This window comes from Gorilla gorilla, chromosome 20 (assembly GCF_029281585.2).
Source record: "Gorilla gorilla gorilla isolate KB3781 chromosome 20, NHGRI_mGorGor1-v2.1_pri, whole genome shotgun sequence".
NCBI classification, from domain to species: Eukaryota; Metazoa; Chordata; class Mammalia; order Primates; family Hominidae; genus Gorilla; species Gorilla gorilla.
The window spans coordinates 62,056,282-62,127,500 of NC_073244.2; the positions used below are offsets into that span (position 1 = coordinate 62,056,282).

The window sequence follows — 71,219 nt, forward strand, 5'->3', positions numbered from 1 at the left end:
TTTTTTTTTTTTGAGACTGAGTTTCGCTCTTGTTTCCCAGGCTGGAGCGCAATGGTGCCATCTCGGCTCACCACAACCTCCACACCTCCACCTCTTGAGTTCAAGCGGTTCTCCTGCCTCAGCCTCCCGAGTAGCTGGGATTACAGGCATGCACCAGCATGCCCGGCTAATTTTGTATTTTTAGTAGAGCTGGGGTTTCTCTATGTTGGCCAGGCCGGTCTCGAACTCCCGACCTCAGGTGATCCGCCCGCCTTGACCTCCCAAAGTGCTGTGATTACAGGCTTGAGCCACTGCTCCCGGTCCATTGAATGTGTGTATATATAGTTGAATAAAGAAGACACTGGAGTTTGTTCTGTATCTTCTCCTTTCAAATTCTGCGCCATTTGAATTTTTTCCTATTCCTTTTATATATTTTTAATTGACAAATTGTACATATTTATCATGTACATATTGTTTTGAAATATGTATATACCGTAGAATGGCTAAATCAAGATCATTAGCATATGTATTACTTTACCTATTTTTCTTTTTTCGTTGTGTCTCTGCCAGGTTTCGGTATCAGAATGACTCTGACCTCATAGAATGAGTTCCAGAGCAGTTGCTCCTCCTGAATTTTGTGGAATAATTTCAGTAGGATTGGTGCCGGCTTTTCTTTACACATCTGGTAGAATTCGACTGTGGATCCGTCTAGTCTAAGGCTTTTGTTTTGGTTGGTACGTTTTGTGTGACTAACTCAATTTTGGAACTCACCGTTGGTTTGTTCAGGGTTGCCATTTCTTCCTGGTTCAATCTTGAGAGGTTTGATGTTTCCAGGAATTTATCTATTTCTTCTAGTTTTCTAGTTTGTGTGCATAGAGGCATGTGGAATAGTCTCAGGGTTTCTTGTATGTCTGTGGGTCGGTGGTAATGTCACCTCTGTCATTTCTGATTGTGTTTATTTGGATCTTGTCTTTTTGCCTTTATTAATCTAGCTAGTGGTCTTTCAATGTTATTTACGCCTTCGAAAATATCAACTTTTTATGAATTAACAGCATTTGCAGTGACCTGGAGGAGACTGGAGACTATTATTCTAAGTGAAGTAACTCCGGAATGGAAAACCAAACATCGTATGTTCTCACTGATATGTGGGAGCTAAGCTATGAGGACGCAAAGGCGTAAGAATGATACAATGGACTTTGGGGACTTAGGGGGACGAGTTGGCGGGGGCGAGGGATAAAAGACAACAAATAGGGTGTAGTGTATACTGCTCAGGTGACGGGTGCACCAAAATCACAAATCACCGCTAAAGAGCTTAGGTAACCAAACACCACCTGTACCCCAATAATTTATGGAATAAATAATAAATAAATAATTTTTTTAAAAAATCAACTTTGGGTTTCATTGATCTTTTGTATGGTTTTTTACATCTCAATATCATTCAACCGGGAGGCGGAGGTTGCAACGAGCAGAGATCGTGTCACTGCACTCCAGCCTGGGTGATAGAGTGAGACTCCGTCTCAAAAAAAAAAAAAAAAAAAAAAAGAATTCAAGGGCAGGCCGGTGGTTTTAGACGGCAACTTTTACTGAAGCCTCAGTGCACAGCCACAGCAGAGGGACACACACCTGTATCTTTTCTAAGACTGGGAGAATTTTACAATTGCTTGAATAATTGAACAGTGCCTCGAGGATGTTACACTAGGTTATAAATAAATTCCTGCCGCGTTTAGCTGAGGCACCAACACAATGCCCACTGACAATTCCACTTTCCTCGAGGGCCATTCTTTATGAAAGGCTGTAGGAGTTCCACGACATTGTTGATTCCTGGATTCTCCAAGTCTCTAGAACTTGAGAACTACTTTTGTGTATTTTTTTCACCTTGAAGTTCAGAGTTTCTAATGTCCGTTTTATACTACTATAAAATGGTACTATGTATACTTTATTTATGGTACTATTTACACTTTATTTTATACAGACTCTGGCTCCACAAAAATGTTAAAAATTAGCCAGGTGCAGTGGTGCACATCTGCGGCCCCAGCTACTCGGGAGGCTGAGGCAGAAGGATTGCTTGAGCTCGGATGGTCAGGGCTGCAATGAGCTATGATCACACATCACATCAATGCACTCCAGCCTGGGCAACAGAGTGAGACCCTGTCTCTAAAAGAATAGAAGAGGCTGGGCGCGGTGGCTCACGCCTGTCATCCTACCACTTTGGGAGACCAAGGCGAGTGGATCATTTGAGGCCAGGTGTTCAAGACCAGCCTGGTCAACATGGCGAAACCCCATCTCTTGGCAGGCGACTGTAATCCCAGCTACTCAGGAGGCTGAGATAGGAGACTCCCTTGAACCGACGAGGCGGAGGTTGCAGTGAGCCAAGATCACACCACTGCACTCCAGCCTGGGCAACAGAGCAAGCCTCGGTCTCCCAAAAAAAAAAAAAAAAAAAAAAAAAAAAAGATACATTGAAGTAATTTAAAAACGCTTAGGAAGATGTCATTTCTCCCTATCAAGGCGTCCTCCCTTTATGTTTTGTTGTTATATAGGGAACGATAAAAAGAATTCTTTTCTGCAACCAATGTGGACCAGGCTGGCCTCGAACTCGTGCCCTGGAACCCCCGCCTCCGTGAGGGCCCGAGGGCAGGCACAACCGGCCGGAGCCACAATGGCTCCGGGTGTCGGGGCTGACCTTTAGTCCCTTTGAGCTTACGCAGGGTGAGGGAGGCAGTCACAAGAGGCTCACCCCTGACGTCACCCAGTCCCCAGGGCCAGTGAGGGCCCTGCGTTCCGTGGCGCCCCCTGGAGGGAGGAAGGGGAACTGTATCTGAGAGTTCAGTATCTGACAATAAGGAAAAGGCATAGTAGATCAGATGGTGCCTAGTGTTCTGGAGAGAAGAAACAACGGGGTTGGGGAATGGGGACTTGCAGTTGATAATACAGGCCTCATGTATAAGGCAGACCTCATGGGGAAGGTAACATCTGTGCAGAGAAATGGAGATGAGGGCTAGGAGCCATGCGAATACTGGAACATGCTTGCCAGCAGACGTCGAGAAACATGGCCGGCGCAGTGGCCCGCATCTGTAATCCCAGCACTTTGGGAGGCCGAGGCAGGTAGATCACGAGGTCAGCAGTTCGAGACCAGCCTGGCCAACATGGTGAAACCCTGTCTCTACTAAAAATACAAAAATTAGCTGGGTGTGGTGGCACACGCCTGTAATCCCAGCCACTTGGGAGGGTGAGGTAGGAGAATCGCTTGAACCTGGGAGGTAGAGGTTGCAGTGATGCAGTGAGCCGAGACCATGCCATTGTACTCCAGCCTGGGCGACAGAGCGAGACTCCATCTCAAGAAAAAAAAAAAAAAAAAAAAAAGCAAAAACAAACAGGTGACATTCATTTTGATAAAATAGCTTATTTAACCTAATATACCTAAAACATCATAATTTTATCATAATCAATAGAAACATTTTTGCAAGATTTTATGTTTTTTTTTTTAACCATACGACGTATTGGAAATCTTGGTTTGGGCCAGCCATGTTCAACTGCTCAGTAGCCATGTGTGGCCAGAGGCGGCCGTATTGGACAGCGCAGATGGTGCATGAGGGGGTTCGGGCAGTGGGAACAGCCAGTACAGAGGCCCTGTGCGGGCACATGCCTGCTGCTACGGGAACAGTGAGGAGCCCCGTGTGACTGCAGTGGAGTGAGAGGGAGAAGGTGGGAGATGTCACCAACGGTCTCATCATTCATTCATTAAATCCTTTTTTTTTTTTTTTTTTTTTTTGAGACTGAGTTTCGCTCTTGTTTCCCAGGCTGGAGCGCAATGGTGCCATCTCGGCTCACCACAACCTCCACACCTCCACCTCTTGAGTTCAAGCGGTTCTCCTGCCTCAGCCTCCCGAGTAGCTGGGATTACAGGCATGCACCAGCATGCCCGGCTAATTTTGTATTTTTAGTAGAGCTGGGGTTTCTCTATGTTGGCCAGGCCGGTCTCGAACTCCCGACCTCAGGTGATCCGCCCGCCTTGACCTCCCAAAGTGCTGTGATTACAGGCTTGAGCCACTGCTCCCGGTCCATTGAATGTGTGTATATATAGTTGAATAAAGAAGACACTGGAGTTTGTTCTGTATCTTCTCCTTTCAAATTCTGCGCCATTTGAATTTTTTCCTATTCCTTTTATATATTTTTAATTGACAAATTGTACATATTTATCATGTACATATTGTTTTGAAATATGTATATACCGTAGAATGGCTAAATCAAGATCATTAGCATATGTATTACTTTACCTATTTTTCTTTTTTCGTTGTGTCTCTGCCAGGTTTCGGTATCAGAATGACTCTGACCTCATAGAATGAGTTCGAGAGCAGTTGCTCCTCCTGAATTTTGTGGAATAATTTCAGTAGGATTGGTGCCGGCTTTTCTTTCCACATCTGGTAGAATTCGACTGTGGATCCGTCTAGTCTAAGGCTTTTGTTTTGGTTGGTACGTTTTGTATGACTAACTCAATTTTGGAACTCACCGTTGGTTTGTTCAGGGTTGCCATTTCTTCCTGGTTCAATCTTGAGAGGTTTGATGTTTCCAGGAATTTATCTATTTCTTCTAGTTTTCTAGTTTGTGTGCATAGAGGCATGTGGAATAGTCTCAGGGTTTCTTGTATGTCTGTGGGTCGGTGGTAATGTCACCTCTGTCATTTCTGATTGTGTTTATTTGGATCTTGTCTTTTTGCCTTTATTAATCTAGCTAGTGGTCTTTCAATGTTATTTACGCCTTCGAAAATATCAACTTTTTATGAATTAACAGCATTTGCAGTGACCTGGAGGAGACTGGAGACTATTATTCTAAGTGAAGTAACTCCGGAATGGAAAACCAAACATCGTATGTTCTCACTGATATGTGGGAGCTAAGCTATGAGGACGCAAAGGCGTAAGAATGATACAATGGACTTTGGGGACTTAGGGGGACGAGTTGGCGGGGGCGAGGGATAAAAGACAACAAATAGGGTGTAGTGTATACTGCTCAGGTGACGGGTGCACCAAAATCACAAATCACCGCTAAAGAGCTTAGGTAACCAAACACCACCTGTACCCCAATAATTTATGGAATAAATAATAAATAAATAATTTTTTTAAAAAATCAACTTTGGGTTTCATTGATCTTTTGTATGGTTTTTTACATCTCAATATCATTCAACCGGGAGGCGGAGGTTGCAACGAGCAGAGATCGTGTCACTGCACTCCAGCCTGGGTGATAGAGTGAGACTCCATCTCAAAAAAAAAAAAAAAAAAAAAAAGAATTCAAGGGCAGGCCGGTGGTTTTAGACGGCAACTTTTACTGAAGCCTCAGTGCACAGCCACAGCAGAGGGACACACACCTGTATCTTTTCTAAGACTGGGAGAATTTTACAATTGCTTGAATAATTGAACAGTGCCTCGAGGATGTTACACTAGGTTATAAATAAATTCCTGCCGCGTTTAGCTGAGGCACCAACACAATGCCCACTGACAATTCCACTTTCCTCGAGGGCCATTCTTTATGAAAGGCTGTAGGAGTTCCACGACATTGTTGATTCCTGGATTCTCCAAGTCTCTAGAACTTGAGAACTACTTTTGTGTATTTTTTTCACCTTGAAGTTCAGAGTTTCTAATGTCCGTTTTATACTACTATAAAATGGTACTATGTATACTTTATTTATGGTACTATTTACACTTTATTTTATACAGACTCTGGCTCCACAAAAATGTTAAAAATTAGCCAGGTGCAGTGGTGCACATCTGCGGCCCCAGCTACTCGGGAGGCTGAGGCAGAAGGATTGCTTGAGCTCGGATGGTCAGGGCTGCAATGAGCTATGATCACACATCACATCAATGCACTCCAGCCTGGGCAACAGAGTGAGACCCTGTCTCTAAAAGAATAGAAGAGGCTGGGCGCGGTGGCTCACGCCTGTCATCCTACCACTTTGGGAGACCAAGGCGAGTGGATCATTTGAGGCCAGGTGTTCAAGACCAGCCTGGTCAACATGGCGAAACCCCATCTCTTGGCAGGCGACTGTAATCCCAGCTACTCAGGAGGCTGAGATAGGAGACTCCCTTGAACCGACGAGGCGGAGGTTGCAGTGAGCCAAGATCACACCACTGCACTCCAGCCTGGGCAACAGAGCAAGCCTCGGTCTCCCAAAAAAAAAAAAAAAAAAAAAAAAAAAGATACATTGAAGTAATTTAAAAACGCTTAGGAAGATGTCATTTCTCCCTATCAAGGCGTCCTCCCTTTATGTTTTGTTGTTATATAAGGAACGATAAAAAGAATTCTTTTCTGCAACCAATGTGGACCAGGCTGGCCTCGAACTCGTGCCCTGGAACCCCCGCCTCCGTGAGGGCCCGAGGGCAGGCACAACCGGCCGGAGCCACAATGGCTCCGGGTGTCGGGGCTGACCTTTAGTCCCTTTGAGCTTACGCAGGGTGAGGGAGGCAGTCACAAGAGGCTCACCCCTGACGTCACCCAGTCCCCAGGGCCAGTGAGGGCCCTGCGTTCCGTGGCGCCCCCTGGAGGGAGGAAGGGGAACTGTATCTGAGAGTTCAGTATCTGACAATAAGGAAAAGGCATAGTAGATCAGATGGTGCCTAGTGTTCTGGAGAGAAGAAACAACGGGGTTGGGGAATGGGGACTTGCAGTTGATAATACAGGCCTCATGTATAAGGCAGACCTCATGGGGAAGGTAACATCTGTGCAGAGAAATGGAGATGAGGGCTAGGAGCCATGCGAATACTGGAACATGCTTGCCAGCAGACGTCGAGAAACATGGCCGGCGCAGTGGCCCGCATCTGTAATCCCAGCACTTTGGGAGGCCGAGGCAGGTAGATCACGAGGTCAGCAGTTCGAGACCAGCCTGGCCAACATGGTGAAACCCTGTCTCTACTAAAAATACAAAAATTAGCTGGGTGTGGTGGCACACGCCTGTAATCCCAGCCACTTGGGAGGGTGAGGTAGGAGAATCGCTTGAACCTGGGAGGTAGAGGTTGCAGTGATGCAGTGAGCCGAGACCATGCCATTGTACTCCAGCCTGGGCGACAGAGCGAGACTCCATCTCAAGAAAAAAAAAAAAAAAAAAAAAAAGCAAAAACAAACAGGTGACATTCATTTTGATAAAATAGCTTATTTAACCTAATATACCTAAAACATCATAATTTTATCATAATCAATAGAAACATTTTTGCAAGATTTTATGTTTTTTTTTTTAACCATACGACGTATTGGAAATCTTGGTTTGGGCCAGCCATGTTCAACTGCTCAGTAGCCATGTGTGGCCAGAGGCGGCCGTATTGGACAGCGCAGATGGTGCATGAGGGGGTTCGGGCAGTGGGAACAGCCAGTACAGAGGCCCTGTGCGGGCACATGCCTGCTGCTACGGGAACAGTGAGGAGCCCCGTGTGACTGCAGTGGAGTGAGAGGGAGAAGGTGGGAGATGTCACCAACGGTCTCATCATTCATTCATTAAATCCTTTTTTTTTTTTTTTTTTTTTTTGAGACTGAGTTTCGCTCTTGTTTCCCAGGCTGGAGCGCAATGGTGCCATCTCGGCTCACCACAACCTCCACACCTCCACCTCTTGAGTTCAAGCGGTTCTCCTGCCTCAGCCTCCCGAGTAGCTGGGATTACAGGCATGCACCAGCATGCCCGGCTAATTTTGTATTTTTAGTAGAGCTGGGGTTTCTCTATGTTGGCCAGGCCGGTCTCGAACTCCCGACCTCAGGTGATCCGCCCGCCTTGACCTCCCAAAGTGCTGTGATTACAGGCTTGAGCCACTGCTCCCGGTCCATTGAATGTGTGTATATATAGTTGAATAAAGAAGACACTGGAGTTTGTTCTGTATCTTCTCCTTTCAAATTCTGCGCCATTTGAATTTTTTCCTATTCCTTTTATATATTTTTAATTGACAAATTGTACATATTTATCATGTACATATTGTTTTGAAATATGTATATACCGTAGAATGGCTAAATCAAGATCATTAGCATATGTATTACTTTACCTATTTTTCTTTTTTCGTTGTGTCTCTGCCAGGTTTCGGTATCAGAATGACTCTGACCTCATAGAATGAGTTCGAGAGCAGTTGCTCCTCCTGAATTTTGTGGAATAATTTCAGTAGGATTGGTGCCGGCTTTTCTTTCCACATCTGGTAGAATTCGACTGTGGATCCGTCTAGTCTAAGGCTTTTGTTTTGGTTGGTACGTTTTGTATGACTAACTCAATTTTGGAACTCACCGTTGGTTTGTTCAGGGTTGCCATTTCTTCCTGGTTCAATCTTGAGAGGTTTGATGTTTCCAGGAATTTATCTATTTCTTCTAGTTTTCTAGTTTGTGTGCATAGAGGCATGTGGAATAGTCTCAGGGTTTCTTGTATGTCTGTGGGTCGGTGGTAATGTCACCTCTGTCATTTCTGATTGTGTTTATTTGGATCTTGTCTTTTTGCCTTTATTAATCTAGCTAGTGGTCTTTCAATGTTATTTACGCCTTCGAAAATATCAACTTTTTATGAATTAACAGCATTTGCAGTGACCTGGAGGAGACTGGAGACTATTATTCTAAGTGAAGTAACTCCGGAATGGAAAACCAAACATCGTATGTTCTCACTGATATGTGGGAGCTAAGCTATGAGGACGCAAAGGCGTAAGAATGATACAATGGACTTTGGGGACTTAGGGGGACGAGTTGGCGGGGGCGAGGGATAAAAGACAACAAATAGGGTGTAGTGTATACTGCTCAGGTGACGGGTGCACCAAAATCACAAATCACCGCTAAAGAGCTTAGGTAACCAAACACCACCTGTACCCCAATAATTTATGGAATAAATAATAAATAAATAATTTTTTTAAAAAATCAACTTTGGGTTTCATTGATCTTTTGTATGGTTTTTTACATCTCAATATCATTCAACCGGGAGGCGGAGGTTGCAACGAGCAGAGATCGTGTCACTGCACTCCAGCCTGGGTGATAGAGTGAGACTCCGTCTCAAAAAAAAAAAAAAAAAAAAAAAGAATTCAAGGGCAGGCCGGTGGTTTTAGACGGCAACTTTTACTGAAGCCTCAGTGCACAGCCACAGCAGAGGGACACACACCTGTATCTTTTCTAAGACTGGGAGAATTTTACAATTGCTTGAATAATTGAACAGTGCCTCGAGGATGTTACACTAGGTTATAAATAAATTCCTGCCGCGTTTAGCTGAGGCACCAACACAATGCCCACTGACAATTCCACTTTCCTCGAGGGCCATTCTTTATGAAAGGCTGTAGGAGTTCCACGACATTGTTGATTCCTGGATTCTCCAAGTCTCTAGAACTTGAGAACTACTTTTGTGTATTTTTTTCACCTTGAAGTTCAGAGTTTCTAATGTCCGTTTTATACTACTATAAAATGGTACTATGTATACTTTATTTATGGTACTATTTACACTTTATTTTATACAGACTCTGGCTCCACAAAAATGTTAAAAATTAGCCAGGTGCAGTGGTGCACATCTGCGGCCCCAGCTACTCGGGAGGCTGAGGCAGAAGGATTGCTTGAGCTCGGATGGTCAGGGCTGCAATGAGCTATGATCACACATCACATCAATGCACTCCAGCCTCGGCAACAGAGTGAGACCCTGTCTCTAAAAGAATAGAAGAGGCTGGGCGCGGTGGCTCACGCCTGTCATCCTACCACTTTGGGAGACCAAGGCGAGTGGATCATTTGAGGCCAGGTGTTCAAGACCAGCCTGGTCAACATGGCGAAACCCCATCTCTTGGCAGGCGACTGTAATCCCAGCTACTCAGGAGGCTGAGATAGGAGACTCCCTTGAACCGACGAGGCGGAGGTTGCAGTGAGCCAAGATCACACCACTGCACTCCAGCCTGGGCAACAGAGCAAGCCTCGGTCTCCCAAAAAAAAAAAAAAAAAAAAAAAAAGATACATTGAAGTAATTTAAAAACGCTTAGGAAGATGTCATTTCTCCCTATCAAGGCGTCCTCCCTTTATGTTTTGTTGTTATATAGGGAACGATAAAAAGAATTCTTTTCTGCAACCAATGTGGACCAGGCTGGCCTCGAACTCGTGCCCTGGAACCCCCGCCTCCGTGAGGGCCCGAGGGCAGGCACAACCGGCCGGAGCCACAATGGCTCCGGGTGTCGGGGCTGACCTTTAGTCCCTTTGAGCTTACGCAGGGTGAGGGAGGCAGTCACAAGAGGCTCACCCCTGACGTCACCCAGTCCCCAGGGCCAGTGAGGGCCCTGCGTTCCGTGGCGCCCCCTGGAGGGAGGAAGGGGAACTGTATCTGAGAGTTCAGTATCTGACAATAAGGAAAAGGCATAGTAGATCAGATGGTGCCTAGTGTTCTGGAGAGAAGAAACAACGGGGTTGGGGAATGGGGACTTGCAGTTGATAATACAGGCCTCATGTATAAGGCAGACCTCATGGGGAAGGTAACATCTGTGCAGAGAAATGGAGATGAGGGCTAGGAGCCATGCGAATACTGGAACGTGCTTGCCAGCAGACGTCGAGAAACATGGCCGGCGCAGTGGCCCGCACCTGTAATCCCAGCACTTTGGGAGGCCGAGGCAGGTAGATCACGAGGTCAGCAGTTCGAGACCAGCCTGGCCAACATGGTGAAACCCTGTCTCTACTAAAAATACAAAAATTAGCTGGGTGTGGTGGCACACGCCTGTAATCCCAGCCACTTGGGAGGGTGAGGTAGGAGAATCGCTTGAACCTGGGAGGTAGAGGTTGCAGTGATGCAGTGAGCCGAGACCATGCCATTGTACTCTAGCCTGGGCGACAGAGCGAGACTCCATCTCAAAAAAAAAAAAAAAAAAAAAAGCAAAAACAAACAGGTGACATTCATTTTGATAAAATAGCTGATTTAACCTAATATACCTAAAACATCATAATTTTAACATAATCAATAGAAACATTTTTGCAAGATTTTATGTTTTTTTTTTAACCATACGACGTATTGGAAATCTTGGTTTGGGCCAGCCATGTTCAACTGCTCAGTAGCCATGTGTGGCCAGAGGCGGCCGTATTGGACAGCGCAGATGGTGCATGAGGGGGTTCGGGCAGTGGGAACAGCCAGTACAGAGGCCCTGTGCGGGCACATGCCTGCTGCTACGGGAACAGTGAGGAGCCCCGTGTGACTGCAGTGGAGTGAGAGGGAGAAGGTGGGAGATGTCACCAACGGTCTCATCATTCATTCATTAAATCCTTTTTTTTTTTTTTTTTTTTTTGAGACTGAGTTTCGCTCTTGTTTCCCAGGCTGGAGCGCAATGGTGCCATCTCGGCTCACCACAACCTCCACACCTCCACCTCTTGAGTTCAAGCGGTTCTCCTGCCTCAGCCTCCCGAGTAGCTGGGATTACAGGCATGCACCAGCATGCCCGGCTAATTTTGTATTTTTAGTAGAGCTGGGGTTTCTCTATGTTGGCCAGGCCGGTCTCGAACTCCCGACCTCAGGTGATCCGCCCGCCTTGACCTCCCAAAGTGCTGTGATTACAGGCTTGAGCCACTGCTCCCGGTCCATTGAATGTGTGTATATATAGTTGAATAAAGAAGACACTGGAGTTTGTTCTGTATCTTCTCCTTTCAAATTCTGCGCCATTTGAATTTTTTCCTATTCCTTTTATATATTTTTAATTGACAAATTGTACATATTTATCATGTACATATTGTTTTGAAATATGTATATACCGTAGAATGGCTAAATCAAGATCATTAGCATATGTATTACTTTACCTATTTTTCTTTTTTCGTTGTGTCTCTGCCAGGTTTCGGTATCAGAATGACTCTGACCTCATAGAATGAGTTCCAGAGCAGTTGCTCCTCCTGAATTTTGTGGAATAATTTCAGTAGGATTGGTGCCGGCTTTTCTTTCCACATCTGGTAGAATTCGACTGTGGATCCGTCTAGTCTAAGGCTTTTGTTTTGGTTGGTACGTTTTGTATGACTAACTCAATTTTGGAACTCACCGTTGGTTTGTTCAGGGTTGCCATTTCTTCCTGGTTCAATCTTGAGAGGTTTGATGTTTCCAGGAATTTATCTATTTCTTCTAGTTTTCTAGTTTGTGTGCATAGAGGCATGTGGAATAGTCTCAGGGTTTCTTGTATGTCTGTGGGTCGGTGGTAATGTCACCTCTGTCATTTCTGATTGTGTTTATTTGGATCTTGTCTTTTTGCCTTTATTAATCTAGCTAGTGGTCTTTCAATGTTATTTACGCCTTCGAAAATATCAACTTTTTATGAATTAACAGCATTTGCAGTGACCTGGAGGAGACTGGAGACTATTATTCTAAGTGAAGTAACTCCGGAATGGAAAACCAAACATCGTATGTTCTCACTGATATGTGGGAGCTAAGCTATGAGGACGCAAAGGCGTAAGAATGATACAATGGACTTTGGGGACTTAGGGGGACGAGTTGGCGGGGGCGAGGGATAAAAGACAACAAATAGGGTGTAGTGTATACTGCTCAGGTGACGGGTGCACCAAAATCACAAATCACCGCTAAAGAGCTTAGGTAACCAAACACCACCTGTACCCCAATAATTTATGGAATAAATAATAAATAAATAATTTTTTTAAAAAATCAACTTTGGGTTTCATTGATCTTTTGTATGGTTTTTTACATCTCAATATCATTCAACCGGGAGGCGGAGGTTGCAACGAGCAGAGATCGTGTCACTGCACTCCAGCCTGGGTGATAGAGTGAGACTCCGTCTCAAAAAAAAAAAAAAAAAAAAAAAGAATTCAAGGGCAGGCCGGTGGTTTTAGACGGCAACTTTTACTGAAGCCTCAGTGCACAGCCACAGCAGAGGGACACACACCTGTATCTTTTCTAAGACTGGGAGAATTTTACAATTGCTTGAATAATTGAACAGTGCCTCGAGGATGTTACACTAGGTTATAAATAAATTCCTGCCGCGTTTAGCTGAGGCACCAACACAATGCCCACTGACAATTCCACTTTCCTCGAGGGCCATTCTTTATGAAAGGCTGTAGGAGTTCCACGACATTGTTGATTCCTGGATTCTCCAAGTCTCTAGAACTTGAGAACTACTTTTGTGTATTTTTTTCACCTTGAAGTTCAGAGTTTCTAATGTCCGTTTTATACTACTATAAAATGGTACTATGTATACTTTATTTATGGTACTATTTACACTTTATTTTATACAGACTCTGGCTCCACAAAAATGTTAAAAATTAGCCAGGTGCAGTGGTGCACATCTGCGGCCCCAGCTACTCGGGAGGCTGAGGCAGAAGGATTGCTTGAGCTCGGATGGTCAGGGCTGCAATGAGCTATGATCACACATCACATCAATGCACTCCAGCCTGGGCAACAGAGTGAGACCCTGTCTCTAAAAGAATAGAAGAGGCTGGGCGCGGTGGCTCACGCCTGTCATCCTACCACTTTGGGAGACCAAGGCGAGTGGATCATTTGAGGCCAGGTGTTCAAGACCAGCCTGGTCAACATGGCGAAACCCCATCTCTTGGCAGGCGACTGTAATCCCAGCTACTCAGGAGGCTGAGATAGGAGACTCCCTTGAACCGACGAGGCGGAGGTTGCAGTGAGCCAAGATCACACCACTGCACTCCAGCCTGGGCAACAGAGCAAGCCTCGGTCTCCCAAAAAAAAAAAAAAAAAAAAAAAAAGATACATTGAAGTAATTTAAAAACGCTTAGGAAGATGTCATTTCTCCCTATCAAGGCGTCCTCCCTTTATGTTTTGTTGTTATATAGGGAACGATAAAAAGAATTCTTTTCTGCAACCAATGTGGACCAGGCTGGCCTCGAACTCGTGCCCTGGAACCCCCGCCTCCGTGAGGGCCCGAGGGCAGGCACAACCGGCCGGAGCCACAATGGCTCCGGGTGTCGGGGCTGACCTTTAGTCCCTTTGAGCTTACGCAGGGTGAGGGAGGCAGTCACAAGAGGCTCACCCCTGACGTCACCCAGTCCCCAGGGCCAGTGAGGGCCCTGCGTTCCGTGGCGCCCCCTGGAGGGAGGAAGGGGAACTGTATCTGAGAGTTCAGTATCTGACAATAAGGAAAAGGCATAGTAGATCAGATGGTGCCTAGTGTTCTGGAGAGAAGAAACAACGGGGTTGGGGAATGGGGACTTGCAGTTGATAATACAGGCCTCATGTATAAGGCAGACCTCATGGGGAAGGTAACATCTGTGCAGAGAAATGGAGATGAGGGCTAGGAGCCATGCGAATACTGGAACGTGCTTGCCAGCAGACGTCGAGAAACATGGCCGGCGCAGTGGCCCGCACCTGTAATCCCAGCACTTTGGGAGGCCGAGGCAGGTAGATCACGAGGTCAGCAGTTCGAGACCAGCCTGGCCAACATGGTGAAACCCTGTCTCTACTAAAAATACAAAAATTAGCTGGGTGTGGTGGCACACGCCTGTAATCCCAGCCACTTGGGAGGGTGAGGTAGGAGAATCGCTTGAACCTGGGAGGTAGAGGTTGCAGTGATGCAGTGAGCCGAGACCATGCCATTGTACTCTAGCCTGGGCGACAGAGCGAGACTCCATCTCAAAAAAAAAAAAAAAAAAAAAAGCAAAAACAAACAGGTGACATTCATTTTGATAAAATAGCTGATTTAACCTAATATACCTAAAACATCATAATTTTAACATAATCAATAGAAACATTTTTGCAAGATTTTATGTTTTTTTTTTAACCATACGACGTATTGGAAATCTTGGTTTGGGCCAGCCATGTTCAACTGCTCAGTAGCCATGTGTGGCCAGAGGCGGCCGTATTGGACAGCGCAGATGGTGCATGAGGGGGTTCGGGCAGTGGGAACAGCCAGTACAGAGGCCCTGTGCGGGCACATGCCTGCTGCTACGGGAACAGTGAGGAGCCCCGTGTGACTGCAGTGGAGTGAGAGGGAGAAGGTGGGAGATGTCACCAACGGTCTCATCATTCATTCATTAAATCCTTTTTTTTTTTTTTTTTTTTTTGAGACTGAGTTTCGCTCTTGTTTCCCAGGCTGGAGCGCAATGGTGCCATCTCGGCTCACCACAACCTCCACACCTCCACCTCTTGAGTTCAAGCGGTTCTCCTGCCTCAGCCTCCCGAGTAGCTGGGATTACAGGCATGCACCAGCATGCCCGGCTAATTTTGTATTTTTAGTAGAGCTGGGGTTTCTCTATGTTGGCCAGGCCGGTCTCGAACTCCCGACCTCAGGTGATCCGCCCGCCTTGACCTCCCAAAGTGCTGTGATTACAGGCTTGAGCCACTGCTCCCGGTCCATTGAATGTGTGTATATATAGTTGAATAAAGAAGACACTGGAGTTTGTTCTGTATCTTCTCCTTTCAAATTCTGCGCCATTTGAATTTTTTCCTATTCCTTTTATATATTTTTAATTGACAAATTGTACATATTTATCATGTACATATTGTTTTGAAATATGTATATACCGTAGAATGGCTAAATCAAGATCATTAGCATATGTATTACTTTACCTATTTTTCTTTTTTCGTTGTGTCTCTGCCAGGTTTCGGTATCAGAATGACTCTGACCTCATAGAATGAGTTCCAGAGCAGTTGCTCCTCCTGAATTTTGTGGAATAATTTCAGTAGGATTGGTGCCGGCTTTTCTTTCCACATCTGGTAGAATTCGACTGTGGATCCGTCTAGTCTAAGGCTTTTGTTTTGGTTGGTACGTTTTGTATGACTAACTCAATTTTGGAACTCACCGTTGGTTTGTTCAGGGTTGCCATTTCTTCCTGGTTCAATCTTGAGAGGTTTGATGTTTCCAGGAATTTATCTATTTCTTCTAGTTTTCTAGTTTGTGTGCATAGAGGCATGTGGAATAGTCTCAGGGTTTCTTGTATGTCTGTGGGTCGGTGGTAATGTCACCTCTGTCATTTCTGATTGTGTTTATTTGGATCTTGTCTTTTTGCCTTTATTAATCTAGCTAGTGGTCTTTCAATGTTATTTACGCCTTCGAAAATATCAACTTTTTATGAATTAACAGCATTTGCAGTGACCTGGAGGAGACTGGAGACTATTATTCTAAGTGAAGTAACTCCGGAATGGAAAACCAAACATCGTATGTTCTCACTGATATGTGGGAGCTAAGCTATGAGGACGCAAAGGCGTAAGAATGATACAATGGACTTTGGGGACTTAGGGGGACGAGTTGGCGGGGGCGAGGGATAAAAGACAACAAATAGGGTGTAGTGTATACTGCTCAGGTGACGGGTGCACCAAAATCACAAATCACCGCTAAAGAGCTTAGGTAACCAAACACCACCTGTACCCCAATAATTTATGGAATAAATAATAAATAAATAATTTTTTTAAAAAATCAACTTTGGGTTTCATTGATCTTTTGTATGGTTTTTTACATCTCAATATCATTCAACCGGGAGGCGGAGGTTGCAACGAGCAGAGATCGTGTCACTGCACTCCAGCCTGGGTGATAGAGTGAGACTCCGTCTCAAAAAAAAAAAAAAAAAAAAAAAGAATTCAAGGGCAGGCCGGTGGTTTTAGACGGCAACTTTTACTGAAGCCTCAGTGCACAGCCACAGCAGAGGGACACACACCTGTATCTTTTCTAAGACTGGGAGAATTTTACAATTGCTTGAATAATTGAACAGTGCCTCGAGGATGTTACACTAGGTTATAAATAAATTCCTGCCGCGTTTAGCTGAGGCACCAACACAATGCCCACTGACAATTCCACTTTCCTCGAGGGCCATTCTTTATGAAAGGCTGTAGGAGTTCCACGACATTGTTGATTCCTGGATTCTCCAAGTCTCTAGAACTTGAGAACTACTTTTGTGTATTTTTTTCACCTTGAAGTTCAGAGTTTCTAATGTCCGTTTTATACTACTATAAAATGGTACTATGTATACTTTATTTATGGTACTATTTACACTTTATTTTATACAGACTCTGGCTCCACAAAAATGTTAAAAATTAGCCAGGTGCAGTGGTGCACATCTGCGGCCCCAGCTACTCGGGAGGCTGAGGCAGAAGGATTGCTTGAGCTCGGATGGTCAGGGCTGCAATGAGCTATGATCACACATCACATCAATGCACTCCAGCCTGGGCAACAGAGTGAGACCCTGTCTCTAAAAGAATAGAAGAGGCTGGGCGCGGTGGCTCACGCCTGTCATCCTACCACTTTGGGAGACCAAGGCGAGTGGATCATTTGAGGCCAGGTGTTCAAGACCAGCCTGGTCAACATGGCGAAACCCCATCTCTTGGCAGGCGACTGTAATCCCAGCTACTCAGGAGGCTGAGATAGGAGACTCCCTTGAACCGACGAGGCGGAGGTTGCAGTGAGCCAAGATCACACCACTGCACTCCAGCCTGGGCAACAGAGCAAGCCTCGGTCTCCCAAAAAAAAAAAAAAAAAAAAAAAAAAGATACATTGAAGTAATTTAAAAACGCTTAGGAAGATGTCATTTCTCCCTATCAAGGCGTCCTCCCTTTATGTTTTGTTGTTATATAGGGAACGATAAAAAGAATTCTTTTCTGCAACCAATGTGGACCAGGCTGGCCTCGAACTCGTGCCCTGGAACCCCCGCCTCCGTGAGGGCCCGAGGGCAGGCACAACCGGCCGGAGCCACAATGGCTCCGGGTGTCGGGGCTGACCTTTAGTCCCTTTGAGCTTACGCAGGGTGAGGGAGGCAGTCACAAGAGGCTCACCCCTGACGTCACCCAGTCCCCAGGGCCAGTGAGGGCCCTGCGTTCCGTGGCGCCCCCTGGAGGGAGGAAGGGGAACTGTATCTGAGAGTTCAGTATCTGACAATAAGGAAAAGGCATAGTAGATCAGATGGTGCCTAGTGTTCTGGAGAGAAGAAACAACGGGGTTGGGGAATGGGGACTTGCAGTTGATAATACAGGCCTCATGTATAAGGCAGACCTCATGGGGAAGGTAACATCTGTGCAGAGAAATGGAGATGAGGGCTAGGAGCCATGCGAATACTGGAACGTGCTTGCCAGCAGACGTCGAGAAACATGGCCGGCGCAGTGGCCCGCACCTGTAATCCCAGCACTTTGGGAGGCCGAGGCAGGTAGATCACGAGGTCAGCAGTTCGAGACCAGCCTGGCCAACATGGTGAAACCCTGTCTCTACTAAAAATACAAAAATTAGCTGGGTGTGGTGGCACACGCCTGTAATCCCAGCCACTTGGGAGGGTGAGGTAGGAGAATCGCTTGAACCTGGGAGGTAGAGGTTGCAGTGATGCAGTGAGCCGAGACCATGCCATTGTACTCTAGCCTGGGCGACAGAGCGAGACTCCATCTCAAAAAAAAAAAAAAAAAAAAAAGCAAAAACAAACAGGTGACATTCATTTTGATAAAATAGCTGATTTAACCTAATATACCTAAAACATCATAATTTTAACATAATCAATAGAAACATTTTTGCAAGATTTTATGTTTTTTTTTTAACCATACGACGTATTGGAAATCTTGGTTTGGGCCAGCCATGTTCAACTGCTCAGTAGCCATGTGTGGCCAGAGGCGGCCGTATTGGACAGCGCAGATGGTGCATGAGGGGGTTCGGGCAGTGGGAACAGCCAGTACAGAGGCCCTGTGCGGGCACATGCCTGCTGCTACGGGAACAGTGAGGAGCCCCGTGTGACTGCAGTGGAGTGAGAGGGAGAAGGTGGGAGATGTCACCAACGGTCTCATCATTCATTCATTAAATCCTTTTTTTTTTTTTTTTTTTTTTGAGACTGAGTTTCGCTCTTGTTTCCCAGGCTGGAGCGCAATGGTGCCATCTCGGCTCACCACAACCTCCACACCTCCACCTCTTGAGTTCAAGCGGTTCTCCTGCCTCAGCCTCCCGAGTAGCTGGGATTACAGGCATGCACCAGCATGCCCGGCTAATTTTGTATTTTTAGTAGAGCTGGGGTTTCTCTATGTTGGCCAGGCCGGTCTCGAACTCCCGACCTCAGGTGATCCGCCCGCCTTGACCTCCCAAAGTGCTGTGATTACAGGCTTGAGCCACTGCTCCCGGTCCATTGAATGTGTGTATATATAGTTGAATAAAGAAGACACTGGAGTTTGTTCTGTATCTTCTCCTTTCAAATTCTGCGCCATTTGAATTTTTTCCTATTCCTTTTATATATTTTTAATTGACAAATTGTACATATTTATCATGTACATATTGTTTTGAAATATGTATATACCGTAGAATGGCTAAATCAAGATCATTAGCATATGTATTACTTTACCTATTTTTCTTTTTTCGTTGTGTCTCTGCCAGGTTTCGGTATCAGAATGACTCTGACCTCATAGAATGAGTTCCAGAGCAGTTGCTCCTCCTGAATTTTGTGGAATAATTTCAGTAGGATTGGTGCCGGCTTTTCTTTCCACATCTGGTAGAATTCGACTGTGGATCCGTCTAGTCTAAGGCTTTTGTTTTGGTTGGTACGTTTTGTATGACTAACTCAATTTTGGAACTCACCGTTGGTTTGTTCAGGGTTGCCATTTCTTCCTGGTTCAATCTTGAGAGGTTTGATGTTTCCAGGAATTTATCTATTTCTTCTAGTTTTCTAGTTTGTGTGCATAGAGGCATGTGGAATAGTCTCAGGGTTTCTTGTATGTCTGTGGGTCGGTGGTAATGTCACCTCTGTCATTTCTGATTGTGTTTATTTGGATCTTGTCTTTTTGCCTTTATTAATCTAGCTAGTGGTCTTTCAATGTTATTTACGCCTTCGAAAATATCAACTTTTTATGAATTAACAGCATTTGCAGTGACCTGGAGGAGACTGGAGACTATTATTCTAAGTGAAGTAACTCCGGAATGGAAAACCAAACATCGTATGTTCTCACTGATATGTGGGAGCTAAGCTATGAGGACGCAAAGGCGTAAGAATGATACAATGGACTTTGGGGACTTAGGGGGACGAGTTGGCGGGGGCGAGGGATAAAAGACAACAAATAGGGTGTAGTGTATACTGCTCAGGTGACGGGTGCACCAAAATCACAAATCACCGCTAAAGAGCTTAGGTAACCAAACACCACCTGTACCCCAATAATTTATGGAATAAATAATAAATAAATAATTTTTTTAAAAAATCAACTTTGGGTTTCATTGATCTTTTGTATGGTTTTTTACATCTCAATATCATTCAACCGGGAGGCGGAGGTTGCAACGAGCAGAGATCGTGTCACTGCACTCCAGCCTGGGTGATAGAGTGAGACTCCGTCTCAAAAAAAAAAAAAAAAAAAAAAAGAATTCAAGGGCAGGCCGGTGGTTTTAGACGGCAACTTTTACTGAAGCCTCAGTGCACAGCCACAGCAGAGGGACACACACCTGTATCTTTTCTAAGACTGGGAGAATTTTACAATTGCTTGAATAATTGAACAGTGCCTCGAGGATGTTACACTAGGTTATAAATAAATTCCTGCCGCGTTTAGCTGAGGCACCAACACAATGCCCACTGACAATTCCACTTTCCTCGAGGGCCATTCTTTATGAAAGGCTGTAGGAGTTCCACGACATTGTTGATTCCTGGATTCTCCAAGTCTCTAGAACTTGAGAACTACTTTTGTGTATTTTTTTCACCTTGAAGTTCAGAGTTTCTAATGTCCGTTTTATACTACTATAAAATGGTACTATGTATACTTTATTTATGGTACTATTTACACTTTATTTTATACAGACTCTGGCTCCACAAAAATGTTAAAAATTAGCCAGGTGCAGTGGTGCACATCTGCGGCCCCAGCTACTCGGGAGGCTGAGGCAGAAGGATTGCTTGAGCTCGGATGGTCAGGGCTGCAATGAGCTATGATCACACATCACATCAATGCACTCCAGCCTGGGCAACAGAGTGAGACCCTGTCTCTAAAAGAATAGAAGAGGCTGGGCGCGGTGGCTCACGCCTGTCATCCTACCACTTTGGGAGACCAAGGCGAGTGGATCATTTGAGGCCAGGTGTTCAAGACCAGCCTGGTCAACATGGCGAAACCCCATCTCTTGGCAGGCGACTGTAATCCCAGCTACTCAGGAGGCTGAGATAGGAGACTCCCTTGAACCGACGAGGCGGAGGTTGCAGTGAGCCAAGATCACACCACTGCACTCCAGCCTGGGCAACAGAGCAAGCCTCGGTCTCCCAAAAAAAAAAAAAAAAAAAAAAAGATACATTGAAGTAATTTAAAAACGCTTAGGAAGATGTCATTTCTCCCTATCAAGGCGTCCTCCCTTTATGTTTTGTTGTTATATAGGGAACGATAAAAAGAATTCTTTTCTGCAACCAATGTGGACCAGGCTGGCCTCGAACTCGTGCCCTGGAACCCCCGCCTCCGTGAGGGCCCGAGGGCAGGCACAACCGGCCGGAGCCACAATGGCTCCGGGTGTCGGGGCTGACCTTTAGTCCCTTTGAGCTTACGCAGGGTGAGGGAGGCAGTCACAAGAGGCTCACCCCTGACGTCACCCAGTCCCCAGGGCCAGTGAGGGCCCTGCGTTCCGTGGCGCCCCCTGGAGGGAGGAAGGGGAACTGTATCTGAGAGTTCAGTATCTGACAATAAGGAAAAGGCATAGTAGATCAGATGGTGCCTAGTGTTCTGGAGAGAAGAAACAACGGGGTTGGGGAATGGGGACTTGCAGTTGATAATACAGGCCTCATGTATAAGGCAGACCTCATGGGGAAGGTAACATCTGTGCAGAGAAATGGAGATGAGGGCTAGGAGCCATGCGAATACTGGAACGTGCTTGCCAGCAGACGTCGAGAAACATGGCCGGCGCAGTGGCCCGCACCTGTAATCCCAGCACTTTGGGAGGCCGAGGCAGGTAGATCACGAGGTCAGCAGTTCGAGACCAGCCTGGCCAACATGGTGAAACCCTGTCTCTACTAAAAATACAAAAATTAGCTGGGTGTGGTGGCACACGCCTGTAATCCCAGCCACTTGGGAGGGTGAGGTAGGAGAATCGCTTGAACCTGGGAGGTAGAGGTTGCAGTGATGCAGTGAGCCGAGACCATGCCATTGTACTCTAGCCTGGGCGACAGAGCGAGACTCCATCTCAAAAAAAAAAAAAAAAAAAAAAGCAAAAACAAACAGGTGACATTCATTTTGATAAAATAGCTGATTTAACCTAATATACCTAAAACATCATAATTTTAACATAATCAATAGAAACATTTTTGCAAGATTTTATGTTTTTTTTTTAACCATACGACGTATTGGAAATCTTGGTTTGGGCCAGCCATGTTCAACTGCTCAGTAGCCATGTGTGGCCAGAGGCGGCCGTATTGGACAGCGCAGATGGTGCATGAGGGGGTTCGGGCAGTGGGAACAGCCAGTACAGAGGCCCTGTGCGGGCACATGCCTGCTGCTACGGGAACAGTGAGGAGCCCCGTGTGACTGCAGTGGAGTGAGAGGGAGAAGGTGGGAGATGTCACCAACGGTCTCATCATTCATTCATTAAATCCTTTTTTTTTTTTTTTTTTTTTTGAGACTGAGTTTCGCTCTTGTTTCCCAGGCTGGAGCGCAATGGTGCCATCTCGGCTCACCACAACCTCCACACCTCCACCTCTTGAGTTCAAGCGGTTCTCCTGCCTCAGCCTCCCGAGTAGCTGGGATTACAGGCATGCACCAGCATGCCCGGCTAATTTTGTATTTTTAGTAGAGCTGGGGTTTCTCTATGTTGGCCAGGCCGGTCTCGAACTCCCGACCTCAGGTGATCCGCCCGCCTTGACCTCCCAAAGTGCTGTGATTACAGGCTTGAGCCACTGCTCCCGGTCCATTGAATGTGTGTATATATAGTTGAATAAAGAAGACACTGGAGTTTGTTCTGTATCTTCTCCTTTCAAATTCTGCGCCATTTGAATTTTTTCCTATTCCTTTTATATATTTTTAATTGACAAATTGTACATATTTATCATGTACATATTGTTTTGAAATATGTATATACCGTAGAATGGCTAAATCAAGATCATTAGCATATGTATTACTTTACCTATTTTTCTTTTTTCGTTGTGTCTCTGCCAGGTTTCGGTATCAGAATGACTCTGACCTCATAGAATGAGTTCGAGAGCAGTTGCTCCTCCTGAATTTTGTGGAATAATTTCAGTAGGATTGGTGCCGGCTTTTCTTTACACATCTGGTAGAATTCGACTGTGGATCCGTCTAGTCTAAGGCTTTTGTTTTGGTTGGTACGTTTTGTATGACTAACTCAATTTTGGAACTCACCGTTGGTTTGTTCAGGGTTGCCATTTCTTCCTGGTTCAATCTTGAGAGGTTTGATGTTTCCAGGAATTTATCTATTTCTTCTAGTTTTCTAGTTTGTGTGCATAGAGGCATGTGGAATAGTCTCAGGGTTTCTTGTATGTCTGTGGGTCGGTGGTAATGTCACCTCTGTCATTTCTGATTGTGTTTATTTGGATCTTGTCTTTTTGCCTTTATTAATCTAGCTAGTGGTCTTTCAATGTTATTTACGCCTTCGAAAATATCAACTTTTTATGAATTAACAGCATTTGCAGTGACCTGGAGGAGACTGGAGACTATTATTCTAAGTGAAGTAACTCCGGAATGGAAAACCAAACATCGTATGTTCTCACTGATATGTGGGAGCTAAGCTATGAGGACGCAAAGGCGTAAGAATGATACAATGGACTTTGGGGACTTAGGGGGACGAGTTGGCGGGGGCGAGGGATAAAAGACAACAAATAGGGTGTAGTGTATACTGCTCAGGTGACGGGTGCACCAAAATCACAAATCACCGCTAAAGAGCTTAGGTAACCAAACACCACCTGTACCCCAATAATTTATGGAATAAATAATAAATAAATAATTTTTTTAAAAAATCAACTTTGGGTTTCATTGATCTTTTGTATGGTTTTTTACATCTCAATATCATTCAACCGGGAGGCGGAGGTTGCAACGAGCAGAGATCGTGTCACTGCACTCCAGCCTGGGTGATAGAGTGAGACTCCATCTCAAAAAAAAAAAAAAAAAAAAAGAATTCAAGGGCAGGCCGGTGGTTTTAGACGGCAACTTTTACTGAAGCCTCAGTGCACAGCCACAGCAGAGGGACACACACCTGTATCTTTTCTAAGACTGGGAGAATTTTACAATTGCTTGAATAATTGAACAGTGCCTCGAGGATGTTACACTAGGTTATAAATAAATTCCTGCCGCGTTTAGCTGAGGCACCAACACAATGCCCACTGACAATTCCACTTTCCTCGAGGGCCATTCTTTATGAAAGGCTGTAGGAGTTCCACGACATTGTTGATTCCTGGATTCTCCAAGTCTCTAGAACTTGAGAACTACTTTTGTGTATTTTTTTCACCTTGAAGTTCAGAGTTTCTAATGTCCGTTTTATACTACTATAAAATGGTACTATGTATACTTTATTTATGGTACTATTTACACTTTATTTTATACAGACTCTGGCTCCACAAAAATGTTAAAAATTAGCCAGGTGCAGTGGTGCACATCTGCGGCCCCAGCTACTCGGGAGGCTGAGGCAGAAGGATTGCTTGAGCTCGGATGGTCAGGGCTGCAATGAGCTATGATCACACATCACATCAATGCACTCCAGCCTGGGCAACAGAGTGAGACCCTGTCTCTAAAAGAATAGAAGAGGCTGGGCGCGGTGGCTCACGCCTGTCATCCTACCACTTTGGGAGACCAAGGCGAGTGGATCATTTGAGGCCAGGTGTTCAAGACCAGCCTGGTCAACATGGCGAAACCCCATCTCTTGGCAGGCGACTGTAATCCCAGCTACTCAGGAGGCTGAGATAGGAGACTCCCTTGAACCGACGAGGCGGAGGTTGCAGTGAGCCAAGATCACACCACTGCACTCCAGCCTGGGCAACAGAGCAAGCCTCGGTCTCCCAAAAAAAAAAAAAAAAAAAAAAAAAAAGATACATTGAAGTAATTTAAAAACGCTTAGGAAGATGTCATTTCTCCCTATCAAGGCGTCCTCCCTTTATGTTTTGTTGTTATATAGGGAACGATAAAAAGAATTCTTTTCTGCAACCAATGTGGACCAGGCTGGCCTCGAACTCGTGCCCTGGAACCCCCGCCTCCGTGAGGGCCCGAGGGCAGGCACAACCGGCCGGAGCCACAATGGCTCCGGGTGTCGGGGCTGACCTTTAGTCCCTTTGAGCTTACGCAGGGTGAGGGAGGCAGTCACAAGAGGCTCACCCCTGACGTCACCCAGTCCCCAGGGCCAGTGAGGGCCCTGCGTTCCGTGGCGCCCCCTGGAGGGAGGAAGGGGAACTGTATCTGAGAGTTCAGTATCTGACAATAAGGAAAAGGCATAGTAGATCAGATGGTGCCTAGTGTTCTGGAGAGAAGAAACAACGGGGTTGGGGAATGGGGACTTGCAGTTGATAATACAGGCCTCATGTATAAGGCAGACCTCATGGGGAAGGTAACATCTGTGCAGAGAAATGGAGATGAGGGCTAGGAGCCATGCGAATACTGGAACGTGCTTGCCAGCAGACGTCGAGAAACATGGCCGGCGCAGTGGCCCGCACCTGTAATCCCAGCACTTTGGGAGGCCGAGGCAGGTAGATCACGAGGTCAGCAGTTCGAGACCAGCCTGGCCAACATGGTGAAACCCTGTCTCTACTAAAAATACAAAAATTAGCTGGGTGTGGTGGCACACGCCTGTAATCCCAGCCACTTGGGAGGGTGAGGTAGGAGAATCGCTTGAACCTGGGAGGTAGAGGTTGCAGTGATGCAGTGAGCCGAGACCATGCCATTGTACTCTAGCCTGGGCGACAGAGCGAGACTCCATCTCAAAAAAAAAAAAAAAAAAAAAGCAAAAACAAACAGGTGACATTCATTTTGATAAAATAGCTGATTTAACCTAATATACCTAAAACATCATAATTTTAACATAATCAATAGAAACATTTTTGCAAGATTTTATGTTTTTTTTTTAACCATACGACGTATTGGAAATCTTGGTTTGGGCCAGCCATGTTCAACTGCTCAGTAGCCATGTGTGGCCAGAGGCGGCCGTATTGGACAGCGCAGATGGTGCATGAGGGGGTTCGGGCAGTGGGAACAGCCAGTACAGAGGCCCTGTGCGGGCACATGCCTGCTGCTACGGGAACAGTGAGGAGCCCCGTGTGACTGCAGTGGAGTGAGAGGGAGAAGGTGGGAGATGTCACCAACGGTCTCATCATTCATTCATTAAATCCTTTTTTTTTTTTTTTTTTTTTTGAGACTGAGTTTCGCTCTTGTTTCCCAGGCTGGAGCGCAATGGTGCCATCTCGGCTCACCACAACCTCCACACCTCCACCTCTTGAGTTCAAGCGGTTCTCCTGCCTCAGCCTCCCGAGTAGCTGGGATTACAGGCATGCACCAGCATGCCCGGCTAATTTTGTATTTTTAGTAGAGCTGGGGTTTCTCTATGTTGGCCAGGCCGGTCTCGAACTCCCGACCTCAGGTGATCCGCCCGCCTTGACCTCCCAAAGTGCTGTGATTACAGGCTTGAGCCACTGCTCCCGGTCCATTGAATGTGTGTATATATAGTTGAATAAAGAAGACACTGGAGTTTGTTCTGTATCTTCTCCTTTCAAATTCTGCGCCATTTGAATTTTTTCCTATTCCTTTTATATATTTTTAATTGACAAATTGTACATATTTATCATGTACATATTGTTTTGAAATATGTATATACCGTAGAATGGCTAAATCAAGATCATTAGCATATGTATTACTTTACCTATTTTTCTTTTTTCGTTGTGTCTCTGCCAGGTTTCGGTATCAGAATGACTCTGACCTCATAGAATGAGTTCGAGAGCAGTTGCTCCTCCTGAATTTTGTGGAATAATTTCAGTAGGATTGGTGCCGGCTTTTCTTTACACATCTGGTAGAATTCGACTGTGGATCCGTCTAGTCTAAGGCTTTTGTTTTGGTTGGTACGTTTTGTATGACTAACTCAATTTTGGAACTCACCGTTGGTTTGTTCAGGGTTGCCATTTCTTCCTGGTTCAATCTTGAGAGGTTTGATGTTTCCAGGAATTTATCTATTTCTTCTAGTTTTCTAGTTTGTGTGCATAGAGGCATGTGGAATAGTCTCAGGGTTTCTTGTATGTCTGTGGGTCGGTGGTAATGTCACCTCTGTCATTTCTGATTGTGTTTATTTGGATCTTGTCTTTTTGCCTTTATTAATCTAGCTAGTGGTCTTTCAATGTTATTTATGCCTTCGAAAATATCAACTTTTTATGAATTAACAGCATTTGCAGTGACCTGGAGGAGACTGGAGACTATTATTCTAAGTGAAGTAACTCCGGAATGGAAAACCAAACATCGTATGTTCTCACTGATATGTGGGAGCTAAGCTATGAGGACGCAAAGGCGTAAGAATGATACAATGGACTTTGGGGACTTAGGGGGACGAGTTGGCGGGGGCGAGGGATAAAAGACAACAAATAGGGTGTAGTGTATACTGCTCAGGTGACGGGTGCACCAAAATCACAAATCACCGCTAAAGAGCTTAGGTAACCAAACACCACCTGTACCCCAATAATTTATGGAATAAATAATAAATAAATAATTTTTTTAAAAAATCAACTTTGGGTTTCATTGATCTTTTGTATGGTTTTTTACATCTCAATATCATTCAACCGGGAGGCGGAGGTTGCAACGAGCAGAGATCGTGTCACTGCACTCCAGCCTGGGTGATAGAGTGAGACTCCATCTCAAAAAAAAAAAAAAAAAAAAAGAATTCAAGGGCAGGCCGGTGGTTTTAGACGGCAACTTTTACTGAAGCCTCAGTGCACAGCCACAGCAGAGGGACACACACCTGTATCTTTTCTAAGACTGGGAGAATTTTACAATTGCTTGAATAATTGAACAGTGCCTCGAGGATGTTACACTAGGTTATAAATAAATTCCTGCCGCGTTTAGCTGAGGCACCAACACAATGCCCACTGACAATTCCACTTTCCTCGAGGGCCATTCTTTATGAAAGGCTGTAGGAGTTCCACGACATTGTTGATTCCTGGATTCTCCAAGTCTCTAGAACTTGAGAACTACTTTTGTGTATTTTTTTCACCTTGAAGTTCAGAGTTTCTAATGTCCGTTTTATACTACTATAAAATGGTACTATGTATACTTTATTTATGGTACTATTTACACTTTATTTTATACAGACTCTGGCTCCACAAAAATGTTAAAAATTAGCCAGGTGCAGTGGTGCACATCTGCGGCCCCAGCTACTCGGGAGGCTGAGGCAGAAGGATTGCTTGAGCTCGGATGGTCAGGGCTGCAATGAGCTATGATCACACATCACATCAATGCACTCCAGCCTGGGCAACAGAGTGAGACCCTGTCTCTAAAAGAATAGAAGAGGCTGGGCGCGGTGGCTCACGCCTGTCATCCTACCACTTTGGGAGACCAAGGCGAGTGGATCATTTGAGGCCAGGTGTTCAAGACCAGCCTGGTCAACATGGCGAAACCCCATCTCTTGGCAGGCGACTGTAATCCCAGCTACTCAGGAGGCTGAGATAGGAGACTCCCTTGAACCGACGAGGCGGAGGTTGCAGTGAGCCAAGATCACACCACTGCACTCCAGCCTGGGCAACAGAGCAAGCCTCGGTCTCCCAAAAAAAAAAAAAAAAAAAAAAAAAGATACATTGAAGTAATTTAAAAACGCTTAGGAAGATGTCATTTCTCCCTATCAAGGCGTCCTCCCTTTATGTTTTGTTGTTATATAGGGAACGATAAAAAGAATTCTTTTCTGCAACCAATGTGGACCAGGCTGGCCTCGAACTCGTGCCCTGGAACCCCCGCCTCCGTGAGGGCCCGAGGGCAGGCACAACCGGCCGGAGCCACAATGGCTCCGGGTGTCGGGGCTGACCTTTAGTCCCTTTGAGCTTACGCAGGGTGAGGGAGGCAGTCACAAGAGGCTCACCCCTGACGTCACCCAGTCCCCAGGGCCAGTGAGGGCCCTGCGTTCCGTGGCGCCCCCTGGAGGGAGGAAGGGGAACTGTATCTGAGAGTTCAGTATCTGACAATAAGGAAAAGGCATAGTAGATCAGATGGTGCCTAGTGTTCTGGAGAGAAGAAACAACGGGGTTGGGGAATGGGGACTTGCAGTTGATAATACAGGCCTCATGTATAAGGCAGACCTCATGGGGAAGGTAACATCTGTGCAGAGAAATGGAGATGAGGGCTAGGAGCCATGCGAATACTGGAACGTGCTTGCCAGCAGACGTCGAGAAACATGGCCGGCGCAGTGGCCCGCACCTGTAATCCCAGCACTTTGGGAGGCCGAGGCAGGTAGATCACGAGGTCAGCAGTTCGAGACCAGCCTGGCCAACATGGTGAAACCCTGTCTCTACTAAAAATACAAAAATTAGCTGGGTGTGGTGGCACACGCCTGTAATCCCAGCCACTTGGGAGGGTGAGGTAGGAGAATCGCTTGAACCTGGGAGGTAGAGGTTGCAGTGATGCAGTGAGCCGAGACCATGCCATTGTACTCTAGCCTGGGCGACAGAGCGAGACTCCATCTCAAAAAAAAAAAAAAAAAAAAAAGCAAAAACAAACAGGTGACATTCATTTTGATAAAATAGCTGATTTAACCTAATATACCTAAAACATCATAATTTTAACATAATCAATAGAAACATTTTTGCAAGATTTTATGTTTTTTTTTTTAACCATACGACGTATTGGAAATCTTGGTTTGGGCCAGCCATGTTCAACTGCTCAGTAGCCATGTGTGGCCAGAGGCGGCCGTATTGGACAGCGCAGATGGTGCATGAGGGGGTTCGGGCAGTGGGAACAGCCAGTACAGAGGCCCTGTGCGGGCACATGCCTGCTGCTACGGGAACAGTGAGGAGCCCCGTGTGACTGCAGTGGAGTGAGAGGGAGAAGGTGGGAGATGTCACCAACGGTCTCATCATTCATTCATTAAATCCTTTTTTTTTTTTTTTTTTTTTTTGAGACTGAGTTTCGCTCTTGTTTCCCAGGCTGGAGCGCAATGGTGCCATCTCGGCTCACCACAACCTCCACACCTCCACCTCTTGAGTTCAAGCGGTTCTCCTGCCTCAGCCTCCCGAGTAGCTGGGATTACAGGCATGCACCAGCATGCCCGGCTAATTTTGTATTTTTAGTAGAGCTGGGGTTTCTCTATGTTGGCCAGGCCGGTCTCGAACTCCCGACCTCAGGTGATCCGCCCGCCTTGACCTCCCAAAGTGCTGTGATTACAGGCTTGAGCCACTGCTCCCGGTCCATTGAATGTGTGTATATATAGTTGAATAAAGAAGACACTGGAGTTTGTTCTGTATCTTCTCCTTTCAAATTCTGCGCCATTTGAATTTTTTCCTATTCCTTTTATATATTTTTAATTGACAAATTGTACATATTTATCATGTACATATTGTTTTGAAATATGTATATACCGTAGAATGGCTAAATCAAGATCATTAGCATATGTATTACTTTACCTATTTTTCTTTTTTCGTTGTGTCTCTGCCAGGTTTCGGTATCAGAATGACTCTGACCTCATAGAATGAGTTCCAGAGCAGTTGCTCCTCCTCAATTTTGTGGAATAATTTCAGTAGGATTGGTGCCGGCTTTTCTTTACACATCTGGTAGAATTCGACTGTGGATTCGTCTAGTCTAAGGCTTTTGTTTTGGTTGGTACGTTTTGTATGACTAACTGAATTTTGGAACTCATCGCTGGTTTGTTCAGGGTTGCCATTTCTTCCTGGTTCAATCTTGAGAGGTTTGATGTTTCCAGGAATTTATCTATTTCTTCTAGTTTTCTAGTTTGTGTGCATAGAGGCATGTGGAATAGTCTCAGGGTTTCTTGTATGTCTGTGGGTCAGTGGTAATGTCACCTCTGTCATTTCTGATTGTGTTTATTTGGATCTTGTCTTTTTGCCTTTATTAATCTAGCTAGTGGTCTTTCAATGTTATTTATGCCTTCGAAAATATCAACTTTTTATGAATTAACAGCATTTGCAGTGACCTGGAGGAGACTGGAGACTATTATTCTAAGTGAAGTAACTCAGGAATGGAAAATCAAACATCGTATGTTCTCACTGATATGTGGGAGCTAAGCTATGAGGACGCAAAGGCGTAAGAATGATACAATGGACTTTGGGGACTTAGGGGGACGAGTTGGCGGGGGCGAGGGATAAAAGACAACAAATAGGGTGTAGTGTATACTGCTCAGGTGACGGGTGCACCAAAATCACAAATCGCCGCTAAAGAGCTTATGTAACCAAACACCACCTGTACCCCAATAATTTATGGAATAAATAATAAATAAATAATTTTTTTAAAAAATCAACTTTGGGTTTCATTGATCTTTTGTATGGTTTTTTACATCTCAATATCATTCAACCGGGAGGCGGAGGTTGCAACGAGCAGAGATCGTGTCACTGCACTCCAGCCTGGGTGATAGAGTGAGACTCCGTCTCAAAAAAAAAAAAAAAAAAAAAAAAGAATTCAAGGGCAGGCCGGTGGTTTTAGACGGCAACTTTTACTGAAGCCTCAGTGCACAGCCACAGCAGAGGGACACACACCTGTATCTTTTCTAAGACTGGGAGAATTTTACAATTGCTTGAATAATTGAACAGTGCCTCGAGGATGTTACACTAGGTTATAAATAAATTCCTGCCGTGTTTAGCTGAGGCACCAACACAATGCCCACTGACAATTCCACTTTCCTCGAGGGCCATTCTTTATGAAAGGCTGTAGGAGTTCCACGACATTGTTGATTCCTGGATTCTCCAAGTCTCTAGAACTTGAGAACTACTTTTGTGTATTTTTTTCACCTTGAAGTTCAGAGTTTCTAACGTCCGTTTTATACTACTATAAAATGGTACTATGTATACTTTATTTATGGTACTATTTACACTTTATTTTATACAGACTCTGGCTCCACAAAAATGTTAAAAATTAGCCAGGTGCAGTGGTGCACATCTGCGGCCCCAGCTACTCCGGAGGCTGAGGCAGAAGGATTGTTTGAGCTCGGATGGTCAGGGCTGCAATGAGCTATGATCACACATCACATCAATGCACTCCAGCCTGGGCAACAGAGTGAGACCCTGTCTCTAAAAGAATAGAAGAGGCTGGGCGCGGTGGCTCACGCCTGTCATCCTACCACTTTGGGAGACCAAGGCGAGTGGATCATTTGAGGCCAGGTGTTCAAGACCAGCCTGGTCAACATGGCGAAACCCCATCTCTTGGCAGGCGACTGTAATCCCAGCTACTCAGGAGGCTGAGATAGGAGACTCCCTTGAACCGACGAGGCGGAGGTTGCAGTGAGCCAAGATCACACCACTGCACTCCAGCCTGGGCAACAGAGCAAGCCTCGGTCTCCCAAAAAAAAAAAAAAAAAAAGATACATTGAAGTAATTTAAAAACGCTTAGGAAGATGTCATTTCTCCCTATCAAGGCGTCCTCCCTTTATGTTTTGTTGTTATATAGGGAACGATAAAAACAATTTTTGTTTGCAACCAATGTGGACCAGGCTGGCCTCGAACTCGTACCCTCGAACCCTCGCCCCCCTGAGGGCCCGAGGGCAGGCGCAACCGGCCGGAGCCACAATGGCTCCGGGTGTCGGGGCTGTCCTTTCTTCCCTTTCTCCCTCTCATCTCCCGTCTCCCGTCTTCCTCTCCCCACAGTCTCCCTCTCCCTCTCCCTCTCCCATCTCCCGTCTCCCGTCTCCCTCTCCCCATGGTCTCCCTCTCCCTCTCTTTCCACGGTCTCCGTCTGATGCCAAGCCGAAGCTGGACTGTAGTGACTGCTGCCATCTCACTGCAACCTCCCTGCCTGATTCTCCTGCCTCAGCCTGCCGAGTGCCTGCGATTGCAGGCACGCGCCGCCACACCTGACTGGTTTTCGTATTTTTTTGGTGGAGACGGGGTTTCGCTGTGTTGGCCGGGCCGGTCTCCAGCTCCTAACCGCGAGTGATCCGCCAGCCTCGGCCTCCCGAGGTGCGGGGATTGCAGACGGAGTCTGGTTCACTCAGTGCTCAATGGTTCCCAGGCTGGAGTGCAGTGGCGTGATCTCGGCTCACTACAACCTCCACCTCCCCGCCGCCTGCCTTGGCCTCCCAAAGTGCCGAGATTGCAGCCTCTGCCCGGCCGCCACCCCGTCTGGGAAGTGAGGAGCGTCTCTGCCTGGCCGCCCATCGTCTGGGATGTGAGGAGCCCCTCTGCCTGGCTGCCCAGTCTGGAAAGTGAGGAGCGTCTCTGCCCGGCCGCCATCCCATCTAGGAAGTGAGGAGTGCCTCTTCCCGGCCGCCATCACATCTAGGAAGTGAGGAGCCTCTCTGCCCGGCTGCCCATCGTCTGAGATGTGGGGAGCGCCTCTGCCCTGCCGCCCCGTCTCGGATGTGAGGAGCGCCTCTGCCTGGCCGCGACCCCGTCTGGGAGGTGAGGAGCGTCTCTGCCCGGCCGCCCCGTCTGAGAAGTGAGGAGACCCTCCGCCCGGCAGCCGCCCCGTCTGAGAAGTGAGGAGCGTCTCCGCCCGGCAGCCACCCCATCTGGGAAGGGAGGAGCGTCTCCGCCCGGCAGCCACCCCGTCCGGGAGGGAGGTGGGGGTGGGTCAGCCCCCCGGCAGGCCAGCCGCCCCGTCCGGGAGGGAGGTGGGGTGGTCAGCCCACCGCCCGGCCAGCCGCCCCGTCCGGGAGGGAGTTGGGGGGGTCAGCCCCCCGCCCGGCCAGCCGCCCTGTCCGGGAGGGAGGTGGGGGGGTCAGCCCCCCCGCCCGGCCAGCCACCCCGTCCAGGAGGTGAGGGGTGCCTCTGCCCGGCCGCCCCTACTGGGAAGTGAGGAGCCCCTCTGCCCGGCCACCACCCCGTCTGGGAGGTGTACCCAACAACTCATTGAGAATGGGCCATGATGACAATGGCGGTTTTGTGGAATAGAAAGGGGGGAAAGGTGGGGAAAAGATTGAGAAATCGCATGGTTGCCGTGTCTGTGTAGAAAGAAGTAGACATGGGAGACTTTTCATTTTGTTCTGTACTAAGAAAAATTCTTCTGCCTTGGGATCCTGTTGATCCATGACCTTACCCCCAGCCCTGTGCTCTCTCAGACATGTGCTGTGTCCACTCAGGGTTAAATGGATTAAGGGCGGTGCAAGATGTGCTTTGTTAAACAGATGCTTGAAGGCAGCATGCTCGTTAAGAGTCATCACCACTCCCTAATCTCAAGTACCCAGGGACACAAACACTGCGGAAGGCCGCAGGGTCCTCTGCCTAGGAAAACCAGAGACCTTTGTTCACTTGTTTATCTGCTGACCTTCCCTCCACTATTGTCCTATGACCCTGCCAAATCCCCATCTGCGAGAAACACCCAAGAATGATCAAAAAAAAAAAAAAATAGAAAGTGTTAATGACAGATTTGCCTCCATTAAAAGCCAAGAAAGTCAAATTATTCAAATTCTGTCTAGGGTATATATGAAAGATTTAAATGTAAAATAATGTTGTGAATTTCAACACATTTACTTCATTTTTCAGTATTTTTCAACTAGTTTAGCATTCCAGGAAAAATAAATTTAGAAAAAATATATAAAAACTTGCGCAGGGCACAGTGGCTCATGCCTGTAATCCCAGCACAGGCCTTGGGAGGCCAAGGTGGGTGGATCGCTTGAGCCTGGGAGTTTAAGACTAGCCTGAGCAACATGGGGAGAGCCTGTCTCTACAGAAATAATTTAGGAATTAGCTAGGCATGGTAGTGTGTGCTTGTAGTCCCAGCTACTCAGGAGGCTGAGGCAGGAGGATCCCTTGAGCCCAGGAGTTTGTTACTGCAGTGAGCTATGATCTCACCACCACACTCCAGCCTGGGCAATGGAGCAAGAACCCCTCTCCTTAAAAAAAAAAAAAAGCAAGTATATGGGGGCACATACATTTCCTTTGAAATAGCAGTCTGATGTGGCATGAGACTGGCCTTTTAAAAAAATTTGATATTTTGTTCATCATTGATTTTTTTGCATTGATTTTGATTTTTAAAAAATGTTGCATTATTATTATTATTGTTATTATTGAGACAGAGTCTCACTCTGTCACCCAGGCTGGAGTGCAGTGTTGCAGTCTCCCTGAGTTCAAGTGATTCTCCTGCTTCAGCCTCCCAAGTAGCTGGAACTACAGGCGTGTGCCACCTCACCCTGCTAATTTTTTTTTTTTTTTTGTAGAGACAGGGTTTTGCCATGTTGGCCAGGCTGGTCTCAAACTTCTGACCTCAAGTGATCCGCCCACCTTGGGCTCCCAAAGTGCTGGGATTACAGGCGTGAACCACCGCACCTGGCCAATATTGCATTAAATATTATTTTATCTTGATTGCTGCATTTGGGGCACACATTTACATTTGGTACTGGGTGAATACAGCTCCCTCTGGCCAGGCTCCAGCCAGCCCCACTCCTCCAGGGTGAAGTCCACCGCCACATCCTTGAAGGTCACTGATTCCTGCAAGGGCCAGTTTCATTCTGTGGAGTGGCACTTCCTTCTGGAACTTGGGGGCAGAAGTGTCAGGGGTCAAAAGCCCACAACAGCCCCCTGGGCTGGAACATTCTGATTGTGCAGAATTGGGATGCCTGAATCCAACTGGCCTATGGGAACCTATCTAAGGCAGAAACTCGCCCATAGGCACCTTGGTAGAAAGTAGAACAAGGAGCCCTTTCACATGACTCTTTACTGCCATCTGTTGGGAAGTCATTGTAATATACCAATTAATTTAGTATATGACAGTCTATCAAACTGCCTGCAAACTGCCACCAATGTATGAGGTATAAGGTGGGAGTCCTGCCTGGGATGAGGCACCCTTGTGCAGTGCATAACCTGCACAGCTCTAAGTGACAGCCCTAAGAAATGCTTTTTTTTTGAGATGGAGTCTCGCTCTGTCCCCCAGGCTGGAGTGCAGTGGCGCGATCTCGGCTCACTGCAAGCTCCACCTCCCGGGTTCACGCCATTCTCCTGCCTCAGCCTCCCGAGTAGCTGGGACCACAGGCGCCCGCCACCACGCCCGGATAATTTTTTGTATTTTTAGTAGAGACGGGGTTTCACCGTATTAGCCAGGATGGTCTCGATCTGACCTCGTGATCCGCCTGCCTCAGCCTCCCAAAGTGCTGGGATTACAGGCATGAGCCACCGTGCTCAGCCTAAGAAATACTTAAAGAAAAATCCATCAAGCCGTTTTGTGCAGGAGATATTCGCAAGTCCCATTCTATCCCAGACCCCATCCCTGATCCTGACCCCCATTCCTGACTCCAGGGATGAGGCTCAGGGATGAAGCAAAACCATCCATTGCCCACTTTGCCTGGTAACTGAAAGGCTGCAGTGTTCGATGGAAAATGTTTAGACTGCGCGACACGGTCCCAGCTCAGAGCATTCTGCCTCTGCCTCCTGCCCCTCGGCACTGCCCGGCTCCCGTCTCCTCATACCCCCTTTCCCAGTATTGGAAGAGTCAGGAGACCTTGAGATAATGCACAGGGATGAAGAGGGCCCACTGGAGTCCACAAAGTTATCCTGGGGAAGAGGAAGCCCAGACTCACCTGGCCCTCGGCCATCAGGGTCCCATTGGCCATTGCTGGGTTCTGGGCATGTGCCTCTGGGAGAAGGGTCCACGCCAGGGCCCGAAGAGCTGGAGGAGGAGACCACAGCAGAAAAAGGGTCATTTGTGACCCTGACAGACAGATGCTTTCCCCAAGACTCCTGGTCACGGAAGGTGCCATGGTCCCCTAAGAGTCAAAGCAAAGTCCCAGGACAGGCCACCTGAGGCCCCCATTCCATACCAGTGACAACAGCCAGCAACCATGAGGCTGTCTCACCTCCCCGACACAACAGCTCTCGGACGTGGGAACGATGGTTACCCCTAGATGAGGACATTGAGGCACAAGAGGTCAAGACTTGCTCAAGTTCATGGAGACAAAAAGTTTCAGAGAAGTCTAGCCACAGGGCCACCCCTATCTTTTATATATATATATATATATATATATATATATATATATATATATATATTTTTTTTTTTTTTTTTAGATGGATTCTCACTCAGTGTCCCAGGCTGGCTGGAGTGCAGTGGTGCCATCTCGGCTCACTGCAACCTCCGCCTCCCAGGATCAAGCAATTCTCTTGCCTCAGCTTCCTGAATAGCTGGGATTACAAGCACCTGCCACCATGCCTGGCTAATATTTACATTTTTAGTAGAGATGGGGTTTCACCATGTTGGCAAGGCTGGTCTTGAACTCCTGACCTCAGGTGATCTACCCACCTCAGGCTCCAAAATTGCTGGGATTTTAGGCCTGAGCCACTGTGCCTGGGCCAGGGGTTCTTATTTATTTATATAATTTATTATTTTTTAATAATACAGACAGGGTCTCTCTATGTTGCCCAGGCTGGTCGCGTACTCCTGGGCTCATGCAATCCTCCCACCTCGGCCTCCCAAAGTGCTGGGAGTACAGGCATGAGCCACCACACCCAGCCTTGGCAAAGATTCTTAAAACTTTATTCCATAAACTGGGACTTCCTGCCTGGTGGGGTAGACAGGCTGTATAACAGCCCCCAGAGATATCCCTGGAACCTACAAATCTTATCTTATATGGAAAAGAGACTTTGCAGAAGGGATTAAGTGAAGGATCTTTAGATGGGGGGAATTACCCTGGATTATCTGGGTGGGCCCTAAATGCCTTCACAAGTGTCCTTATAAGAGGGGGCAGAGGAGAGTCTGACACAGGGCAGAAGAAGGCCATGCACCAGAAGCAGAGAGCAGCAGAGGCTGAGAGAGAGGACGCTATGCTGCTGGCTTTGACGACAGAGGAAAGGGCTACAAGCCAAGGAAAGCAGGCCCCTGGAAACTGGCAACGAGGCAGCGAAACAGATGCATCCCTGGAGCCTCTGGAGGGAGCATGGCCGTGCTGACCCCTTGATCCCTTTGAATCCCGCTTCCAACTTCTGGCCTCCAGGATTGTAATATAATAAAATTGTGTCATTTTAAGTGTGTGGCAATTTGTTACAGCGCCATGGGAAACTAATACAGTCCACAGAATGAAAAGATGCAGCACCTCACACACATTTCCTGGGCGAGAAGCCATACACATCCCCGGCTACACAGAACACACACACCTGAATGCTGAAACTAGTGCACGAGGTGTTTTTTTTTTCTTTTGAGACGGAGTCTCTATCTGTTGCCCAGGCTGGAGTGCAATGGCGTGATCTCGGCTTACTGCAAGCTCCACCTCCCAGGTTCACACCATTCTCCTGCCTCAGCCTCCTGAGTAGCTGGGACTACAGGAACCTGCCATCACTCCTGGCTAATTTTTTTTTTTTTTTTTTAAGAGAGACAGGGTTTCACCATGTTAGCCAGGATGGTCTCAATCTCCTGACCTCATGATTCACCCGCTTCAGCCTCCCAAATTGGTGGGATTACAGGTGTGAGCCACCACACCCGGCCTAGTGCACGAGGTTTTGATGAGAAAATGAGGAAGAGAGTCTTAACTTTATCCCCATGAATCACTTGTTAATTACAAAAAGAACAGGGTAACTTTTTTATCTTATTTAAATAATTAATTTATTAATTTGGAGACAGGGTTTCACTCTTGTTGCCCAGGCTGGAGTGCAGTGACTCAATCTCAGCTCACTGCAACCTCCGCCTCCTGGGTTCACACAATTCTCCTGCCTCAGCCTCCCGAGTAGCTGGGATTACAGGTATCCACCACGACACCTGGCTAATTTTTTGTATTTTTAGTAGAGATGGGGTTTCACCATGTTGGCCAGACTGGTCTCGAACTCCTGACCTCAGGTGATCCACCCGCCTCAGCCTCCCAAAGTGCTGGGATTACAGGCGTGAGCCACCACACCTGGCCTTATTTTATTTTTGAGACAGAGTCTGGCTCTGTCGCCCAGGCTGGAGTGCAGTGAGGCGATCTTGGTTCACTGAAACTTCCACCTCCCGGGTTTCAAGTGATTCTCAGGCCTCAGCTTCCTGAGTAGCTGGGGTTACAGGAGCCCGCCACCACGCCCAGCTAATTTTTGTATTATTATTATTATTATTATTATTATTATTTGAGATGGAGTCTTGCTCTGCCACCTAGGCTAGAGTGCAGTGGCGCGATCTCAGCTCACTGCAACCTCCACCTCCCAGCTTCAAGCGATTCTCCTGCCTCAGCCTCCCAAGGAGCTGGGATTACAGGTGTGTGCCACCACACCAGGCTAATTTTTTTGTATTTTTAGTAGAGATGGGGTTTCACCATGTTGGCCAGGCTGGTCTCGAACTCCTGACCTCGGGTTATCCGCCCCCCTCGGCCTTCCAAAGTGCTGGGATTACAGGTGTGAGCCACCGCGCCCAGACCAGGGAAACTAGAGAGGAGAAACTTGGCAGATGCCACCTTACCCATGTGAATGAGGCTGATGTGGTGTGTGGTGGGACAAGCCGAGCCCAGGGTCCCCAGTCTGATGAGGAGACAGCATCACTCCTAGGGCATCCCTGCCAAAAGCGTGTGACCTAAATCTAACTATGAAGAAGCACCAGACAAACCCAAACTGAGGGACATGCAAGTACATGGTCTGTAATCTTCGGAACTTCCAAAAGAAGACTGAAAACCGGTTCCAGACTGAAGGAGACCCAACAAAGCGAGCAATGTGTGACCTAGGATTTCCTTCGGCCATTAAGGACATTATTGGAGCCAGCTGTAATCCCAGCACTTTGGGAGGCTGAGGTGGGAGGATCGCTTGAGCCCAAGAGTTTGAGACCAGCCCGGGCAACACAGTGAGACCCCGTTTCTACAAAAAAAAATTTAAAAAATTAGCCGGGCATGGTGGCGTGTGCTTGTAATCCCGACTACTCAGAAGACTGAAGTGGGAGATCTCTTGAGCCCAGGAGGTCGAGGCTGCAGTGAGCTATGATTGTGCCACTGCACTCCAGCCTGGGTGACAGAGCAAGACTCTGTCTCCAAAAAAAGAAAAAGAAAAAGAAAGACAAAAAGACATTATTGGAAGAATCATCAAAAATTTGAATAAAGTCTATAGATTAGCTATTAGTATCACATCAATATTAATTTCCTCATTGTGATCGTGGTGCTATGGTTATGTAAGAAAATGACCTTGTCTTTGGAAAACACAGAGATTCGCTAGAAGGGCTGGGGAGTGGGAGGGCGCAGAGACCGAGAGAGGGCGACAGAGACCCAAAGAGAGGGGGAGAGAGACGCAGAGAGAGGGGGTACAGAGACCCAGCGAGAGGGGGACAGGACCTGGGGCGGCGAGGGTGAGGGGAAGATCAGAGAGAGCTGGGAGACCCAGAGAGGGAAGAACAGATGCTCAGGATAAGGGGAGCCGAGACCGAGTCTGTGCCTGTGCAGTGCTGCTTTCGGGTTCTGGGGTCAGAATCTGGGATGCAGCTCTACCAGCCTGAGAGAAATCGCGGAGTCTCCCCGACTCTCAGTTTCTTCAACTGCAAAGTGAGGAAAGGTAGGTTCCCCTTCTTAGGGATCGCAGCAGTCCCACGCTCCGCCGGACTCCTGGCAAACAGCAGACGCCCAATTCCTGCGCGCCGAGGCGTCTGAGCCGCACTGATACTAGGTGGGACTCAGGAAATGACAAGAGGGGGCGGGGCGTCACCCACAGCGCCCTCCCCACTCCCACCCAGACCCAACTCGGGCCCGCCCCCGGAGCTTCTGCTAGCCTGTCTGGCCCGGCCTGCACCCACCTGCTCCGGTCGGGTCCGCGAGGTCCGTGCGTCCAGGCGGATTCCGCTGGACAGCCAGGCCTTCCCTTCCTCCGCCGGGTCCCGGAACGCGCCTGCGCAGTCCCTGTCTCGGAACTGTAAGTCCCGGTACCTTAAACTCGGCATCGCAGTTGGACTACATTTCCCAGAAACCATTGAGGCTCTTGCTCCTCCCGGCTTAAGGGCTCTGACTGCGAGGGAATGCTGGGAAATGGAGTCTGGGAGCAGGATGCGGGGCAGGAGTAAGACTGTATTTAGATACATACACAACAGCTTTTGGAGGAAAACTGGTATTTGGGACATGCCTGACTGTACTGGCACGCGAATATCCCTGTTTTAGGCAGAGGCGATGCCATTGTCCATTTAATCCAAATTTCTCATACCATGGCTGAAGTCTTCAGGACAGATAAAATTTGGCCCTGTGTAAACTGATGGTGAATGAGTTGAACCACTGTTACTCAATTTCCCTGGGCATCTCCCTTCCTGTTTGCCTCAGTTTCACCCACCACTTCTTAAAGGGCAGTGTGATACAGGCAATGGAGCCTGTTCTGGGAGCTGGGAGATGTGTGTTCAGGAGTGTAAGGATGGTTTGATATTAGGACATTACACAATTTATCTTTTGACCTTTCTGAATATATCAATATGCAAGCATATCTATAGATACACTAAAAAGACTTTTAATAACATTCAGTAACCCTAGATGCTGAGAAAGCTTACAAAAAAATTCTGTAACCAGTCATTTCTAGATAAGCTTAATAAATTAAGCATATATTCATATTGAACAACAATAGCGACAATGTTAAAGAATTACTGGCTTCTTATTGTGTTTATGTATGTCCATATAATCAAAGCCTCATATCAATCTTAATCGTAAAACACTAAAAGAATTGCCAGGCTGGGTGCAGTGGTTCACACCTGAAATCCCAGCACTTTGGGATTTCAAAGAGGGAAGCTAAAAAGGGAGGATCACTTGCACTCAGAAGTTTGAGACCAGCCTGGGCAACATAGCTAGACCCCCATCTCTACAGAAAATATAAAAGTTAGCCAAGCGTAGTGGTGAGCACCTGTAGACCCAGCTACTCGGGAGGCTAAGGCAGGAGGATCAGTTGAGCCCAGGAGGGCAAGGCTGCAGTTAGCTGTGATGGTGCCAGCCTGGGCAAGAGAGCAAGACTCTGTCTCAAAAAAAAAAAAAAGTGTAAACCATATATGTGCTCATGAGCAAAAGCTAGATGGCTCATTGCGAGAATGAAATAATAATAGGTGTTACTTATTGACAACACGTTGTGAGCTTTACTAGTTGACTGAGCTGACACCACCACCCTATGAAGAAGGCATTGCTCTCCCTATTTTACAGACAAGGACACTGAGATAGAGGATTTATGTCATCCCCCCAAGCTCCCAGAGCTAGTCGAGGACAGAGGCAGGACTTGAATCCAGGTCCAGCCCATATTTGCAACCACTTCATTTTACTGCTGCCAAGTTTGCTCCTTTTTCCTTGTGTTCCAATAACCAAATGCTCCAAGCACAGGTTGTACAGTCAGCTGAGGCTCTAGAGTCAGGGTGGCATGGAGCAGAACCTCAGCTAATCTATAATAGGCATGTCACACTGGAGACAAAGGTGACTCCATCTTGGATGGTTATCCACCATGTTGACTTCTGATTAATCCCAGTCCTGGGAATTCCTTCTGATTTCTACTTTACTTACTGTCCCTAGTGTAAGAACATGTCAACCTTGATGTTATCACACAAATTATAGGCTATGACACAGCATACAGAACATTGCCTGTTCTGTAGGGTTAATTGTCTTAACCCTTAATTGTCTTGCTAAAGCAAGTATTGCCCTTCCCTATGTGAGATAAGCCTTAGGATTAGGGAGTAACTGTGTGGAGATAGACCTGTCTTGCTGCCACCCAAGACCATGCTTCCCTTTGTAAGTTCCCCAAATAAATCACCCCTTACCAATGAACTGGGTTTGTCTCCCTCTTTTTTGGTTTATTGTCTCCTTCCACACTTGGGGGTTATTTTGCATAAAGTCCTTATATGGAACACACGTGAACAAGGAGTAAGTCTTCATTGCTACAAGCCATGAAGGAGGTTGGGGGGGTGTTTGTTACTGAAGCATAACTACTTATCCTGGCTGATACAACTGTCTTCAAAGGTTTTGAGGAAGCTGAAATTTGATATTAAATACAAGTTATTATCAGAGCTTTGCAAGTCATTAACCTCTCTGTGCCTCAGTTTCCTCATTGTACATGGGGCGATAATAAGTACATGGGGCATTAATAAGTACCCTCTTTATCAGGTTATGAGATTTGAATAGGTAGATAGAAGTAAAGCCATTAGAACAGTATGTGACAGATAGAAAACACCATATAAGTGTTTGCTATTATTAAAAAACGGGTTAGGCCAGGCGCGGTGGCTCATGCCTATAATCCCAGCACTTTGGGAGGCCAAGGCAGGTGGATCACTTGAGGTCAGGAGTTCAAAACCAGCCTGGCCAATATGGTGAAACCCTGTGTCTACTAAAAATACAAAAAAATTAGCCGGACGTGGTGGCTGGAGCTTGTAATCTCAGCTACTCGGGAGGCTGAGGCAGGAGAATCACTTGACCCGGGAGACAGAGGTTGTGTTGAGCCAAGATAGCACCACTGCACTCCAGCCTGTGAGACTCCATCTCAAAAAATAAAAAATAAAAAACGTGTTAATAGTTCCCGCCGGTGACTTATATTTTTTACTTATTTATTTATTTTTCGAGATGGAGTCTCACTCTGTTGCCAGGCTGGAGTGCAGTGGCACGATCTCCACTCACTGCAACCTCTGCCTCCCGGGTTCAAGCGATTTTCCTGCCTCAGCCTCCCAAGTAGCTGAGACTACAGGCGCGTGCCACCACACCCAGCTAATTTTTGTATTTTTAGTAGAGACGGGGTTTCACCGTGTTGGCCAGGATGGTCTCGATCTCTTGACCTCGTGATCCGCCCGCCTCGGCCTCCCAAAGTGCTGGGATTACAGGCGTGAGCCACTGCACCTGGCCCCAACTGTGACTTGCTATTTCCTCTTCCTTCTACCTTTTCCCCACTACTGCTTTCAGAAAACACCTACTTTTCTTGCAAGAACAAGTTCTTACAGCCTCTCCTGCAGTAAACGTTCTCCAATTTCCACCGAGCTGAGCCGGAGCTGGCAATTCGCTCTGTTGGGTTCCCACAGGAACATCCCAGTATCTTATAGGGCTACGTGCTAACCACTGTGTTGTAATTCTTTGTAACTGTCTGTCTCTCTCGCTCCAGTCTCATCACACTATAATTTATGTATGACTTAATTATCTGTTTATTCTGCACTTCTCCCAGGAAATTTCCATGAAGTTGAGGAAGTGTCTGGACCTGCAGCATTAAGACGTTAAAACAAACAAACCCCGGCCAGGCGCGGTGGCTCACGCCTGTAATCCCAGCACTTTGAGAGGCTGAGGCTGGCGGATCACTTGAGGTCAGGAGTTCGAAACCAGCCTGGCCAACATAGTGAAACCCCGTCTCTACTAAAAATACAAAAATTAGGCCGGGCACGGTGGCTTACGCCCATAATCCCAGCACTTTGGGAGGCCGAGGCAGATGCATCACAAGGTCAGGAGATCAAGACCATCCTGGCTAATACAGTGAAAACCCGTCTCTACTAAAAATACAAAAAATTAGCTGGGCGCGGTGGCGGGCACCTGTAGTCCCAGCTACTCGGGAGGCTGAGGCAGGAGAATGGCATGAACCTGGGAGGCGGAGCTTGCAGTGAGCCCAGATAGCGTCACTGCAAGTCCGGCCTGGGCAAAAGAGCAAGACTCCGTCTCAAAAAAAAAAAAATTAGCTGGGCATGGTGGCGCACGCCTGTAATCCCAGCTACTTAGGAGGCTGAGGCAGGAGAATCGCTTGAAACCGGGAGGCAGCAGTGAGCTGAGATCATGGCACTGCACTCCAACCTGGGTGGCAGAGCAGGACTCTGTCTCAAAAAAAAAAAAAAAAAGAAAAAGAAAATGTATTCGAATCTAGTATTCAGGTGCACAGAGGGTGAAGAATTGTAGTTCAGATAGAGAAGAAAACCTGTACCTTCCACATTGACCACTGCTCTTCCTCTATTTAACCATCCTCGAGGGTTGCACTCAGTCATGTCCTTTCGGATGCATTTCCTTCCCAGAGGATAAGTGGTTGTCACTTCAAACCCTTACAATATGCTGTCCATCCTTTTTGAAGGTCCAAGTCACTTCTACCTTGAATTAGGATAATGGGTGTCTACAGATGAGTGGGATCTGGTCCCAGCCTTTGAGGAGCACCCAGTCAGGTAGAGAAACAGAGTTGGACACCAACTAGGGGGAGGGTCCCCAGGAAACGGACAGAGACATTGATGGATTTGTTACCAATTTTATTAAATTTATTTTCCTTTCTCCTTACCCCCAAACCACCGTCCTACTGCAGCAGGAGTTTTCGGTTTTGTCTGTATGTACAAGCCCTGGTCAGAGAGAAAAAGCCTGTAGATTAGAATGAGAATTTCAAGCTTTTCCAGATCAAGGGACCCATAACTTCCCTCCCCATAACTTTCCTCCAATTTTTGGCCTGATTTGGCTCATCCAGTGACGTCATGGGCACCTGGGCAGATTTTCAGGGTTCTCTGCCAATCGGAGTTGGTGAGGAGAGAGGAGAGAAGAGCTGGGACCAGGGGTGATGGTCAAATGTGGGAACAGAAAGAGTCCAAAAAGACAAGAGGAGACACAGGCAGAAATGGAGAGAGATAAGGTAGAGACAGGGTATAGTGGAAGCAGGTATAGTGGGTTACAGTGTGTCCCCCACCCCAAAGATATATCCAAGTCCCAACTCCTAGGACCTGGGAATGTGACCTTAATTGGAAGCACGGTCTTTGCAGATGTAATTAAGTTAAGGTGACATGAGATTTACGATGGGCCCTACATCTAAAGACAGGTGTCCTTAGAAGAGAAAGGAGAGGGAGATTTGAGATGGACACACAGGAAACAAAACCATGTGAAGACAGAGGAAGGGATTAGAAGGGAGCTAAGGAATGCCAGCAGCCACCAGCAGCTAGGACACAGGCATGGGGTGGATTCACTCTCAGAGGCTCTGGAAGGAACCAACTTTGCCAACCTCTTGATTTCAGACTTTTGCTTTCAGAACCCAGAGAATACATTTCTTTTGCTTTAAGTCACCCAATTTGTGGTGATGTTACAGCAGCAATAGGAAATGAATACACAGGGAGACAGAGAAATGAGGAGAGAGAGTTGGAAGAGAGGCTGAGCAAGTTCACAGTGAGAGGTAGCCTGCATGGAGCACTCCCCATGCGCTAAGTGTTATTAACAGCGTTCACTGGCCGGGCGCGGTGACCCATGACTGTAATCCCAGCGCTTTGGGAGGACGAGGCAGGTGGATCACCTGAGGTCAGGAGTTTGAGACCAGCCTGGCCAACATGGTGAAACCCCGTCTCTAATGAAAATATAACAATTAGCCAGGCTTGGTGGTGGGCACCTGTAGTCCCAGCTACTCAGGAGGCTGAGCCAGAAGAATCACTTGAACCTGAGAGGCGGCGGTTGCAGTGAGCCAAGGTCGCAAGATCGCGCCACTGCACTCCAGCTTGGGCCACAGAGCGAGACTCCATCTCAAGAAAAAAAAAAAAAGAGCATTCACTGATTCAGTGATCACCACATCCCCCCGTGGGAGGTGATGGCATTACTCCCTTTTTGCATATGAAGAAACTGAGGCGTTAGGGAAAGGAGATTAATTGGGTACTTGGAGGAGGCAGAGAGAGAGACAGAGAAACTGAGACGGAGAGGGGAAGAGAGGGGCCGGAGAAGGGGCTGGAGGGGGAGGGGGAGGGCACAAGCAGAAAGAGGCAGCGAGATAAGCTTAGAGTGGGAGAGGAAGGTGAGGGCCACTTCCTCCCTAGGCACAGGGCCTGGGGTCCATGGAAATGTTTTCACTGTAGTATCTTTAAAAGCCAGAAGAAGATAAATGAATATAATAACAGTAATTATGATGATGCATAGAACATAATGAAGCCAACTTGGATGATATTTGTCTTTCTACCAATGCATCCACAAAATATAACTTTTAGCGTTTTTTGTTTTTTGTTTTTTTTTTTTAATGTAAGAAGAGGCCCACAAAGGCAAAAGTGCTGAGGACCCGGGAAAGTTGTAATGTGGCCCAGAGGTGGAGAAAAAGGAAAATGAGAAAGAAAGACAGAAATACAGATGAGAGAAAGGTACGGGGCAGGGGGCGGGAGGGAGAAGAGGGAGGAGAGAGACAGAGAGAAAAAGAGAGACAGAGACTGAAGTGACTGAAGAGGAGACTCCCAAAGTACAGTGACCCATCCAGGGAGTCGCCATTTTTGAGGGGCCCAGTGGATTCCACGGGGGACTGAGGAGGGGGCAAGGATGACTCACGAGACCACGATGACCACGAAGACAAAGACAGCCAGAGACACAGAAATGAGGATGCCCAACAGCGCCTGGTTCCTCGGGTATTTGCTGTCCATCTGGTACTGCAGGGCCACGCGGGGTTGCCGGTCGACTGGGGCGGGTGGGGAAACAGCCCCGACCTCCACGTCACCACCCCTCCTTAGCCTCATACCCACCCCACCTGTTCATTCAGCAGCCTGGGGCAGGGGTGGGGGTGGGGCGCTCTCTCTTCTTCTCTTCCTGCTTGTTCCCTGCCCTCTCCTGGGGTCTGACTCTCCATTTATCCATTCCTCTAATGCTCTGTCTCAGGCACCATTGTAGGCATTTGGGATATAGCCGGGAACCAAACTGGCAAACTGGACTCATGGAGTTGATAGTCCACCCCGCATATCACAGTTATCACAGTTACAGTGAGGAGCTAGTTCTAAAAGCATTTCATTTGATGGGATGGGGTGGGGTGAGGAGGACTTGGGAAGTTTGACTCAAAACCAAAAGATACGATACAATGGTCAGGCATGGTGAGCTCGCGCCTATAATCCCAGTACTTTGGGAGGCTGAGGCAGGGGGATCACTTCAGCCCAGGAGTTCAAGTCATCATGGGCTGTGAGATCCTATCTCTACAAAAAAGAAAAAATTAGCTAGGTATGGTGGCACGAGCCTGTAGTCCTAGCAACTCAGGAGGCTGAGGTGGGAGGATTGCTTGAGCACAGGAGGTTGAGGCTGCAGTGAGCCGTGACTGTGCCACTGCACCCCAGCCCGGGGGAAGGAGCAAGACCCTGTCTCAGAAAACAAAACAAAACAAAAACCAGAGACACCATGCACATGAGAGGGAGGTGCAAAATGCGAACAGTTTCACAAGATGAAAGTCTTAGTTGCTGCATCTTAGCTATTGGCCCTGAAGGTGGCCTTGGGAGTTGCTTTCTGCGTCTTCCACTTGCCTCCCACCACCAACTCTTTCCTTCTATCAGCAAAGCCTCTTGGCTTGACCTTCAAACTGTAGGCAGAATCCAATCCACTTCCATGGCTACCAAGCAGGTCCAACCCCAGCCCACTGCTTCTCTTAGGAGGCTCCCTTGACCCCTCCTCCCACAGTTCCTCACATGGCCTCCGGGAGGCGCTGTTAAAACCTAAGTCGGCTCCCTCTGCTCAGTGTCTTCCTGCTACTCCATGGCCCCCCATCTCAGAATAAAAGCTCAAGTTCTCACCATGCTCTTGCAAGCCCTGCACCATCTGGTTCCCACGTGACCCGGCCATTGTTCTAGCCACCCTACTATTCTCTTTCATTCACTCGGCTCTGGCCACACTGGCCTTCTCCTCCTTGTTGCTTAATCATGTTGGATCTTTGCATGTGCTGTTCCCTCTGTCATTGACACTGTTCCCATCACTCGCTTACTTCCTTCAGGTTTCAAAAGTCACCTCTTTAGAGGTGACCTACATCCGTATTTTCTAAAGTGGCAGCCTCCCCCAGGCACTATCTACCAAACCATTCTATTTTCATTAGAACACCATTGCCATCTGGATCAAGCCTGTTTATTTGTTCATGCAATTACCATCTAACCCAGTGGTTCTCAATCTGGGATAATTTTGTCACTCAAGGAACATTTGGAAATGTCTGGGGACATTTCTGATTGTCATAATGGGGAGGGAGATGCTACTGGCATCTGGTGGATCGAAGCTAGGGATGTTGCTAAACATCCTACAATGACCAGGACAGCCTCCCTAACAAAGAACGATCCAGCTCCAAATCTCAACAGTGCTGAGGTTGAGAAACCCTAGTCTAACCTCTGGCCCCATTAAAATGTGGGCTCCATGAGGGCAGGAACTACATCTGCCTCCCATTCCACTGTTCCTCAGTTTGGGACATCGTAGGGTGCTCAAAATATTTGTTGTCACCAAATACCAGCCAAAGGAAGCAAACAGGCAAATCCAAAAGTGGGACACTATAGGACACACTCCCTTCTTTTTCAATGCCAATGTCATGGAGGGGGAAAAAAAAAAAAACCCAAAAACTGATTAAAGAAACTGTTCTAGGCCGGGTGCAGTGACTCACGCCTGTAAACCCAGCACTTTGGGAGGCTGAGGTGGGCGAATCATTTGAGCCCAGGAGTTCGAGACCAGCCTGGCCAACATGGCAAGAATCAGTCTAAAAAAACAAAACAAAACAAAACAAAACAAAAACTGTTCTAGATTTTAAAAAGAAGAGAAAAACCTAACAATTGAATGATATAAGAAGTCCTTTCATTGAACCCTGGTTTGAACAAATCAACTGTGAAAAATATTCTGGGGACAATTAAGGAAGTTGACAGTGGGACCTGGAATTATTTGACATTGAGGAATCATTGCTAGGTTTGGTGGGTGTGGGAACGACATTGTGGCTACTTAGGAAAATGTCATTATTTTTAGAGGTACATGCTATGTATGGGGCATGGTGTCTGTGGTTTCTTTTAAGATACTATGGCAAAGAATAAAGTAGGTGAAATAAATATGGAAGAATGTTAATTGTTAACATAATTTGATAGTAAGTGCTACTTTTGAGATTATGATCAGAGAGGCCTGTCTGAGGAAGTGACCTTTGAGACCCAAATGAAGTGAAGGAGTGATTGGAACAGTGTGACAGAGAGAGGGAACAGCATGTGAAAAGATCTAGCATGACTATTCAACCCGGATAGATAGATGTGGATTCATTATACATTTTTTTTTTTTTTTTTGAGATGGAGTCTCGCATTGTCACCCAAGCTGGAGTGCAATGGTGCGATCTTGGCTCACTGCAGCCTCCACCTCCTATATTCAAGCGATTCTCCTGCCCCAGCCTCCTGAGTAGCTGGGATTACAGGTGCCTGCCACCACGCTAGGGTAGTTTTTTGTATTTTTAGTAGAGACAGGGTTTCACTATGTTGGCCAGGCTGGTCTTGAACTCCTGACCTTGTGATTTGCCTGCCTCGGACTCCCAAAGTGCTGGGATTACAGGCGTGAGCCACTGCATGTTTGGTCTCATTGTACTATTCTTTCTGCTATGAGAATAAGTTTTTTAGGCTGGGCATGGTGGCTCACGCCTGTAATCCCAGCACTTTGGGAGGCCGAGTGGATCACCTGAGGTCAAGAGTTTGAGACCAGCCTGGCCAACATGGTCAAACCCCATCTCTACTAAAAATACAAAACTTAGCAGGGTATGGTGGTGCACACTTGTAGTCCCAGCTACTTGGGAGGCTGAGGCAGGAGAATCACTTGAACCTGGGAGGCCGAGGTTGCAGTGAGCCAAGATCCTGCCATTGTACTCCAGCCTGGGCGAGACTCCATATCAAAAAAAAAAAAAAAAAAAAGAATGTATGTTTTTTAGATTTATGAATGAATGAATGAGTGAATTCAGCACATCCTTCCAAATTCCCCAGGTACAGCAATGGCTAAGAATAAAATCTTTTTCTAGCACCTGCCATTCTGGAGCTAGGGGCATTCTAAAGTTCCAGGGAGTCTTTCCATTTAACAGATGGAGGAAAGTGAATTTCAGAATACAGGAGCAACTTCTGGGCCACACTCTAAGCAAATGGTTAGGGCAGGATTTGAGGCTGCATGTGGGAGCCTCGAAACCCATATCTAGTGGGTCATGGCTGTCTTCATCTCTTGCACGCCTGTCCCATGTCTTCCCCCACCCCCAGAAGCTTACCAAAGCAGTACTTTTTGTGGATACACTTGGGAGTGATCCTCTGGCAATGTAAACAGTCCAACACCTCTTCTTTTAGCAAGCCTAGGCAAGGGGAAAGGGAGAAGTAAGACAAGGGCAGATATCAGAAGACTGGCAAGGGTGGGAAGGAAGAAGGAGAAAGAGGAGATGGGGTCCCTTGGCTTCTCCTAAATTTCATAGGTCCCACTGCCCAGCAGAGGAACTAAGCAAAATGCACTGACAATTCACATAAAAAATAATTGTTATATAATCACTGAAGAACTAAATTCATCCAGTAGATTCAGCATTCTGCTTGTGGACATTTAATTAAACATTTGTTAATTCTGAGTTTGCACTTTTCTTTTTCTAATTTGGAGCCTCCTTTGCAGACACTGGTGAGATGTCTCCTCTTTGGGCGCACTGCCTCCTCCTCTACTGGTGCATACAGGAGGACTACATTTCCCAGGGTGCCTTTCAGTAAACTTTGACCATGTGACCTAGTCCTGGCCAATGGAAAGTGAGCAGGATCATGTGTGTCCCTTCCAGGCTTGGCTATACAACTCAGTGTGATTGCTATTGCTTTTCCTTTTGAAGCATGCTTAGAAGCTGCCATGTATGTATAGCCTGGATCCCTGAGTCACCACCTGGACTGCCACTCAACTGTCAATGAAATTTGGGTGAAAGAAAAATAAACCTTTGTTGTGTTAAACCACCAAGATGTGAAGGTTTATTTGTTAATACAACATAGCCTATTTTATCGTGACTTACGTACCTTCAAAATGTTGTTTTACAGATAGTCATTATTTTCATAAACCTTTAAAAAGCAAATCTCCCTAGGTACCATGGCTTTGGGGTAAGGGAACTGCCAAATGGAGTAAGGAGTGGTAGCCAGGCTTGATTTGGGGAGACAGGGTGAAGGGGGTTAAGAGGGTAGAGAAGGGAGAGATAGACGATCCAGAACTCACGGCAAAGTTTGGGGTTGCAGGCTGCAAGAGAAAATTGCTGAGGTGAGTTAAATTGGGATGGCAACTTGATAATTTAATTGGAAAGGGATCAGGAGAGCAGGTAAGGGGTGAGGCTGGGAAAGGAGAGAAGGGAAGATTGGGGAGAGATGAAGAAGGCTGAGCTATAGGGGAAGTGAAGAAGGAGTTTGGGAGAAAAAGTGGTAAAAGGGGATCAAGAGGTCAAGGGAGAAGAGGAGAGGGGATTTGGTGGAGAGATATGCTGCACCTTTTAATTCATATGAAATTAAAACTTTCTTGAGTTCCTTGATCACATTCGCCCTGAGGGTCACCAGCTCTTCCAGCAGAGGCTCATCTGAGGAGAGAAAGAGATCTCTGTGGGGTGGGAGGCACCCAGAAAGCCGACCCCACTACCTGAAGCTTCCAGGAGAAGAGATGAGGAAGCTCCTCTTCATTTATAAAGGGTAACCAAGACCAGGATTACTAAGGGTCCCCCAGGCAAATCTATGGCCGGGGAGATCCTGCATCTATATTCTGATTCACCGTGGGGCCTAGGCAAAGCCACCCTTCCTTGGCCTCACTTTCCTCATCTGGCAAGTGGATTTGATCTCTCTTCTCCTCTTTTTTTTTCTTTTTGAGACGGAGTCTCACTCTGTTGCCCAGGCTGGAGTGCAGTGGTGTGATCTCGGCTCACTGCAACCTCGGCCTCCCAAGTTCAAGCGATTCTCCTGCCTCAGCCTCCCAAATAGCTGGGATTACAGGCACGTGCCATCACGCCTGGCTAATTTTTTGTATTTTTAGTAGATACAGGGTTTCGCCATGTTGGCCAGGCTGGTTTCAAACTCCTGACCTCAGGTGATCCTCCCACCTCAGCCTCCCAAAGTGCTGGGATTACAGGCGTGAGCCACTGTGCCCGGCTGATGCCTTTCTTTTTTTTATATCCCAGTGCAATTCGTCAGCATGACTGGCAACAAATCCTGTTTGTTCAATATTCAAAATACCCATTCCCTCCCCTTAACTCTAAGATCTCATCTTCCATAGAGACAATGTCGCCCTCTCACTCCACTCTGGCCTTCTTGGATGTTCTGTGACTATGCCAAACATAGTCCCATCTCAGGGATTCCACCAGCTGTTCTTTCTGCCTGCACCCTTCTACCCCTAGACCCCCTCATGGCTGCTTCCCTCTCCCCTTCAGGTCTTTTCTCACATGCTCCTTTTTAAGGGACATCTTTTTTGGATGCCCTACTTTAAGCTGCAATCCCCACCCCTACTCACAGCACTTGCTATTCCATGGTCCCTGCTTTATTTTTTTCCTCCTTAGCATCTCCCTCCATTTGACATATTTTATCGGGCAATAAAGGATTAACTGAGCAGGCCTGGGTTGTCCCAATCCTGCACATCCCCCGCCGCCCCCCCCCAAAAAAAAATTTGGCTCTTGCCTGGCTCACAGAAGGTAACCTCTATTTCCTTGGAATATCCTGCCTGTTAAGAGTATCTTGGTTTGGCCAGGCATGGTGGCTTACGCCTATAATCCCAGCACTTTGGGAGGCCGAGGCGGGCAGATCACTTGAGGTCAGAAGTTTGAGAACAGCCTGGCCAACATAGTGAAACCTCGTCTCTACTAAAAATACAAAAATTAGCCGGGCATGGTGGTGGGTGCCTGTAATCCCAGCTACTCGGGAGGCTGAGGCAGGAAAATTGCTTGAACCCAGCAGGCGGAAGCTCCAGTGAGCAGAGACTGTGGCACTGCACTCGAGCCTGGGTGACAGGGCGAGACCGTCTCAAAAAATAAAAATAAATAAATAAATAAAAGAGTATCTTGGTTTATGACCAGGTGCAGTGGCTCACACCTGTAATCCCAGCACTTTGGGAGGCTGAGACACGAGGATTTATTGAGGTCAGGAGTTTGAGACCAGCCTGGGCAATATAATAAGACCCAGTCTCTACAAAAAATTAAAAAGTAGAAAATTAGCCAGGTGTGGTGGCACATGCCTGTGGTCCCAGCTACTTGGGAGGCTGAAGCGGCAGGATCGCTGGAGCCCTGGAGGTCGAGGCTGCAGTGAGCTGTGATGGCGCCACTGCACTCCAGCCGGAGCGACAGTGAGGCTCTGCCTCTTAAAAAAGAAAAAAAAAAAAGGCTACATTACATGCGTGTTTGCTCTTATTTTTACATTCAAGGGAGGTGGGGCAGACCGGCGGAAAGAAGAGGGGTGCTGGAGAAGGCGTTCCCTCGTCTCTCCTACCTTTCAGAGAGTTACCCATTAAGCGCTGCGTTTGGTTCTTGACAAAGGACGCCACAAGGTCCAGTTGATTTGTCTCTGGGGGGAGAAGGGAGAGGACACTCCAGTGAGCCCCCCCAGAGAGCCAAGTGACCTCACCCCCTCCAGGCCTGGCCCCGACCCCTCTTGGGGGCGTGGTCTCCGGCATCCCTCGCCCAGCCCCGCTGCCCAATTTCTCCCAACACGCACCCACTTTCCCCACAAACACGTTCAGCGCGTAGTCCCGGAAGAAAGGCCCCTCCATGCCCATCAGCACGGCCCTGGCGCGCGCCTGCAGCTGCTCCAACTGGAAGCGACTGGGGATGAGGGCGGAGCGCAGGTGACCCAGGGCCTCCAGCACCAAGGGGTCGCACTGCAGGCAGCCCCAGCCTCCAGGGGCGCCCAGGCCAGAGAGCAGCAGAAGGGTCAAGGCCAGAGGCATGGCGGGGCCTTTGTGACGTCACAGAGAGAACCCGGCCCGCCCCGCCTCCCAGGCGAGGGCGCGGTCAGGAGGCCCAGGGAGCATCACGGTGTTACAGGCACGTGTTCGCTGAGCACCTACTATGTGCCAGGCATGGTTCTAGAACCTAGAGAGAAAGTCAAGAAAAACAGAAAGCCTCTGCTCAACCCCTCTTGGAACTTACTAATTCCTCTTAAATTTATTCATTCAACACATATTGTTTTATTTTATTTATTTATTTATTTTTTCCCGAGACGGAGTCTCAACTCTGTCACCCAGGCTGGCGTGCAGTGGTGTGATCTCGGTTAACTGCAACCTCCGCCTCCCGGGTTCAAGCGATTCTCCTGCCTCGGCCTCCCAAGTAGCTGGGACTACAGGCGTGCGCCACCACGTCCGGCTAATTTTTTATTTTTAGTAGAGACGGGGTTTCACCCTGTTGGTCAGGCTGGTCTGGAACTCCTGACCTCAAGTGATTCACCCGCCTCAGCCTCCCAAAGTGCTGGGCTTACAGGCCACCGCGTTCAACCTTACATGCAACACATATTTATTTATTGAACACCTACTATGTGCCAGGTGCTGTTCAAGGCCCCCAGAGCTAGAGCTGAGAAAAACAAGAGGTTCTTGTGCTTGCGGTACTTAAATTAATTAACTCAACAAATACTTATTGAGCACCTACTATGTGCCAGGCTCCAGAGATAGACTGACATAAGACGAACACAATCTCTGCTCATAGAATTCAGGCTAGCAGGGATGGGAGGGAGTGGCAGGAAGAGAAACGTAAAACCTGGTACACAGATGAGTAACTGAAATAGTGACAAACTGCATTACCTGCTGGGAAGCAAATACACAGTGTGATACAGTTAAGAGAGTTCCTTGAGGCCAGGAGGTAGGGTCTGGTTCCCTGCTGTTGTCCAGCGCCTAGCATGTACTAGGTGTTCAACAGATATTTAGCAAATCAATGAATCCACAAGGGAGGGTATGCTGAGGGAAGGGCACTTTGTTTTTCCCTGCAATTTTCATCTTGAAAGTTTTAAAATCTGGAGAACAGTTGCAAGAATGACCCAATAAACACTCAGATATGACTTCACATTTTGCATTTGCTGTATCTCTCTATATATGTAGATGAATTTAATATCAATTAAATCATAGAAATTCAACTAAAAGACATTATAATAGTATACACAGAGATATAGCAAATGTCAAAATAATATGATATATTAATATATAGTTAAATATTAATTCAGAGAGATTAAATTAATTAAGACTAAATATTACTACGTTGAGGGAGAGAGGAGGAGAGAGAGGCAGAGTAGGAGAAGGGAGTTGTCTTATTAATAGTTTAGGTTCTACAACAAAACTCCATAGACTGGGTGGCTTATAAACAACAGAATTTATTTCTTCCAGTTCTGGAGGCTGGAAATCCAAGAGCAGAGCGCCAGCAAGTTCGGGTTCTGGTGGAGCTCTCTTCTTGTATCCTCACATGGCAGAAAGAGGGTGAGAGGACTCTTTGGATTCCCTTTTTTATTTTTTAATTTTTGAGATGGAGTCTTGCTCTTGTCACCCAGGCTGGAGTGCAGTGGCACGATCTCAGCTCACTGCAACCTCCACTTCCCAGGTTCAAGTGATTCTCCTGCTTCAGCCTCCTGAGTAGCTGGGACTACAGGCGTGTGCCACCACGCCCGGCTAATTTCTGAATTTTTAGTAGAGATGGGGTTTCGCCATGTTGGCCAGGCTGGTCTCAAACTCCCGACCTCAAGTGATCCGCAACCCCCCTCGGCCTCAAAAAGTGCTGGGATTACAAAGTGTGAGATCAGGCCACAGGGAGGTGCTCACACCCAAGTGAAATTCTCTCTGCTCCCAGACTGAGAGTCAGGCCTTGCCACCCACACCTACCTTTCTTAGGATCATCCAGTTGTCTACCTAATGCCGTGCTGGCCATAATTTGAGAAATGAACCTGAGATATTAAGGTGTGAGTCCTTTTCCTCATCCCCTATTACCATCTGCCTTTCAGGCAGGGAGTCAAGGGGCTGTTGTTTGACCGAAGAAGGGGCGGCCAGAATGGGATGGGAAGGCCGCTCATTCCTCAGCTTCAAGCCCCAACCCTCAGGCCTGGGTGTGAGGCAGGAAGGCTTGGGATGCAGAACCGGTTTTGTTTATCAGGTTCAGCCATGCTAATTTGGTAAAGCATAAGTTAGATGAACTATCATCAGATTTCACACCCCAGCAAAAGTGGCTGAGGAAGTTCCCACACTCGCCCTCCAGGCGCACAGACGTCCATCACTGTGTTGTTGACGGCACTGGGAGGCAAAGACAAGCTGGGTGTCCTCACTGGGGAGGTGGGTCGCCTGTGGTACAGGACCCTGCAAGCAGCTAGAAGAACAGATGAGCCTGTCCACACCATGCCATGAATGGATCCAAGTGAAAACAGCAAAGAGCAAAACAAAGCAAGCAAACAAACAAAAAACCCACAGTGAAACCTACAACTCAATACCATTGACATAATTTTTTTTTTTTTTTTTTTTTTTTCTGGAGACAAGGTTCTCCCTCTGTCGCTCAGGCTGGAGTGCAGTGGCACGATCTCGGCTCATTGCAGCCTCAACCTCCTGGGCTCAAGTGGTCGTCCTGCCTCAGGCTACCATATAGAATAGAAAAAAAATAGCCGGGTATAGTGGCATGCGCCTGTAGTCCTAGCTACTTGGGAGACTGAAGTGGGAGGATCGCCTAAACCTGGGAAATCGAGGCTGAAGCGAGCCATGATCTCGCGACTGCACTCCAGCCTGGGGCAGAGAGCAAGACCCTGTTTCAAGAAATAAAAAGGAAAAGAAAAGGATGATATGTTTGTTCGTTTGTTTATTTTGAGACAGAGTTTTGCTCTGTCACCCAGGCTGGAGTGCAGTGGCACGATCTCGACTCACTGTAATCTCCGCCTCCTGGGTTCAAGCGATTCTCCTGCTTCAGCCTCCCGAGTAGCTGGCACTACAGGTGTGCACAACCACACCCGGCTAACTTTTGTATTTTTTTTTTTTTTTTGAGACCGAGTCTCACTCTGTCACCCAGGCTGCAGTGCAATGACATGGTCTCAGCTCACTGCAACCTCTGCCTCCCGGGTTCAAGCGATTCTCTTGCCTCAGCGTCCTGAGTAGCTGGGACTACAGGTGCACGCCACCACACACAGCTAATTTTTGTATTTTTAGTGGAGATGGGGTTTAACTGTGTTGGCCAGGCTGTTCTTGAACTCCTGACCTCGTGATCCACCCGCCTCGGCCTCCCAAAGTGCTGGGATTACAGGCGTGAGCCACTGCGCCTGGCCAATTCTTGTATTTTTGGTAGAGGCGGGGTTTCACCATGTTGGCCAGGCTGTTCTCAAACTCCTGGCTTCAAGTGATCTGCCACCTTGCCTCCCAAAGTGTTGGGATTACAGTTGTGAGCCACCACGCCCAGCTGAAAAGGACTATATGTTTTATGCTCATCTGAGTTTGTGACCGTTCAAAGCTGTGCCTGCTGCTCTAATATTTCCAGAGGGTTTGGGGGGCTTTGTGAACCTCATGAAGTAATGTACATACACATGTGTGTATTGCCAGAATGAAGGCATGCCTTATCTCATTTCGTCCACACGAAATTTGGCTGATGTGGATTCGGAGGCAGAGCAGGGATAGTCTACTCGTGTGAGGTCAGGCAGGTAGAGACAGAGACAGATGTGGGGCCAGGCAGGCAGCCAGAGGTCCCCAGGCTGCAAAGCCCTGCTGAGTGACACTAATGGCCTGATTTGGCGATGGTGTGCAGCAGGCGGAAAAGAATGTCTGGGAAATGGTTAGAGGGATTTGGCTTCAAGCCCAGCGGAGGCGGGGAATTAGAGGAGGTGGTTCCAGCGTAGGGGGGTGGGGTGAGGGGTGTTTTCTCATCATCCACTTCCCATGTCCAGCCCCCTCCCTAGTGCACATTGTGTGGCTACAAAAACGGTGACCTGTTCTCATGCACAGCTGTGGGAGGGCAGACAGGGACAGCCACGTTGGAAAACTGTCAGGCTCTATGCAGGCTGGCCACGTGCGCATATCTTCCTCCACATGCACACACGGGAAATGGGTGCACACATCCGCCAGGGCACGCAGACACGAATCCCCTTGGCAGCGTCCTTTGTAAGGAACTCAAGGTGGAGACGGCCCAAATATCCGTCAACGGGAAGACTCGCTAGATAAACCCACTGTGGCGTGTTCCTCGGATGGAATCCCGCACGGCAGTGGGATGATGATCTAGCTGCCCACAAACCTCTCTGGGCCATCGTTCAAACATGATGTTGAGCAAAAGCAGAAACAAAGGACGACGTGATCTGCAATTCCTTTTTTTTTTTTTTTTTTTTTTTTTTGACAGAGTCTCGCGCTGTCCCCCAGGCTGGAGTGCAGTGGTGCGATCTCCGCTCACTGCAAGTGATCCGCCTCCCGGGTTCAAGCGATTCTTCCGCCTCAGCCTCCCCAGCAGCTGGGACTACAGGCGCCTGCCACCACGCCCAGCTAATTTTTTGCATTTTTAGTAGAGACGGAGTTTCACTGTGTTAGCCAGGATGGTCTCGATCTCCTGACCTCGTGATCTGCTTGCCTCGGCCTCCCAAAATGCTGGGATTACAGGCGTGAGCCACCGTGCCCGGCCAATCTGCAATTCCGTTGATGGAAAGTTCAGAACAGGCAAAGGCACGGGATGGAGCCACAGCTGCACACTCATCTGACCTGCGGTCCCTGTAAGGATAGTGATGATGGGAAAGTGAGGAGAGAGGTTTTCTCTGCAGGGACAAGGGGGCTCCCACTGGGCCACCTTCTGAGGGGCCTTGACTTTTTCTGAGGGGCGGCCTTCTGAGGGGCCTCACTGCAACCTCTGCCTCCCAGGTTCAAGTGATTCTCCTGCCTCAGCCTCCTGAGTAGCTGGGACTACAGGCATGTGCCACCACCCCTGGCTAATTTTTGTATTTTTAGTAGAGACAAGGTTTTACCATGTTGGCCAGCATGGTCTCAATCTCTTGATCTGATGATACGCCTGCCTCAGCCTCCCAAAGTGCTGGGATTACAGGCGTGAGTCACCACGCCTGGCCTACAGCCTCCTTTTTTAAGGCTGAATAATATTCTATTGTATGGATGGGCCACATTGTGTGCATTCATTCATCGGTCGATAGATAACGTCAGTTGCTTGCACATTGTGTTCTGCATTCTTTTCTGGATGTGTGTTATATTTCACACACACAAAAACTTTAAAGTAACATGCTTTGTTATTTGCATGGCCTGGGATTGAATGGCAACCCAAGGTAGAGGTGGGGCCCGTGACTTGCCCCGTGGGGCACTTCTCACCTAGTTCAGTGACTCTCACACCCACGGGTGGGGCACGGTCACACCCACAGTTCCTCTTATTCCATCACCAGCACCGAGGGGTGACATGGGCTCTGCTCACACACTGGGCCTGGAGGCTGCCCCTCAGGCCAGAGTCCCCACACGCTCCCGAGGCCCAGGGGTTCTCTGTACACTGCCTGTCTCCACTGCCTGCTCTCTGGACGGAAAACTGGGGTGTCAGGTGACCACAGGCTGTCTGCCCCCAGCCAATCCTAACTGTCCCTCTTGTTCCTCAAGCTCTATCACTCGCTCCTTTTTCTCTTATGCCTCCCTTTCTGCCTCTTTCTCTCTCTCTCTAGGTCTCTGTCTCCTCCCCGGGTCTCTGTCTCTCTCTCTCTCTCTCTCTGGGTCTCTGTACCCCCCTGTCTCTGGGTCTCTGTCCCCTCCCCCCTCTGGGTCTCTGTTCCTCTCTCTCTGTCTGAGTCTCTGTCCCCCTCTCTTTGGGTCTCTGTACCACCTCTCTCTGGGTCTCTGCCCTCACAGTCTCTCTGGGTCTCTTTTTTTCCCTCTCTCTCTCTCTCCGTCCCTCTTTCTCTGGGTCTCTGTCCCTATCTCTCTGGGTATTTGTCCCCTTCCTCTCTGAGTCTCTATCCCCTTTCTCTGGGTCTCTGTCCCCCCAACCCTCTGGGTCTCTGTCCCTCTCTGTCTGGGTCTCTGTCCCCCTCTCTCTCTCTGGGTCTCTGTCCCTCTCTCTCTGAGTCTCTGTCCCCCTCTCTCTGGTTCTCTGTCCCCCTCTCTCTGGGTCTCTATCCCCTGTCTCCTATCTCTGCCCCTCTCCCTGTGTCTCAGTGCTTTGTCTCCTTTTTCCTGTCTTGCTCCTCCCTCCCTCCCTCTGTCTGTCCCTCCCTCCCTCCCTTCATTCCTTCCTTCCTTCCCTCCCTCCCTCTCTCCCTCCCTTCTTTCCCTCCCTCCCTCCCTTCCTTCTCTCCTCCCTTCCTTCCTTTCCTCTTGCCTGCCTGCCTTTCAGACTCTGTTTGAGAACCCCATGTTCTGTGTGACATTGGGCAGGAGGCTTCCTCTCTTTGTCCCTCAGTTTCCTCACTGCACCACGGCACTCACTGGGCTGACCTGAAACCGAAGGGAATCACTGTGTGTCCCGGACACCTGGTATTAGCGGACGCTGAACCAAACCCACGGCTCACATGGGTTGAGAGTGTGGACTCTGTGCCAGGCCACATGCCAAGGCCTAGCGCCTCCTTTCATCCTCACGGTGTGCTGTAAGGGAAGCAATGGCATTGTCCCCATCTACAGATGAGGATGATGGGGTTGTACAACTTGCCCCAAATCGGACAGCGAGTAGGAGGCAGGGCGAGAACTTGAACTCGGGCTGCCCGGCCTCAGAGCCTGTGCTCTAACCCTACACTGTGAGGGTTTCATATTGGCTGTTACGTGTATCGGTAAATCGGGATTTCCCAACCTCAGCGCTACTGACGTTTGGGGCTGGATGATCCGTCCTTGCAGGCCCGACCTGTGCACGGTACAGGATGTGGGCAGCATCTCTGGCCTTTACTCACTAAATGCCAGCAGCACGCGCACTCCCAGCTATGACAACCATAGATGTCCGTAGATAATGCCAAAAGTCCCCCATCTGTGAATCACTGTATTCAACACAGTGTGCAGGATCAAGAATACACGGTACTGGCCAGGCGCGGTGTCTCACGCCTGTAATCCCAGCACTTTGGGAGGCTGAGGCAGGCAGATCACGAGGTCAGGAGATCGAGACCATCCTGGCTAACAAGGTGAAACTCCGTCTCTACTAAAAATACAAAAAAAAAAAAAAAAAAAAAAAAAGCCGTGTGTGGTGGCGGGCGTGTGTAGTCCCAGCTACTCGGGAGGCTGAGGCAGGACAATGGTGTGAACCCGGGATCGCGCCACAGTACTCCAGCCTGGGGGACAGAGCAAGACTCCATCTAAAACAAAAAACAAAAAACAAACAAACAAAAAATACATAGGCCAGCGAGGACTTAACCAAAATAAAAAAATCTGAAGTCCTTTGGGCTTCAGAAAACACCATCCAGAAAGTGAATGGACAGCAATATAATATAAAAATATATTTACAACCGGGTGCTCATGCCTGTAATCCCAGCACTTTAGGAGGCCGAGGTGGGTGGATCATTTGAGGTCAGGAGTTCAGGAACAGCCTGGCCAACGTGGTGAAACCCTGTCTCTACTAAAAATACAAAAATTAGCTGGGTGTGGTGGTGCATGCCTGTCGTCTCGGCTACTTGGGAGGCTGAGGCAGGAGAATTGCTTGAACCCAGGAGGCGGAGGTTGCAGTGAGCCGAGATTGCACCATTGCACTCCAGCCTGGGCGAGAAAGCAAGACTCTGTCTCAAAAAAAAGAAAAATTAAAAAAAAAGAAAGAAAATGCTCTGGAATTAGATAGTGGTGATAGTTGTGCAAACTTATGAATATACTAAAACCCACTGAATTGCACGTTAAAATGGTGAATTTTATGGCATGTGAATTATATTTCTAAAAAAGTTTAAAAGGTAGTTTTTTTTTTTAAAGAGTGTGGGCTGTAGTGTCAGGATACCAGCTTTGTCCCTTATGAACTATGTGACCTGTGCATATCCCCCCGTACCTCAGCGTCCTTGTCTGTAAAATGAAGACAACATTAGCATCTCTACAACAGTTTCGCTGTGAGGGGCAAATGGGATGATGAATTTAAAATCCTTGTACACAGACATCGTTCTGTAAATGTGAGCTGGGAGCACAGAGGTATGGCTTGTGAGTCACCTGAAAATTCTGTTTGGTGAGAACTCAGCTCACAACTTCTCTCCCACTAGCCCCTGGCCCCAACCTGCCCCCAGTCCACCTCCCAGCCAGGAAAGTTTTATACTGTATGCATGCACTACTTTGGACCAAAATCTAGGGCCTTTCTTTTTTTTTTTTTCTTTTCTTTCTTTCTTTTTCTTTGGAGACAGTCTGGCTCTGTCGCCCAGGCTGGAGTGCAGTGGCATGATCTCGGCTCACTGGAATCTCTGTCTCCCAGGTTCAAGTGATTCTCCTGCCTCAGCCTCCCAAGTAGCTGGGACTATAGGCATGTGGCACCATGCCCGGCTAATTTTCTGTATTTTTAGTAGAAATGGGGTTTTACCACACTGACCAGGCTGGTCTCGAACTCCTGACCTCAGGTGATCCACCCGCCTTGGCCTTCTAAAGTGCTGGGATTACAGGTGTGAGCCACTGCGGCCGGCCTCTAGAGCTTTAATTTTTATTTTTTTTTTTAGAGATGTGGTCTCACTATGTTGCCCAGGCTGGTCTTGAACTCATGGCCTCAGGCGATCCTCCCACCTCGGCCTCCCAAAGTGCTAGGATTACAGGCTCAAGCCACCATGCCTGGCCAGGGCTTATTTTATGCCACAACACTGCATAGGAAAGAAAAATCTTAAAGATTGTAAGGCATCATGCAATCATGAAAAGCTAATTATTTTCTGTACCTCCAAGACCAAAGGTTTTAATCTCAACCTAAAAAAACCCCAGTCATGCAACATGCATTAAATATTTGACATAATGAGTGCCTAGATGTGCTTTTGAGTTGTCGAGCTGTTTGGCTGTTAAAAGTACATTCAGCCTGGTGGCTCCTGCCTGTAATCCCAGCCCTTTGGGAGGCTGAGGTGGGCAGACCTTGAACCTAGGAGTTTGAGACAAGCCTGGGCAACACAGGGAGACCCTGTTTCTACCAAAAAAAAAGAAAAAGGAAAAAAAAAAGCTGGATGAGGTGGCTCACAGCTGTGTTCCCAGCTACTTGGGATGCTGAGGTGGGAGAATCCCTTGGGCCTGGGAGGTCAAGGCTGCAGTGAGCCATGATCACACCACTGCACTCCAGCCTGGGTGACTGGGTGAGATCCTATCTCAAAAAGGAAGAAAAGAGAAAGGGAAAAAAGGGAGGAAGGAAGGAAAGAAGGAAGGAAGGGAGGGAGGGAGGGAGAGGGAGGGAGGGAGGGAAAAAAATCCAGCCTCAGGGGCATTTCCAAGGAAAATGCTGTCCTGGTCACAGGACACTGCTCCACCCATGGCTGAGGCAATTGTCCCTCCCTCACAGATCTTATCAGACTGCAGGATGGTATCGGTTTCTCTTTCCCTTGAGGACTCAGCCCTCCCCACCTCAGACAGCGACCGCTCTAGGCCAGAACCTTATCTGAGCTCCCTAGGCCTCCAGAACCCACCCCTGTTTCTAGCCACATGGTAGACATGCTTGTTTCATGCGCACATTCATTCATAGACACAGCACATGCACCACCTCTATGCCAGGCACAGTTCTAGACACGGGGGCTACACCAGTGACCAGCTCAGACTCAAACCCCTGGAGCTATGTTCTAATAAAATAAGCACATGAAATATATAGTATATTTCATGGTCTTCGGCACTAAGGGGAAATAAATAAAGCAGGTAGGGAGGGTGGGAGGAGGTGGCAGGAGGTGCTGCTAATTTCCAGGGTTCTGCAGAGGAGAGGAGACCTCACCAAGAAGGTGATATTCAGGTAAAGTCCGGAAGGAAATGAGGAGCAAATCACGAGGTAATCCCAGGGAAGAGCCTCCTGGGCAGAGGAAACAGCAAATGCAAAGGCCCTGGGGTGAGAACGTGCCTGGCCTTTTTTTTTTTTTTTGAGACAGAGTCTCACTCTATCGCCCAGGCTAGAGGGCAGTGGCGCAATCTTGGCTTACTGCAACCTGCGCCTCCTGGATTCAGGCGATTCTCCTGCCTCAGCCTCCCGAGTAGCTGGAATTACAGGCATGGCCACCATACCCGACTAATTTTTGTATTTTTAGTAGAGATGGGGTTTTGCCATGTTGGCTAGGCTGGTCTCGAACTGCTGACCTCAGGTGATCCACCCACCTTGGCCTCCCAAAGTGCTGGGATTACAGGTGGAAGGATCGCTTGAGCCCAGGAGTTCAAGACCAGCCTGGGCCACATAGAGAGATCCCATCTTCACAAAAAATACAAAAATTAGCCAGGGGTGGTGCATGCCTATAGTCCCACTTACTTGGGAGGCTGAAGTGGGAGGATTGCTTGAGGCTGAAAGTTCGAGTGTAGCACCTGTCCTGTGCGTACACTTTGTGTCCTTCTGCCACAGGACCTTTGCACATGCTGACTCTTCTTCCTGGACCACCTTACTCTCCCATTCTACCTAATAACCCCTACTCATCTTTCAACTTAAAGCTCAATGAGGACACCTTCTAAGGGAAGACCTTGGGATGGTCCTGATAAGGTCAAATTCCTCTGTTAGATGTTCTCAGAACACTATGCATTTTTCCATGGTAGCCCTCAGCAGGGAGGGGAGTTTACATTTTTGGGTGTGACTGCCTGATTAATGATGGTCTTCCCCACCTGAACCTAAGCTCCACGTGGACATGAACTTGCTCCCTGCTGTGTCCCCAGCCCCTCGAACAATACCTGGTACACAGTAGGGGCTCAATAAATATTTGTCGGATGAATGAGTGAATGTATGAATGAGAAAAATAACAAGAATGCAGGCTAACAACTAATGAGCTCAGACAGGAAGGGATAAATACAAGCCACGTTGCAAAGGAAGAATGGGTAGGAGATGGATTTGGAGAGAGAATAATAATGACCTGGCTGGGGCCGGGTGTGGTGGCTCACGCCTGTAATCTCAGCACTTTGGGAGGCCAAGGCGGTGGATCATGAGGTCAGGAGATCGAGACCATCCTGACTAACATGGTGAAACCCTGTCTCTACTAAAAACACAAAAAATTAGCCAGGCGTTGTGGCGGGCGCCTGTAGTCCCAGCTACTTGGGAGGCTGAGGCAGGAGAATGGCGTGAACCCGAGAGGCGGAGCTTGCAGTGAGCCGAGATGGCGCCATTGCACTCCAGCCTGGGCGACAGAGCAAGACTCCATCTTAAAGAAAAAAAAAAGACTAAACTAAGCTGTGCCTGTGTGCAAGGAATGTGCATGACTGGCAAGAAATGTGCCTTGTCAGTCCCAAGATGGAGCAGAACTGAAAATGGGGTTATTCTGGCTCTCCTGGGCCCCTGTTTCCCTAATGCTTCTGGTCCACGGATCACATCTCAGGAGTAAGGCTCTAGGGCTGGGTTTCTCAGCCGGCGCTGTTGACATGTGGGGCCATACAATTCTTTGTTGTTGGGGGCTGTCCTGTGTGTTGAAGGATGTTGAGCAGCATCTTTGGCCTCCACTTTTGTTTTTGTTGTTGTTGTTGTTGTTGTTGTTGTTGTTTTTGAGACAAGAGTCTTGCTCTGTCGCCCAAGCTGGAGTGCAGTGGCCTGATCTCAGCTTACTGTAACCTCCATCTCCTGGGTTCAAGAGATTCTCATGCTTCAGCCTCCCCAGTAGCTAGGATTACAGGCATGCACCACCAAACCCGGCTAATTTTTTTTTGTATTTTTAGTACAGACGGGGTTTCACCATGTTACCCAGGCTGATCTCCATCTCCTGACCTCAGGTAATCCGCCCACCTCGGCCTCCCAAAGTGCTGGGATTACAGGTGTGAACCAACTCATCCAGTCTTGGCCCTTTTAGATGTCAGGGGACCTCCCCACCAGCCAGGAAAATCAATCAAAACTGTCTCCAGACATTGCAACGTCCCCTGAGGGACACTATTTCTCCTGTTTGAGAATCACTGATCTGATATGATCATACCTATAGCAGTCAGAATGAAATGTGTTGCGTTGCAGGAACAAACCAACCCCAAATCTCAGAGACATGAAACAGCAGAGATATGCTTCTTACTCATGCTAATGCCCATCACAGCCCGCTGAGGACTCTACCTCCACAGCTTCAGAGTTCTGACTATCGAACCCAGGCTAACAAATCAGCCACTCGTGGGACATTGCTTCCAGTTACTAAGGCTGAGAAGCCAACGTGCCTAAATCCTCCAGTGCCAATGAAATGACACGTATTCCTGGTCTCATTTCATTGGCTCAAGCAAGTCACATGACAGGAAGTACAATCTTATGTGCTCAGAGGAGCAAACAACAAAATATCTGTGAACAGTCTATTGCAATGTACCAACATTTGCATATAAGTATTCACACTATCTGCCGGACGCGTTGGCTCACGCCTGTAATCCCAGCACCTTGGGAGGACGAGGCGGGTGGACCATTTGAGGCCAGGAGTTTGAAACCAGCTTGGCCAACATGGTGAAACTCCATCTCTTCTAAAAATAGAAAAAAAAAATTTAGCTGGGTGTGGTGCAGACGCCCGTAACCCCAGCTACTCGGGAGGCTGAGGCAGGAGAATCGCTTGAACTTGGGAGACGGAGGTTGCAGTGAGCCGAGATCGTGCCATTGCAGTCCAGCCTGGGCGACAAGAGTGGAAACTCTGTCTCAAAGAAAAAAAAAAAAAGAATTCATATTATCTTATTAAAGTTATTTTACTTTATTTCTCCTTTATCTTACGGTTATTTGATTTTTTTTTTTTTTTTTTTGAGACGGAGTCTTGCTGTGTCACCCAGGCTGGAGTGTAGTGGCATGATCTCGGCTCACTGCAACCTCTGGCTCCCGGGTTCAAGCAATTCTCCTGCCTCAGCCTCCCGAGTAGCTGGGACTACAGGCGCCTGCCACCACGCCCGGCTAATTTTTTTTTTCTTTTTTTTCTATTTTTTTCAGTAGAGATGTGGTTTCACGTGTTAGCCAGGATGGTCTCGATCTCCTGACCTCACGATCTGCCCGCCTCGGCCTCCCAAATTGCTGGGATTACAGGCTTGAGCCACTGTGCCCAGCCTATTTCTCCTTTATCTTAAAGTTATTTGATTTTTTTAAAGTTATGTGTGTAAATAGTTTAGATTACCCATGGACTTTATTCCAGCAGAGTACAGAGGAAAAACAGGACATTTGTAATAAAAGGGGGACCTTGGCATACCCAACCATGATGCACACGTATGTTCACCAAAATCCACGTACTAAAACACGGATTGGCTAACTACAGGGGCTAAATTCAGTCTACAGCCCGTTCTTTTATGAGCCAGAGCTAAGGATGGTTTTTGTTTTTAAAGGGTTGTAGGCCGGGCACGGTGGCTCACGCCTCTAATCCCAGCACTTTGGGAGGCCGAGGCAGGTGGATCACGAGGTCAGGAGTTCGAGACCAGTGTGGCCAGCATGGTGAAAACCCGTCTCTACTAAAAATAGGAAAATTAGCGGGGCATGGTGGCGGGCACCTGTAATCCCAGCTACTCGGGAGGCTGAGGCAGAATTGCTTGAAACCGGAAGGCAGAGGTTGCAGTGAGCCGAGATCGCGCCACTGCACTCCAGCCTGGGCAAAAGAGCGAAACTCCGTCTCAAAAAAAAAAAAAAAAAAAAAAAGGGTTGTTTAAAAAAAAAAAGAATATGTGACAAAGATTTTTTTTTTTTTGAGACGGAGTCTTGCTCTGTCGCCCAGGCTGGAGTGCAGTGGCGCGATCTCGGCTCACTGCAATCTCCGCCTCCTGGGTTCACGCCATTCTCCTGCCTCAGCCTCCCCAGCAGCTGGGACTACAGGCGCCCACCACCACGCCCGGTTAATATTTTGTATTTTTAGCAGAGACGGGGTTTCACCGTGTTAGCAATCTCCTGACCTTGTGATCCACCTGCCTCGGCCTCCCAAAGTGCTGGGATTACAGGCTTGAGCCACCGTGCCCGGCCTGTGACAAATATCTTATATGATTCCCTAAGTTTAAAATATTTCCTCTCTGGGCCGGGCATGGTGGCTCACACCTGTAATCTCAGCACTTTGGGAGGCCGAGGTGGGTGGATCACCTGAGGTCAGGAGTTCGAGACCAGCCTGGCCAACATGGTGATACCTCATCTCTACTAAAAATGCAAAAATTAGCCCAGTGTGGTGGCGCACCCCTGTAATCCCAGCTACTCAGGAGGCTGATGTGGGAGAATTGCTTGAATCCGGGAGGTGGAGGCTGCAGTGAGCCGAGATCGCGCGTCTGCACTCCAGACTGAGTGACAGAGACCCCGCCTCAAAATAAAATAAAAAATAAAATAAAATAAAATAAAATATTTCCTCTCTGGCTCTTTGTAGAGAAAGTTTCACAACTCCATAAAAGACTGTCCTTAGAAACTCTATTGTAATAACCCCAAACTGGAAACTGCACAAACATCCATCCGTCCACCATTGAATGGATAAATAGATTGTGTTATATTTGTACGATGGAATGCCATCTAGTAGGGGTTGACAAACTTTTTCTGTTAAGGACCAGATAGTAAATATTTTCAGTTTTCTGGGCCATGTGGTCTCTGCTGCAGCCATTGCGGGCTTACACAGCTATAGACCACAGTGAATGAATGGGCGTGGCTTTGTTCTAATAAAACTTTATTTACACAAACAGGCAACAGTCTAGAGCTGACTCCAGGTTGTAGGTTTCCAGCCTGTGCCATTCAGCGATGAGAGTCAACAATCAACATAGAACCTGTGTTAAATGGAGGAAGACAGACTCAAAGGAGTACAGACTGTACTGTTTCATTTCTATAAAGTTCAGGAACAGGAAGAAGTAATCTATGGTGTTAGAAGTCAGAACAGTGGTGACCCTTGGGAGAAGAGGAGGGACAAGAGGGCTTGGGGATGTTCTGATTTTAAAATCTGGGTGCTGGCTTCATGGGCTTGTTCACTTTATGATAATTTGTTGAGCTGTACATTCACAGTGTTTGCACCATTTTTGTGTGCATTTATTCTAAATAAAGCTGGGCAAGGGTGCTGCCTGTGACAGCCTGATACCTGGCACAGCAGCTGCACAGCGGAAGCCCCCAGCTTCTCACCGGAATTGGGATCTGACAGCTTCCCAGCCTCACAGCTGTTGGAGCTTCTCAGATCCACTGATTTAGTGAATTTGACACGGCGGAAAAATTCTCAGGTTCTTACAAGAACCACGCCTCAGTGACTCTCCTCTTTCTTAATCTCACCACTTTCAAACCAGGAAATGAGCAGAGAGAAAAAAAAAAAAAAACAAAAACCAACAATAAACCCATTTAAATACCTCTGAGACACCAAGGGAAATGTCCTAAACGCCAGGTAATGAAGTCCATGTTCTTTACTCCTGGGAAAGCGTTGCTAATTCATCTCCTTCATGCTGTGACTCACGCATCTCTGGTGAAGAGAGGCCTCCCCAGACCACCTGATCTAAGGGAGCAGCCCCTCACCCCAGCGTTTCCTGGCAGTCTTCTCTGCTTTGTTTTGCCTTCATGAGTGTAAGAAACTGAATTGTGTCTCCCCCTAAAAAAGAATTGTTGACATCCTAACCCCCAATACCTCAGAATGTGACCATATTTAGGAACAGGGTCATTGCCGATGTAATTAGTCAAGATGAGGTCATCCTGGAGCAGAGTGAACCTCTAAACCAATCTGACTGGTGTCCTTATAAAAATAATGCCATGTGGGCTGGGTGTGGTGCCTCATGCATGTAACCCCACACTTTAGGAAGCCAAGGTGGGCAGATCACTTGAGGTCAGGAGTTCGACACCAGCCTGGACAACACGGTGAAAGCCCGTCTCTACTAAAAATAGAAAAATTAGCCAGGTGTGGTGGCACACACCTGTAGTACCATCTACTCGGGAGGCTGAGGCTAGGACAGAGGACTGGGACAGATTCTCCCTCGTGGACTTCAGCAGGAACCAGCTCAGGCAACACTGCAAATTTCTGGCCTCTGGAATTGTGAGACAATAAATTTCTACCATTTAAGCCACACAGTTTCTGGTGCTTGGTTATGGCTAATACAGATGGATAAAATTCAGATATGGGGGAAGGGGAGGATGGGCATTCAAGGTGAAGGGAACAGCCTGGGCAAAGGTTAGGAACCAGGACACCACTAGGCTTCCACAGAGAAGGATGCAAAGTTTAGTGTCACGGGGTTGTGGTGTGCATTACTATAGGATGCTGCATCTCAGGGACACTTGACCCATGCTCACTGTCCCCTGCTCAGTTGCAGACGTGTGTCTCTGACAGGGTCTGGCCAGGCAAACGAAAATCACCTTAGGTCTTTCAACAGGAGGTAATTTAATAGAGGGGACTGATCACACAGAGCGTGGAAGGACTAAAGAGTTACATGCTGCACAGGGAGGCATTCTAGAGAGTCTGTATGTAGAGCACGGCTATCTGTCTGTCTATCTTTTTAAATTTTTATTTTTGAGACAGAGTTTCACTCTTGTCGCCCAGGCTGGAGTGCAGTGGCACTGTCTCAGCTCACTGCAACCTCCACCTCCCAGGTTCAAGCGATTCTCCTGATTCAGCCTCCCGAGTAGCTGGGATTACAGGTGCCCGCCACCATGCCTGGCTAATTTTTGTGTTTTTAGTAGAGACAGGGTTTTGACATGTTGGCCAGTCTGGCCTTGAACTCCTGACCTTAGGTGATCTCCCCGCCTTGGCCTCCCAAAGTGGTGGGATTACAGGCGTGAGCCACTGTGCCAGCCTATCTATCTATCCGTCTGTCTGTCTGTCTATCTATCTATCATCTATCTATCTATCTACCTTTTCAGAGACAAGGTCTCACTCTGTCACCCAGGCTGGAGTGCAGTGG

At 47.6% G+C, this 71,219-nt stretch overlaps 1 protein-coding gene and 1 long non-coding RNA gene across 3 annotated transcripts; both read right to left on the bottom strand.

Moving 5' to 3' along the window:
- Window positions 1–22,916: 22,916 nt before the first annotated feature.
- On the bottom strand, window positions 22,917–40,664 carry LOC129528641 (uncharacterized). Its single transcript, XR_008673907.2, has 3 exons — window positions 40,574–40,664; window positions 36,429–36,517; window positions 22,917–29,433 (listed from the first exon to the last, which is right to left on the bottom strand). It is a non-coding gene; the product is annotated as an uncharacterized lncRNA (long non-coding RNA).
- A 4,289-nt stretch (window positions 40,665–44,953) lies between these two features.
- Window positions 44,954–54,437, bottom strand: IZUMO2 (IZUMO family member 2). Of its 2 annotated transcripts, XM_055370164.1 has the most exons (7): window positions 54,119–54,437; window positions 53,894–53,968; window positions 51,919–52,005; window positions 51,654–51,674; window positions 50,692–50,772; window positions 47,016–47,142; window positions 44,954–45,076 (listed from the first exon to the last, which is right to left on the bottom strand). In XM_055370164.1, exons 1-7 carry the CDS (start codon window positions 54,348–54,350, stop codon window positions 45,034–45,036), a joined length of 666 nt encoding a protein of 221 aa, XP_055226139.1. In that variant the 5' UTR covers window positions 54,351–54,437; the 3' UTR covers window positions 44,954–45,033. The 2 variants fall into 2 exon arrangements, with proteins under 2 accessions (XP_055226139.1, XP_055226141.1); XM_055370166.2 differs by lacking the exon at window positions 51,654–51,674 and having other exon boundaries at window positions 54,119–54,375.
- Window positions 54,438–71,219: the final 16,782 nt, after the last annotated feature.

Excerpts from the sequence above, each read along its gene's own strand:
- IZUMO2 (XM_055370164.1), bottom strand. The coding sequence starts at position 54,350 with ATGCCTCTGGCCTTGACCCTTCTGCTGCTCTCTGGCCTGGGCGCCCCT. Across the intron at positions 52,006-53,893 it reads AATGGGTAACTCTCTGAAAG|ATGAGCCTCTGCTGGAAGAG; the intron begins GTAGGAGAGACG and ends TTCTCTCCTCAG. Across the intron at positions 47,143-50,691 it reads CCACAAAAAGTACTGCTTTG|TCGACCGGCAACCCCGCGTG; the intron begins GTAAGCTTCTGG and ends CACCCGCCCCAG.